The sequence below is a fragment of the Salvelinus fontinalis genome, chromosome 35 (assembly GCF_029448725.1).
Source record: "Salvelinus fontinalis isolate EN_2023a chromosome 35, ASM2944872v1, whole genome shotgun sequence".
NCBI classification, from domain to species: Eukaryota; Metazoa; Chordata; class Actinopteri; order Salmoniformes; family Salmonidae; genus Salvelinus; species Salvelinus fontinalis.
In genome coordinates this window covers 23,468,583-23,529,530 of record NC_074699.1, presented here as the reverse complement: position 1 = coordinate 23,529,530, position 60,948 = coordinate 23,468,583, and the positions used below count along the sequence as shown (strand labels likewise).

General features: G+C 42.3%; 1 protein-coding gene across 1 annotated transcript; it reads left to right on the top strand.

The window, feature by feature from the left end:
• Positions 1-500: 500 nt before the first annotated feature.
• LOC129834135 (lysophosphatidylcholine acyltransferase 2-like) lies at positions 501-19,387 on the top strand. Its single transcript, XM_055898877.1, has 13 exons — positions 501-578; positions 1,628-1,770; positions 4,588-4,805; positions 9,045-9,157; positions 9,961-10,021; positions 11,321-11,414; positions 11,703-11,757; positions 11,974-12,056; positions 12,153-12,278; positions 12,537-12,690; positions 13,111-13,209; positions 17,035-17,176; positions 17,631-19,387. The coding sequence occupies exons 1-13, from the start codon at positions 501-503 to the stop codon at positions 17,801-17,803; spliced, it is 1,539 nt and encodes a 512-aa protein (XP_055754852.1). The 3' UTR covers positions 17,804-19,387.
• Positions 19,388-60,948: the final 41,561 nt, after the last annotated feature.

The following is a 60,948-nucleotide window of genomic DNA, read 5'->3' as shown; positions in this document are numbered from 1 at the left end:
TCGTTCATTCGGCTCGTAAGGAACCTGCAGACAGAGCCCAGATAACAGAAATACATAGTCATTTTATACAGCACAGAAAGTAGGTTGAGTCTGGAAGTTCTGGTCCTCTGGTTGGTTCTGATGAGTTGGGCGAGGTCTCCTTCAGGCTAGTATCACTGTCCCATTGGCTCTGAGTAGAGTTCTTTGTCTTCAAAAATGTTCAGACTGAAGAGGAGTTTTTGTGTGTGCGTAGATGTTCCTGTCTTATCTGTGTTTATGAAAGATTTACGTCAGCCCTCAGTCCTTGGTTATGTGTGTGTCTCATTATCTCATGGGAAGCCGTACCAAGCACTCTTGCTCAAGGCCTTCCCTGCCTTATCAGTGTTTATGAATGTTCTGTGTCAGCCATCTGTCTCTGGTGTGTGTGTGTCTCAGTTTCTGCTTGTGAGTATGTGAGAGAACCTTGTTTAAGAAAGAAGTTAGTTATAACAATGTAATAGCAATATGCTTGTGTTATTACAATGGTATTTCTTACACTTCCCGCCGTCCTTAATCCTTTTGTGCAGGAGGTGAAATTGGCCAAGGCTGACATTATCAAAGTGAGTATATGTTGATAATTGGATATGGAGAAGGGCGAGCCGGTCAAGGATCGATTCAGACAAGGTGATAAATTGTATGACAAGCGACAGTTTAATTATGAGTAAAGATATCTGGTACAAGCGTATACGGTCTCGTTCCTTCGGCTCATAGAGAACCTCCAGAAAAAGCCCAGATAACAGAAATGCATAGACATTTTATACAACACAGAAAGTAGGTTGAGTCTGGTAGATCTGGTTTTCTGGTTGGTCCTGATCAGGTTGTTGTCTTCTCGGATTGGTCCTGATGAGCTGGGCGTCATCCTTCTGAGTCTTATAGCAAAAGTTCTTTGTTATCAAATGTTCAGCTAAGCAGGAGATTTTGTGTGTGCGTAGTCAGCCCTCCGTCCTTGAGTATGTGTGTGTGTCTGCACCCTTTTCTTATCAGTGTTTAGGAATGTTCTGTGTCAGCCATCTGTCTTTGGGTGTGTGAGAAACCCTGCTTAGAAAGAAGTTAGTTATAACAATGTAATAGCAATATGCTAGTGTTATTTTAAATGGTATTTCTTACAGTATAACATGTCAAATAAATCGATTAACTCATTAATTTATCGGTCACGGAACTGGGGTTGGTATTCAAACGTTAACAGTTCTATTCCACTACCCACTGCTGAGCGCAGCCGGGTGGTTGTCCTCGAGCTCCTCCGCTGTGTGTGTGTCTGGTGGTGCGTTACTATAGCATACAGTACAGGTACATAGCTAATCTAAGCCGATGAAACCCTGACAATCCTTTTGTAATGCCTTGTTATTGTGTAACACAAACAATGGAGGCATTTGTGTACCCTTCTAGAAATTCCTCCAACCATGTGAATTTCTAGAATGAAAAGTCTAACGTGCGTATTCCTTACATGGTTGCATCGTTGCGCATTATATATGTTGGTTAGGAAATGTGTGTTTTAAAATGACTCTTTAAAGTATTTCTTTCAGTGGCATGAAGTCGGTAACCTAAACACGTTGTAGATTTCTAATATACCTGGTGTGTGTGTGATGTGTTTTTTCCCCTCTCTTTGCAGTGTGTATTCCGGGGAATCTTCCTGGTGCCTATCCGTGCCATCTTCCTGACTCTGGTTCTCGTGGTAACATGGCCTGTTGCTGTCATAATAACATTCTTGCACCCTCTCAAAGGAGCGGTGGCGCCCATGACCGGATGGAGACGGTAAATATACTGCAAAACACCATCCTGTGCCACTACTGACATTCTGCCATTGGTCTGTATGTATAACTATATTTCAACATTGCATCCACTATGAGTACTTTAGTCATTAGTTCCAGAGGATGTACAGAGCATTTGTAACAGTATAACTTTAAACCGTCCCCTCGCGCAAACCAGGGACCCTCTGCACACATCAACAAGTCACCCACGAAGCATCGTTACCCATCGCTCCACAAAAGCCGCGGCACTTGCAGAGCAAGGGGCAACACTACTTCTAGGTTTCAGAGCAAGTGACGTAACTGATTGAAACGCTATTAGTGCGTACCCGCTAACTAGCTAGCCATTTCACATCCGTTACACATTGTTGTTTATGACTTAAGTAGTTAGGCCTATTTGCACATCCACGGTAACAGAGTTTTGAGAAAGGAAAGAAGATGAGCTAGCTGGTGTTTTGGACAATACAGACAATATCTAATGAAGACAGCTTTTCTGATGTAGGCTACATTCCTTAACAGCTTGACAGTTCATTTTTTGTTGAGGGTGAACAAGAATTAAGTTAGTGTGAAATTACGTAGTTGTTACTCCTCCCTCCTTCCTGCGTTTCTCAATGTGTGAAAATCCCATAGCTCTTGATGCATAGGGGCAATTCCACATTAACAGAACTACACAAACAGCACAAATCATCATTCTTTTACCAAATGTTGCATGTGCACTGTGTGTTTTTGTAAAACTTTCTGCAGAAATTGTTCAAAGTAGTCATTGTGCATATAGTTGTGTGGTTTGTTTAACATGAAAATATGTACATTTTTGGGCAACGGACCAAATTCACACAGAAATATGAGTTATAGATCTATCATTCTACATGAAAGCAAGTATAGGAATCGGTAAATCTGTTCTATGTGCACTATTTCTATGCTTCCCATTAAGTTTTGTTTTTGAGTCTTTTACTTTTGGTTTTGTACACCAGTTTCAAACAGCTGAAAAAACAATTATTTTGATTATGGAAACTACATTTCACAGAGGTTTCGATGGTAGAATGATTCTCTACAATATACTAGCTTATTTTGTCACATAAACTGAAATTAGGCTAACTATTAGTTTTAGCAACCAGGAAATGGCGTAGACATTCCTGCATAGTGCAACTTTAACTTTGCAGTCATTGTTTTTGTTTGACCTAGATTTTAAAGTGAAAAACCTGTCTTAGCATCACTCTGTTGCCATGGAATTGCCCCTATACATCAAGAGCTGTGGGATTTTCACACATTGAGAAATGCAGGAAGGAGGAAGGAGTAACAACTACGCAATTTCACACTAATTCTTGTTCATCCTCAACTAAAAACTGTCAAGATGTTAAAAGGAATGTAGCCTACATCAGCCCTTTCTGTGTTTTTATTTGTTTTTATTTAACCTTTATTTAACAAAACAAGTCAGCTAAGAGCAAATTCTTATTCAAAATGACGGCCTACCAAGAGGCAAAAGGCCTCCTGCCGGGACGGGGGGCTGGGATAAAAAATAAAAGTAGGACAAAACACACATCACGAGAAGAGAGACAACACTAGTGTAACGGATGTGAAATGGTTAGCTAGGTAGTGGTGGTGCGCGCTAGCAGCCTTTCAGGGCCGCGGCCTTTGTGGAGCGATGGGTAACGATGCTTCATGGGTGTCAGTTGTTGATGTGTGCAGAGGGTCCCTGGTTCGGGCGAGGGCGAGGGGACAGACGTAAAGTTAAACTGTTACATTGATGCTGTTGACCCGGATCACTGGTTACTGCGGAAAAGGAGGAGGTCGAAAGGGGGGTGAATGTAATCGATGTGAAATGGCTAGCTAGGTAGCGGTGGTGCGCGCTAGCAGCCTTTCAGTCGGTGCCGTCACTTGTTCTGAAACCTTGAAGTAGTGGTTCCCCTTGCTCTGCAAGAGCAGCGGCTTTTGTGGAGCGATGGGTAACGATGCTTCGTGGGTGACTGTTGATGTGTGCAGAGGGTCCCTGGTTCGCGTCGGGGCGAGGGGACGGACTAAAGTTATACTGTTACACTAACATAAAGAGAGACCTAAGACAGCAACACATGACAACGCAGCATGCTAGTAACACAACATGACAACAACACGATAGCGACACAACATGGTAGCAGCACAAACATGGTACAAACATTATTATGTGCATAAAACAGCACAAAGGGCAAGAAGGAGGAGACAACAATACATCACTCAAAGCAGCCACAAGTGTCAGTAAGTGTAAATGATTGAGTCTTTGAATGCAGAGATAGAGATAAAACTGTCCAGTTTGAGTGTAGCTGAAGCAGTCTTCATTAGATCTTGTCTGTATCGAACGAAACACTATCTACCTCTTCTTCATTATTTCCTCAGAATGGAGGGTGTCATAGAGATATGTTACATGAGGCCTGATGCAACACATGATAAATAAACCAAATGTGTTCTTCTGTGACTCAAAAGCAGCCCACTTCCCTCTCTCTTTGATTGTATGTGTTGATATGACGTGACCACAGCTACATGCAGCTGCTGGTTGATTATCGCTCGTGTTCAGGTCTGTTTTATTTGATAGTTGTTAATACTAACTAGCTGATGAACATGGAGCACCAACTTAGCTCATAACAACTTAGTACAGTACTACTGACCATCAAAAGGCTAAGTTGAGGTCCTGACAACACTATGTTGACTTTAATATTGGTCCATTCAGATGTAGGCTATATGTATCCATGTTCAGTGTCTCTAGGTGAATATTCCTGATAGTATACAACTGTTAGTTTAATCTGTATAGTTTCATGCTACATGTCTGTTGATGTTTGACTCTCTGGTTCCCCAGGTTCATGTGTCGGCGTGTGATGGCGTTCCTGGGGAGGTCCTACTACTTCTTCATGGGCTTCAGGGTGGTGGTGAAGGGCCAGCAGGTGAGCAGTGCAGAGGCCCCCATTCTGGCTGTGGCCCCACACTCCACCTTCTTTGATGGCATTGTGTGCATCGTAGCAGGCCTGCCCTCCACTGTGTCCCGCACTGAGAACCTCGCCACTCCTATATTCGGCAGTGAGTGTTGTTTCTGTCCGGGTTTTTTTTAGTAGAGGGATTTTTTTCTCTTTTCGTGTGTGTTTGTGAGTCAACAGTAAGTGTGTGTGTGGGTCTGTCAACGATAAGTGTGTGTGGGTCTGTCAACGATAAGTGTGTGTGGGTCTGTCAACGATAAGTGTGTGTGGGTCTGTCAACGATAAGTGTGTGTGGGTCTGTCAACGATAAGTGTGTGTGGGTCTGTCAACGATAAGTGCTGATATATGCTGATTCTGTTTGCAGATTTAATATCCGTTAGTGTTTATCTGATGTGTGTGTTTCCTCTCTCCAGGGTTGTGCGGTGCCTCTAGCCTGTAGTGGTGTGTGTTAGTGCTGAGCGATTAACTGACATTTTTAAACAACTAATTGACCAACAGCGGTTCAATTATTTAATTTCCTTTCCTTTTTTTCCCTTTATTTTCTGTGAGCTCAATGCGTACATTGCACACATTCTCGTACATTCTCTAGAGATAAATCAGATCCAGCCTGAACTGTGTGATGTTGTAGTTTCCAACAGGCCAATATTATACATAGTTTAGTGCATAAAACGTGGTAATTAACTACAATGACCATAATCTATTGCACATCTGCTTGTCCAGTCTATGTTTCTTTTACGCCTGCAACGGAAGACAGAAGAATGTGAGATCGTGAGGTGATATAGAGAGCAGATGTTGCTTCGTGAGACATCTCTAACTAAAAATACATGATTTTAGTGATTGATAGTTGGTATTCAGCAGTCATAAAGTATGCCTTATGTAACGGTGGTCCTCCTCCTCTTCAACCGAAAAGGAGGAGTAGTGATGGAACCAAGGCGCAGCGGGTTGTGAACACATAATTTATTTAAAGAAAACACGAAAAACACAAACTCGACTATAAACTAACAAAACAACAAACGGTGTAGACAGACCTGGACGACGAACTCACATGAACACGAAGAACGCACGAACAGGGAAAAATGGCCTACACAAAATGATGATGTACAAAACAAACCGAACAGTCCCGTATGGTGCGACAAACACTGACACAGAAGACAACCACCCACAACGAACACTGTGAAACAACCTACCTAAATATGACTCTCAATTAGAGGAACGCCAAACACCTGCCTCTAATTAAGAGCCACACCAGGCAACCCTTAAACCAACATAGAAACAGAAAACATAGAATGCCCACCCAAACTCACGTCCTGACCAACTAACACATACAACAAACTAACAGAAATAGGTCAGGAACGTGACATAACCCCCCCCATAAGGTGCGAACTCCGGGCGCACCAGCACAAAGTCTAGGGGAGGGTCTGGGTGGGCATCTGACCACGGTGGTGGCTCAGGGCGAGGTCCCCACCCCACCATAGTCAATCCCAGCTTACATTTCCCCCTACAAATGACCACCCTCATCTTACATCCACTAAATCTTTTAGGTAACATCGACACCAGGGGCAGCACCGGGATAGAGGGATAGCTCAGGACAGAGGGATAGCTCAGGACAGAGGGATAGCTCAGGATAGCGAGGTAGCTCAGGATAGAGAGGTAGCTCAGGATAGAGGGGCAACTCCGGACTGAAAGGCAGCTCCGGACAGAGAGACAGCTCTGGACTGAGGGGCAGTTCTGAATAAATAGCCGCTCTGGGCTGAGGGACAGCTCATGACTGGCTGACGGCTCTGGACGCTCATGGCTGGCTGATGGCTCTGGACGCTCATGGCTGGCTGACGGCTCTGGACGCTCATGGCTGGCTGACGGCTCTGGACGCTCATGGCTGGCTGACGGCTCTGGACGCTCATGGCTGGCTGACGGCTCTGGGCGCTCATGGCTGGCTGACGGCTCTGGACGCTCATGGCTGGCTGACGGCTCTGGACGCTCATGGCTCACTGACGGCTCTGGCAGATCCTGTCTGGTTGGCGGCTCTGGCAGATCCTGTCTGGTTGGCGGCTCTAGCGGCTCCTGACTGACTAACGGCTCTGACGGCTCGGGACAGACGGGCGGCTCTAATGGCTCGGGACAGACGGATGGCTCAGACGGCGCTGGGGAGACGGATGGCTCAGATGGCGCTGAGGAGACGGATGGCTCAGATGGCGCTGCGGAGACGGATGGCTCAGATGGCGCTGCGGAGACGGATGGCTCAGACTGATCCTGTCTGGCGGAAGGCTTTGGCTGCTCCTGTCTGGCGGAAGGCTCTGTAGGCTCATGGCAGACGGGCAGTTCATGCGGCGCTTGGCAGACGGACAGTTCAGGCGCCGTTGGGCAGACGACAGACTCTGGCCGGCTGAGACGCACTATAGGCCTGGTGCGTGGTGCCGGAACTGGAGGCACCGGACTGGAGACACGCACTTCAAGCCTAGTGCGGGGAGCAGGGACAGGGCACACTGGATTCTCAAAGCGTACTATATGCCTGGTGCGTGGTACCGGCACTGGTGGCACCGGACTGAGTGCACGCACCTCAGGACGAGTACGGGGAGAAGGAACAGTGTGTACAGGGCTCTGGAGACGCACAGGTGGCTTAGTGCGTGGTGCCGGAACTGGAGGCACCGGGCTGGAGACACGCACCATAGAGAGAGTGCGTGGAGGAGGAACAGGGCTCTGGAAACGCACTGGAAGCCTGGTGCGTGGTGTAGGCACTGGTGGTACTGGGTTGAGTGCACGTACATCAGGACGGGGAGGTAGTGCCGGAAATACCGGACCATGCAGGCGTACTGGCACCCTTGAGCACCGAGCCTGCCCAACCTTACCTGGTTGAATGCTCCCCGTCGCCCGACCAGTGCGGGGAGGTGGAATAACCCGCACCGGGCTATGTAGGCGAACCGGGGACACCATGCGTAAGGCTGGTGCCATGTAAGCCGGCCCGAGGAGACGTACTGGTGGCCAGATATGTAGGGCCGGCTTCATGACATTTGGCTCAATGCCCAATCTAGCCCTACCAGTGTGGGGAGGTGGAATAACCCGCACTGGGCTATGCACACGTACAGGGGACACCTTGCGCTCTACTGCGTAACACGGTGTCTGCCCGTACTCCCGCTCTCCACGGTTAGCCTGGTAAGTGGGCGCAGTTCTCCTACCTGCCCTTGGCCCACTACCTCTTAGCCTCCCCCCCCCCCCCCCCAAGAAATTTTTGGGTGGTACTCACGGGCTTTTCGGGCTTCCGTGCTAGAAGAGTCCCCTCATAACTCCGGTTCCCTTCTCCGGTTGCCTCTGCTCTCCTCAGTGCCTCCAGCTGTTCCCATGGGAGGCGATCCCTTCCAGCCAGGATCTCCTCCCATGTGTAGCAACCTTTCCCGTCCAAAACATCCTCCCAAGTCCATTCCTCCTTCTTGCGCTGTCCCTTCCTCCGATTTCCTCGCTGCTTGATTCTGGATTGGTGGGTGGTTCTGTAACGGTGGTCCTCCTCCTCTTCAACCGAAAAGGAGGAGTAGTGATGGAAGTTGGAACCAAGGCGCAGCGGGTTGTGAACACATAATTTATTTAAAGAAAACACGAAAAACACAAACTCGACTATAAACTAACAAAACAACAAACGGTGTAGACAGACCTGGACGATGAACTCACATAAACACGAAGAACGCACGAACAGGGAAAAATAGACTACACAAAATGATGATGTACAAAACAAACCGAACAGTCCCGTATGGTGCGACAAACACTGACACAGGAGACAGCCACCCACAACGAACACTGTGAAACAACCTACCTAAATATGACTCTCAATTAGAGGAACGCCAAACACCTGCCTCTAATTAAGAGCCATACCAGGCAACCCTTAAACCAACATAGAAACAGAAAACATAGAATGCCCACCCAAACTCACGTCCTGACCAACTAACACATACAACAAACTAACAGAAATAGGTCAGGAACGTGACACCTTATTTACTTTGAAGAACTACAAAATAGTGATTTTGTCAGACAGCATAGGTAGCAACTCTATAGAGATGAGATGATGACTTGGAGTAAAATAATAATGTCATCAAATGTAATATACACAATAAGTGAAATATTTTATTAAAGTAATGTGAATAAATGATGGTTAATAAGTGATAAGCAGTAATGTGCAGTCACTACCATCATGGGACTTTTATTAATCGTTTTATTCTGTGTTACAGCATTCAACCCACGTAATGCATAGTGCATTTAATCTTTAAAAAAATAATCGTACTCGAAACACTTAAAAACACTAATTGCTCAGCACTAGTGTGTGAGTTTCTGATGTGTGTTTCCTTTCTCCATCCAGGGTTTGTGCGATGTCTCCAGCCGGTGCTGGTCTCCAGCCAGGACCCAGACTCCCGTAAGAACACCATTATGGAGATAGACAGCAGAGCCAAGTCTGGAGGCCACTGGCCACAGGTCTGTCGCATGCATATACACACACAGTCTTGAATAACTAACCTTGTGGGGACACACAATTCAGTCCCATTTAAAATCCTATTTTCCCTAACCCCTAACCCTAGCTCCTAACCCTCAACCTAATTCTAACACTAATTCTGACCTTAACCCTAAATCCCCCATAAATACCATTTGATCTTGTGGGGACTAACCAACTGGGGTACATTTTAATTTCTTCATTTACTATTCATGTGGGGACTTCTGTTCCCCACAAGTATAGTTAAACACATACACACACACACACACATACACACAGCCATTTGAAATGTTTTATCATAATTTATCATGTCTTGTCTAGCTTGTAGTCTGACAAGGAGCTTGGGAATGAAACAGCATGCCTTTTCAAACCAAGAATTTGCCTTGTAAACTTCCTCTCGCATGACATATCCTTCAAACACAATTTCTGTTGCTTCTTCTTTGTGACAGAAAGTCTGCTTCATTCAGCATAGAATGAAACACTGGACTAGATCCATCTACATTGTCAGTGGGGGTAGCCTAGTGGTTAGAACATTGGGCCAGTAACCGAAAGGTTGCTGGATGAAATCCCAGAGCTGACAAGGTAAAAATATGTCGTTCTGCCACTGAGCAAGGCAGTTAACCCACTGTTCCCTGGGCACCAAAGATGTGGATTTAATTAAGGCAGCCCCCGCACCTCTCTGATTCAGAGGGATTGGCTTAAATGCAGAAGACACATTTCAGTTGTACAGTTGTAACTGACTAGGTATCTCTTTCCTAAAAGAAACATTTAGTTATTTATGTTCCAGATCCTGGTCTTCCCTGAGGGGACTTGTACAAATCGCTCATGTCTCATCACTTTCAAACAAGGTAGGTTGAACTTCACTACCATGTTTGTTTTTAAATAGGAGTAGAAACACCTTTGTGTGGACCCAAGGTATCAACTTATACCAAACAGTGTACTGTTGATAGGGTATGAAAATCATGTGGGACCCTACAATGTCCATGTTGTATTCCCACTTAACAGGCTGGTTGTCATTTGTTTATAGTGGAGACAGACAGCCTTCCAGACAGTCTGCTGGGAGAGACACACAGTACCATCCACACTAGTGGTGTCATTTACTTAATGCAAATTCACTTGTAAACAACTGGCAGAGATATGGCCATCATGCGGTTGCAGAATGGTTTTCATTCAGCTTCCTTCTGGGGTGCTTGTGTAACCGGTGTGAAATGATTAGCTAGTTAGCTGTGCACCCTAGTAGAGTTTCAATCAGTGACTTCACCCGCTCTGAGACCTTGAAGTAGTTGTTTCCTTTGCTCTCCAAGGTCTGTGGCTTTTGTGGAGCGATAGGTAATGATGCTTCGAGGGTGACTGTTGTTGATGTGTGCAGAGGGTTCCTGGTTCAAGCCCAGGTTGGGGCGAGGAGCGGGACGGACGTAATACTGTTACAATTTGTTTTGACACAACACCTCTTCATTTACTCCCAGTATGCTACATGCTATGTGCCTCATTGTGTGGTCAGTCACCTGATGCACACACAATGGGCTTCTCCAGAGTGAAGGGGCCTGAGTGTATCCATTACTTCCTGAAACAGAACAGTAGCCATAGTGTCATGGAATAGATTGCACGGTGTGATAATGAACTTCAGAAGGAAATGACTGACTGATTATCTTCACTCAATACCAAGAACTAGGCTATTAGGATCTGAGTGAATTGTACAGTAGCAATTGCTATGGTTCAATCCTAACGCTGTAAACCTGAGAATGCATCTAATAATCCATGCAAATAACAGCATACAAGACCATCAATTACACTCTATGGCATGTTACAGTTTTTGCATAGACATTTGCATCTAACCAAATTACTTTGTTATACTACAGTGCCAATAGCCAAACCCTCAGACCAAATACTAGTGGCTTCCTTACAGTACTGATTGGTATATTGATCAGGGTTAGATGAATCCAGCTTCTGGTCTTGTTATTGGTTGGACGTGTACTGTGGGTAAATAAGTTGTCATCGGCTGCACTCTGTCCAATTAGTAGGCTGTCTGTGCTCCTGTGTTTGCACATATAGGTCGTGTGTGTGTGTGTGCTCATTAAGTTAGAATAGTAGTCAGTGCTGGTGCTGGAGGTCAGTAGGGTCTCACTCTGTCTCTCTCTCCCCGTCAGGTGCCTTCGTCCCTGGGGTCCCGGTGCAGCCTGTGGTCATGAGATATCCCAACAGACTGGACACTGTGACTTGGACTTGGCAAGGCTTCAGCTCGTAAGTCTGCAGTGCACTCAGTGGATTACAATCATCAGTGTTGCCTCAACGCTTCGACGCTACATTTCCCCTGTTGTTTTCTGTACAGTCCCTCACATTGCAACTATGTTCCTGTAACTTCTCCTCATGGGCCACAGTTAGGCCTCAAACTCTGGGAATAGAGATTTTCACTGTTGAGCGATGAATTGTTTTTCAGTTTAGTGGGCTTACATTTCAATCTTGTTGTATGGGATTACCGTTATGCCCTTTGAATAGAGGTGATGATGATTTGTGGTGATGTTCTTTCAGGAAAACCCTGCTGCTTCTCACTCTGTCTCAGCTCTACACCAATGTAGAGATAGAGGTTAGTATTAACACACTACACAGGAATACTTACTTAGAAGGCCAAGAGATAATGACTTCATAACACATTCATTAGCAGTACCTATGTGTTATGTATGGTTTATAAAGGTGTTATGTATGGCTTATGAATGTATTATAAAGTCCTTATCTTGGTAGCCCTCCAGTTAGCCTGTACTTCCTGATTAGTCCCTGTTTTGACCTTTGCCCTCTCCTCCAGTTTCTTCCTCCAGTTACCCCTACTGAGGAGGAAAAGACAAGACCTGTGCTGTTCGCCAGGACAGTACGAAATGTTATGGCCCAGTAAGTGTGTGTGTGAATAGTATTAAAGCATTTAATAATAGCTTCCTTATGTCTATTCTTACCCATCTCTTCAATGCTATCCCTATGTGTGTACAGGGCCCTGGGTGTGCCAGTGACGGACCACACATATGAGGACTGTAGACTGATGATCTCAGCTGGGGAGCTCACCCTGCCAATGGAGGCTGGTCTAGTGGAGTTCACTAAGATCAGCCAAAAACTTGAGTAAGACTGGCTCCTCTGCCGCTCTAATACTGTGCTGTTGCCACTGTGGCAACACACTATGTCCTGTTATGTACTGTTGTCACCTACTGGCAAACTCCACACTGAAGTAACACTGCCTTACACAATACTGCTTTATTTGTCCAACTGCTACATCGGCAATTGGTAATAGTTGGACACACACACAGACCTACACCCTCTTCCTCCCCTGTGTAAGTCCTTGTGTCCTGCCCTCCTCCTTTCCTCCCCGGTCCGCCTCAGCCTGAAGTGGGACAACGTGAAGAAGGAGCTGGAGGGCTTTGCAGCCGTTGCCTGCTCCTGTAAAGGAGGCCGCATCACCATCCAGGAGTTCGCCAGCTTCCTCAAGCTGCCCATCAGCCCGGCCCTGCAGGAGCTGTTTGCTCTCTTTGACAGGGTGAGAGCCAGTCACATCTAGTTCAGCTCAATCTCTCTTCCAGGCTTTCCTAGGTTGTGTTGGATTGGTGCAAGCTTGGCTGGAGGAAGTCTACACCATATTTCTTGCAACATTCCTTTGAAATCCACAAAGTGAAGTGTACGACTGCACTATTCTTTCAAAGTGTAGAGAATCAGACCACAGCCATTCTGTCTGTTCTCTCCAACCTGTGACTGGATGGGCTAACTAACCGAGGATTTAGTATGCTGTCCCCCACTGCTTTGTTCATAGAGAGGGTAAACAAACTGTCTGAAGAAATAAAGGAACAATTGTTCGTCTTGGAAAAACATAGTGGATTTGTAGAGTATTGTAGTCCACTGAATGCAATGTGTAGTCTGGCTTTGTTAACTGATACTTAGCTGTCACTCTGTCTCTCTCTAGGATGGAGATGGCACCATTGACTTCAGAGAGTATGTCATCGGTGTAACCATCTTATGTCGGCCAGCTAACACCGAAGAGGTCCTCCGCACAGCTTTCCAGGTTCGGCCAATAAAAACCCTGCTTGTTGCGAATGTTACCGTGTCACATTTAGCTGTCCAACACATGACATTGGGGCGTTGGAACATAGCTGACGCAGACTGTGTCTGTGAGGTCTACCCATGGTTTGGAAGCAATAGAGGAGCACTCAGTGGCTATGATGAAGTCAAATATGTGTGGGGGGGTATTGTGTTTTGTAGTTGTGAGGGGAACATGTGTCACGCCCTGGCCTTAGTATTCTTTGTTTTCTTTATTATTTTAGTTAGGTCAGGGTGTGACATGGGTAACTTATGTGGGTTTTGTAGTGTCCAGGGTGGTTGTAAGGTTTAGGGGGTTTATTTAGAGTAGTTGGGTTTATGTTTAGTATAGTTGTCTAGCTGTGTCTATGTTGTGTGTAGTTGTCTAGGAAAGTCTATGGTTGCCTGAATGGGTTCCCAATTAGAGACAGCTGGTTTCTGTTGTCTCTGATTGGGAGCCATATTAAAGGTAGCCATAGGCTTTAGTTTGTTGTGGGGAATTGTCTATGTTGATCGTTTGTAGCCTGTGTATGTGCACTACGTTTATAGCTTCACGGTCGTTTGTTGTTTTGATAGTTTGTAATAGTGTTTCGTTTCATGTTCATCTTCGTAGTAAAATAAAAAGAAGATGGCTTATTTTCCACATGCTGCGTTTTGGTCCGTCTCTCCTCCACACGATCGTGACAGAATTCCCCACCAACATCGGATCAAGCAGCGTGTGCAACAACAACAGGACCCACCTACACTGGACTATTGGAATTGGGAGGAAATTCTGGACCGAGAAATACCAGGAGAATATAACCGCCCCAAAGCTGAGCTGGAGGCAGCGAAGGCAGAGAGGCGGAGATATGAGGAGGCAGCAAGGAGACGTGGCTGGAAGCCTGAAAAGCCCGTGAGTACTACCCAAAAATTTCTTGGGGGGTGGCTAAGAGGTAGTGGGCCAAGGGCAGGTAGGAGACCTGCGCCCACTTCCCAGGCTAACCGTGGAGAGCGGGAGTACGGGCAGACGCCGTGTTACGCAGTAGAGCGCACGGTGTCTCCTGTACGGGTACATAGCCCAGTGCGGGTTATTCCACCTCCCCGCACTGGTAGGGCTAGATTGGGCATTGAGCCAAATGTCATGAAGCCGGCCCTACATATCTGGCCACCAGTACGTCTCCTTGGGCCGGCTTACATGGCACCAGCCTTACGCATGTTGTCCCCGGTTCGCCTACATAGACCGGTGCGGGTTATTCCACCTCCCCGCACTGGTCGGGCGATGGGGAGCATTCAACCAGGTAAGGTTGGGCAGGCTCGGTGCTCAAGGGAGCCAGTACGCCTGCACGGTCCGGTATTTCCGGCGCCACCTCCCCGCCAGCCTAGTACCACCAGTGCCTACACCACGCACCAGGCTTCCAGTGCGTTTTCAGAGCCCTGTTCCTCCTCCACGCACTCTCCCTATGGTGTGTGTCTCCAGCCCAGTGCCTCCAGTTCCGGCACCACGCACTAAGCCACCTGTGCGTCTCCTGAGTCCTGTACACACTGTTATTTCTCCCCGCACTCGTCCTGAGGTACGTGCCCTCAGTCCGGTACCACGCACCAGGCATATAGTGCGCTTTGAGAACTCAGTGTGCCCTGTTGTTGTTCCCCGCACTAGCCTGAAGGTGCGTGTCCTTAGCCCGGTACCTCCAGTTCCGGCACCACGCACCAGGCCTACAGTGCGTCTCAGCCGGCCAGAGTCTGCCGTCTGCCCAACGGTGACTGAACTGCCCGTCTGTATTGAGCCTTCAAAGCCGCCCGTCTGCCATGAGCCTGCAAAGCCGCCCGTCTGCCATGAGCCTACAGAGCCTTCCGCCAGACAGGAGCCGCTAGAGCCTTCCGCAAGACAGGAGCCGCTAGAGCCTTCCGCCAGACAGGAGCCGCTAGAGCCTTCCGCCAGACAGGAGCCGCTAAAGCCTTCCGCCAGACAGGATCAGTCTGAGCCATCCGTCTCCCCAGCGCCGTCTGAGCCATCCGTCTCCCCAGCGCCGTCTGAGCCATCCGTCTCCCCAGCGCCGTCTGAGCCATCCGTCTCCCCAGCGCCGTCTGAGCCATCCGTCTCCCCAGCGCCGTCTGAGCCATCCGTCTCCCCAGCGCCGTCTGAGCCATCCGTCTCCCCAGCGCCGTCTGAGCCATCCGTCTCCCCAGCGCCGTCTGAGCCATCCGTCTCCCCAGCGCCGTATGAGCCATCCGTCTCCCCAGCGCCGTATGAGCCATCCGTCTCCCCAGCGCCGTCTGAGCCATCCGTCTCCCCAGCGCCGTCTGAGCCATCCGTCTCCCCAGCGCCGTCTGAGCCATCCGTCTGTCCCGAGCCAGTAGAGCCGCCCGTCTGTCCGGAGCCGTCAGAGCCGTTAGTCAGTCAGGAGCCGCTAGAGCCATTCGTCAGTCAGGATCCGCCAGAGCCGCCAACCAGTCAGGATCTGCCAGAGCCGCCAACCAGTCAGGATCTGCCAGAGCCGCCAACCAGTCAGGATCTGCCAGAGCCGCCAACCAGACAGGATCTGCCAGAGCCGCCAACCAGACAGGATCTGCCAGAGCCGCCAACCAGACAGGATCTGCCAGAGCCGCCAACCAGACAGGATCTGCCAGAGCCGCCAACCAGACAGGATCTGCCAGAGCCGCCAACCAGACAGGATCTGCCAGAGCCGCCAACCAGACAGGATCTGCCAGAGCCGTCAGTGAGCCATGAGTGTCCAGACAGCCAGCCATGAGCGTCCAGAGCCGTCAGCCAGCCATGAGCGTCCAGAGCCGTCAGCCAGCCATGAGCGTCCAGAGCCGTCAGCCAGTCATGAGCTGTCCCTCAGCCCAGAGCGGCTATTTATCCAGAACTGCCCCTCAGTCCAGAGCTGTCTCTCTGTCCGGAGCTGCCTTTCAGTCCGGAGTTGCCCCTCTATCCTGAGCTACCTCTCTATCCTGAGCTACCTCTCTATCCTGAGCTACCTCTCTATCCTGAGCTATCCCTCTGTCCTGAGCTATTCCTCTATCCCGGTGCTGCCCCTTGTGTCGATGTTACCCAAAAGATTAAGTGGGGGTAATATGAGGGTGGTCATTTGTAGGGGGAGATATAAGCTGGGATTGACTATGGTGGGGTGGGGACCTCGCCCTGAGCCTGAGCCACCACCGTGGTCAGATGCCCACCCAGACCCTCCCCTAGACTTTGTGCTGGTGCGCCCGGAGTTCGCACCTTAAGGGGGGGGGCTATGTCACGCCCTGGCCTTAGTATTCTTTGTTTTCTTTATTATTTTAGTTAGGTCGGGTGTGACATGGGTAATTTATGTGGGTTTTGTAGTGTCCAGGGTGGTTGTAAGGTTTAGGGGGTTTATTTAGAGTAGTTGGGTTTATGTTTAGTATAGTTGTCTAGCTGTGTCTATGTTGTGTGTAGTTGTCTAGGAAAGTCTATGGTTGCCTGAATGGGTTCCCAATTAGAGACAGCTGGTTTCTGTTGTCTCTGATTGGGAGCCATATTTAAGGTAGCCATAGGCTTTAGTTTGTTGTGGGGAATTGTCTATGTTGAACGTTTGTAGCCTGTGTGTGTGCACTACGTTTATAGCTTCACGGTCGTTTGTTGTTTTGATAGTTTGTAATAGTGTTTCGTTTCATGTTCATCTTCGTAGTAAAATAAAAAGAAGATGGCTTATTTTCCACATGCTGCGTTTTGGTCCGTCTCTCCTCCACACGATCGTGACAACATGAAGTAAGTTTGAAAGCCACACGGTCATAAGAGCAGAGTCTCGATTTCAATAAGCAAGCCTATGTGTTGTCATTACTTAACTAATGGTCTCCCTCCTCTCAGCTGTTTGACACTGACGAGGACCAAAGAATCACGCATGAAGAGTTTTCCTCCATGCTTCGCTCTGCTCTAGGCGTGTGTGACCTCAACGTCTCCAAACTCTTTAAGGAGATAGATACAGACAGCTCTGAATTCATCACTTTCTGTAAGTAGACCCTTGTGAAGGTCAAAGGTTATCTGATGTGGAGGACTCCAGCATGAACTAAAGGCAGCTGACTGCTTGCCATGACGGAACACCATAGAAAAGGCCGGGTTGAGCCTTGGATCTCCATTCTAGAAATATAGAAAGAGAAATAATATATGGATTTGAAAGTGGGATATTAATATTTGTATAGTTTTTTATCCTTCGATTTTAATTCCCATAGGAAATTAACATTACTTTCACCAAAAGTAGCCCATTTTAAACAACAACTTTGTGGAATTTAATTTTAATTTTTATGATGTAACAGAATTGCTTCTTTAGTCACTGACAATTTGAATATAGTTCTGATTTGATCCTCTCTGAAACTGAATTCCAGGTATTGTGAGCATTGATAATATACCAGATATACTACTGTAAGTTCTGATTGGATCCTCTGTCTCTCCATTTCCCTCTCCAGCCGAGTTCCAGGCGTTTGCCCTGAACCACCCAGAGTATGCCAAGCTGTTTACCACCTACCTGGAGCTCCAGCGGTACCAGGCCCTCCAGGGGGTGGAGTCAGAACTCTCCTCCACCAATCACGTCTCTGAGGACAACCAGGAAGAGAGCATCTCTGACAAGAAGGACGACTAAGTCTGAGGCAGAGACTGTCGTTGTGTTCGAGAGCATTACCATACATTTTGCTCAGTAGCTGATCACTGGCTGATCTACTGTTAATAATACAGTTATTTAAGATCCAAGGTGATTTGTTGATCAGTAAGTCTGCAGTTGATGACTGCAATGTTGTCGATCTAGATCATGTACAGAGACGGAACTCTTTTTGAGCTCTCAGTTGAATACACAGACAGACAAACTACTGATGAACCACAACAGGGTCTTTTCTATTGCACTGATTTTAGAGAACTGGAACCTCGTTTTGACAGCATAGCAAAGTATTGTGTTGACCACATAGGAAATAGGATGATGTATGTTTAAATTAATGTTGCTTTTTTGCAAAAATAAATATATTTTGTGCCTTAAAAAGATTTGTAAGCAAGGTTTGTAAGAGCTATTGTTTGTGTTTCTGTACAGATGGGGTGGAATCATAGACCTCCAAGTATATTTTTTCAGATCCTTGTTGATGGCAGTAATGTGGTCATAGGAAGGTTGAACAATATACGGATATCCACTTAATCCTAATGATTTTAGGAAGTTGCTCATAGCAATGTTGAACTTTTTGCCAATGTTTTTTGTAGATACCCCTGCTGATTTTTATTTAAGGCATCCCATTGTTTCGTCATAGTTTTGCCTCTTCAGATGAAAACTACCTTGTGCCAGCCCATAATGTATGTAAATGACCTGGATAGCCTTCTGAGATGACTGTATCCTGTACTCTTTAATGTGTCTACCTGTTCACCTCTGTTTTCTACAGGTTCCTTGAAGATAACTGGAAAGGCTGCCAAACGTTGCTTTTGTATGAGTTGAAAGTCTTTAATGTATGACTGGATTGCAGAAAACATCATTAAAACCCGCTTTTTCTAATGATATCAACCTAATCTGGCAACCCAGCAAAGGAGCAATAATACAAGCTATAAGGATACATGCTGTGCTTGACAGTTTTTCCACTGCTCAGGGACACACTGTAAGTAGTGCTTTTGCTTTGCATCTGTTTTCTATTTGCATTTCCATTGAAGAGTGATGTTGCTGAGGCAGCAGTGGAACCTTATGGCTTTAGCCAAACTAAAGCCCGAGCATCTACTGGAAAATAAGGCAATTTGTGAGCAAAAAGGCAAGCGTGCCTAGTAATACATACCCCCTGGAATACACTGTTGTATGGTTTCAAGTTAACTAGTGTGCATTGTTATTTATTTACCCCCTGGAATACACTGTTGTATGGTTTCAAGTTAACTAGTGTGCATTGTTATTTATTTACCCCCTGGAATACACTGTTGTATGGTTTCAAGTTAACTAGTGTGCATTGTTATTTATTTACCCCCTGGAATACACTGTTGTATGGTTTCAAGTTAACTAGTGTGCATTGTTATTTATTTACCCCCTGGAATACACTGTTGTATGGTTTCAAGTTAACTAGTGTGCATTGTTATTTATTTACCCCCTGGAATACACTGTTGTATGGTTTCAAGTTAACTAGTGTGCATTGTTATTTATTTAGCAGAGCGCGTTGTTGCAATTATGTTAATTTTTGTGAACACAGCAAACTTTCTTTTTTTGCAATAAAATCCACTACAATTTTAACTCTTCGAAGACTTGTATTTTATAGCTTTTAAACTTCTGTAATTAGTCTTTTTGCTTTCAACTTTCTTGTTCTAATTATGTGTATTCTCCCTGTTAGTGTACTGACTTGTGTGTATGTAAATGTATGGTTGTTTGACTCAGTTGATTAGAGCTTGGCATGAGAAACTTCAAGGTTGGGGGTTCAATTCCTGTAGGGATCGCATACACATACTATACATGTGTGCACTCACTTTACTGTAAATCCCGTTGTATAAAAAGTGTCTGCTGGATGGCATATATACTAAACAAAAATATAAACACAACATGCAACCATTTTAAAGATTTTACTGAGTTACAGTTCATATAAGGAAATCAGTCAATTGAAATAAATTCATTAGGCCCTAATCTGTGGATTTCACATGACTGAGCAGGGGTGCAGCCATGGGTGGGCCTGTGAGGGCATAGGCCCACCCACTGGGGAGCCAGTGTTTTTTCCCACAAAAGGGCTCTATTACAAACAGAAATACTCCAAAGCATCCCCTGTCCCCCTCAGACGTTCCCACAGATGAAGAAGCCAGAATTGGAGGTAAATTATCTAAAACGATATTGGAGGCAGCCTTTGGTAGAGAAATTAACATTCAATTCTCTGACAATAGCCCTGATGGACATTTCTGCAGTCAGCATGCCAAATGAACTCTCCCTCAAAACTTGAGACATCTGTGGCATTGTGTTTTGTGACAAAACTACACATTTTAAAGTGGCCTTTTATTGTCCCCAGCACAAGGTGCACCTGTGTAATGATCATACTCTTTAATCAGTTTATTGATATGCCACATCTGTCAGGTGGATGGATTATCTTTGTAATGGACAAAATGCTCAATAACAGGGATGTAAACAAATTTGTGCACAAAATTTTAGAAAAATATGCTATTTGTGCATATGGAACATTTCTGGGATTTTTTATGTCAGCTCATTAAACATGGGACCAACACTTTACATGTTGCATTTATATTTTTGTTCAGTGGTTTATCTGCATGTTCTGTTCTGTAACCCACCACCAGGTGACAGCAGTCATCCGCTTGACCAGCATCATCCCTCTCTCCAAGGGAAGTGGATAGGAGTTGAACAAGTCAATTGGAAGCTGGGAAAGATTACATTTCTTATTGTATGATGGCCACGGAATGATTGTGGCTATAATTTAGATTAATGTCAGCAGAAGTGGTGCAGTGCACATCTACAAAATGCTTGCTTTTAGCACATGATTCTTCCTTACAACATTCATTGTAAACTGGGAGACAAATACAACCTTTTACCTCATGGTGGAGATAGTGATGTATGTATCACACAATGGCTGCGTTTACACAGGCAGCCCAGCTAATATTTTTTCACTAATTGTTATTTTGAGCAATCAGATCAGCTCTGTACATGTATTTATTTATTTATCGAACCTTTATTTAGCTAGGCAAGTCAGTTAAGAACAAATTATTATTTTACAATGACGGCCTAACTTGGCCAAACCCTCCCCTAAACCGGACGACGCCGGCCAATTGTGCGCCCGCCTATGGGACTCCCGATAACGGCCGGTTGTGATACAGCCCAGGATAGAACCAGAGTCTGAATTGGGCTGGCTGTGTAGACGCAGCCAAACTGGCCCAACATCTTTTCACTGGCATCTATTTACCAACATGCGTTTTAGTTAACTATTTAAATTTCATTTTTACTAGTGTCCAGATTACCACAATATACGTATACATAATAGAGAGTTTTCTTTTAATTGTAAATTAATGTTTTGGCCTATTGGAAAGCTATGCTGTTGATACCGTTGATACCTTATGAATTGCTCTTCTTTCCCACAGTCAGGGGCATTAGTTAGCTCTGTGTAGTTTGTTTTTTACTCTCTTCTTTCTGTGTAAATCTCTCAGTTGACTATGGACCAAAAAATTATTTTCTGAAGAATTGTCCCCCAGAAAAGAAGGGGATTTAAATGAATGGGATTTAAACCTAACCACAGCAGAAAATTTAATTGTTTGTGAAAGAAAAGTATAGCATTGATTACCATTCTCTAATATCTGGCCTAAGGAGGCTAAAGTCTATCCAATTACCTTTGGCTGCCACCATCGTTAGCTTGACGGGCCCTCCAGGCAGTCGGTCCCTATTGTCTGTCTACTGAGATGCCAAACATAGGGACAATGGCTGTCATGCAGTGAGATGGTCCTAATTAGAGGCTGCTGGCTGGGTATGGTAATACCTCCAATGTAAAACCTCTACTAGGGTAATACCACTCCTCTCAACTAAAGCTGGTTTACCAATCTCTCCTGTGGGCTGTGGGATTTTTACCTTTATTTATTTATTTATTTAACCTTTATTTAACCAGGTAGGCCAGTTGAGAACAAGTTCTCATTTACAACTGCAACCTGGCCAAGATAAAGTAAAGCAGTGTGACAAAAACAACAACATAGAGTTACACATAAACAAATGTACAGTCCATAACACAATAGAAAAATCAATGTACAGTGTGTGCAAATGTGGAAGAGTAGGGAGGTAAGGCAAGAAAAAGGCCATAGAGGCGAATTAATTACAATTTAGCATTAACACTGGAGTGATAGATGTGTTGATGATGATGTGCAAGTAGAGATACTGGGGTGCAAAAGAGCAAGAAGATAAATAACAATATGGGGATGAGGTAGTTGGGTGTGCTATTTACAGATTGGCTGAGTACAGGTACAGTGATCGGTAAGCTGCTCTAACAACTGATGCTTAAAGTTAGAGAGGGAGATATAAGTCTCCAGCTTCAGTGATTTTTGCAATTCGTTCCAGTCATTGGCAGCAGAGAACTGGAAGGAATGGCGGCCAAAATAAGTGTTAACTTTGGGGTGACCGGTGAAATATACCTGCTGGAGCGCATGCTACGGATGGGTGTTGCTATGGTGACCAGTGAGCTGAGATAAGGCGGAGCTTTCCCTAGCAAAGACTTATAGTTGACGTGGAGCCAGTGGGTTTGGCAACGAATATGTAGCGAGGGCCAGCCAACAAGAGCATACAGGTCGCAGTGGTGGGTAGTATATGGGGCTTTGGTGACAAAGCGGATGGCACTGTGATAGACTACATCCAGTTTGCTGAGTAGAGTGTTGGAGGCTATTTTGTAAATGACATCGCCGAAGTCAAGGATCAGTAGGATAGTCAGTTTTACGAGGATATGTTTGGCAGCATGAGTGAAGGAGGCTTTGTTGCGAAATAGGAAGCCGATTCTAGATTTAATTTTGGATTGGAGATGCCTAATGAGTCTGGAAGGAGAGGGGTATGTGGAGAGTGACTGTCTCTTTTTTTCTTCTTAAAAGATCTGAGTGTTGCTCCATCTCCAGCCTGTCTCAGTTTCAGGCTGCGTCCCAAATGGCGCCCTATTACCTATGTAGTGCACTACTCTTGACCAGAGCCCTATGGGCCCTGATCAAAGCTAGTGCACTTTATAGAATATGGTACCATTTGTGTCAGGCAGCCACATGCTGCTGCCAGTACAGTGAAGGCCAAGGGAGGCTCCCAGCCTAGAAAAGGCTGCTGTAAAACGTGTCATGTATATTCTCTGTTTGGACCATAGGTTGTGGGTTTGAACCAGCCAGAGACAGACAGAGTAGGTTTTCTTCCATTCAAAGTTTGTCTCTATCTGGAATAGTTATTGCCAATGACGACAGTCAGAGACAAAAAAAATCTAATTTATCCTAGTTAAGTACTACAGTATAGTCTCCTGTTGCTGTTATGTAGTCTCTTCCAACAGCTGTGTGCCTGGCACACAAGGCTCGCCTTTTTGTCTCTCTAGGCTATTAAAACATGCTGCCTCCTTTTCACATCTAAATCCCAGAGTTTGAGTACGGTAAACTAAGGTGGTCAGGGACGGACAGGTTAATACCCGATCCATCAAAGGGCCAACACATACCCTAACTGACTGACTCTGCACCTGTTGGATGGACAGGGCAAGCTCCAACTGGGCTCTGGCCAAGCTTCCTATTGACCCATTCAAAGACTCTTGTCTTCCCTGCAATTCTCCAGGTCGTTGCTGTATAAGAGAATGTTCTCAGCTCAATTGACCAGTTAAAATAAGGGTTAAATAAGACAGAACAGGTGAGAATATGCAAAATTGCTTGAATTTCGGTAGAATTACTTGAATTGGCTGACAGGTGTTTAGGGTTAGAATCATATATTGTATGAGGGATGTTTAGGTAGTTTATACAGGGTGTGCAGGTAGTTTATACAGGGTGTTTAGGTAGTTTATACAGGGTGTTTAGGTAGTTTATACAGGGTGTTTAGGTAGTTTATACAGGGTGTTTAGGTAGTTTATACAGGGTGTTTAGGTAGTTTATACAGGGTGTGCAGGTAGTTTATACAGGGTGTTTAGGTAGTTTATACAGGGTGTTTAGGTAGTTTATACAGGGTGTTTAGGTAGTTTAGGTAGTTTATACAGGGTGTTTAGGTAGTTTATACAGGGTGTGCAGGTAGTTTATACAGGGTGTGTAGGTAGTTTATACAGGGTGTTTAGGTGGTTTATACAGGGTGTTTAGGTAGTTTATACAGGGTGTTTAGGTAGTTTATACAGGGTGTGCAGGTAGTTTATACAGGGTGTGTAGGTAGTTTATACAAGGTGTGCAGGTAGTTTATACAGGGTGTTTAGGTAGTTTATACAGGGTGTGCAGGTAGTTTATACAGGGTGTGCAGGTAGTTTATACAGGGTGTGCAGGTAGTTTATACAGGGTGTGCAGGTAGTTTATACAGGGTGTGCAGGTAGTTTATACAGGGTGTTTAGGTAGTTTATACAGAGTGTGTAGGTAGTTTATACAGGGTGTGCAGGTAGTTAATGCAGGGTGTTTAGGGAGTTTATACAGGGTGTTTAGGTAGTTTATACAGGGTGTGCAGGTAGTTTATACAGGGTGTGCAGGTAGTTTATACAGGGTGTGTAGGTAGTTTATACAGGGTGTGCAGGTAGTTAATGCAGGGTGTTTAGGTAGTAAATACAGGGTGTTTAGGTAGTTTATACAGGGTGTGCAGGTAGTTTATACAGGGTGTGTAGGTAGTTTATACAGGGTGTGTAGGTAGTTTATACAGGGTGTTTAGGTAGTTTATACAGAGTGTGTAGGTAGTTTATACAGGGTGTGCAGGTAGTTAATGCAGGGTGTTTAGGGAGTTTATACAGGGTGTTTAGGTAGTTTATACAGGGTGTGCAGGTAGTTTATACAGGGTGTGTAGGTAGTTTATACAGGGTGTGTAGGTAGTTTATACAGGGTGTTTAGGTAGTAAATACAGGGTGTTTAGGTAGTTTATACAGGGTGTTTAGGTAGTTTATACAGGGTGTGTAGGTAGTTTATACAGGGTGTGCAGGTAGTTAATGCAGGGTGTTTAGGTAGTAAATACAGGGTGTTTAGGTAGTTTATACAGGGTGTGCAGGTAGTTTATACAGGGTGTGTAGGTAGTTTATACAGGGTGTGTAGGTAGTTTATACAGGGTGTTTAGGTAGTTTATACAGGGTGTGCAGGTAGTTAATGTAGGGTGTTTAGATATTTTATACATGGTGTTTAGGTAGTTTATACAGGGTGTGCAGGTAGTTTATACAGGGTGTGCAGGTAGTTTATACAGGGTGTTTAGGTAGTTAATGCAGGGTGTTTAGGTAGTTTATACAGGGTGTTTAGGTAGTTTATACAGGGTGTGCAGGTAGTTTATACAGGGTGTGTAGGTAGTTTATACAGGGTGTGCAGGTAGTTTATACAGGGTGTTTAGGTAGTTTATACAGGTTGTGTAGGTAGTTTATACAGGGTGTGCAGGTAGTTAATGCAGGGTGTTTAGGTAGTAAATACAGGGTGTTTAGGTAGTTTATACAGGGTGTGCAGGTAGTTTATACAGGGTGTGTAGGTAGTTTATACAGGGTGTGTAGGTAGTTAATGCAGGGTGTGTAGGTAGTTTATACAGGGTGTGCAGGTAGTTTATACAGGGTGTGTAGGTAGTTTATACAGGGTGTTTAGGTAGTTAATGCAGGGTGTTTAGGTAGTTTATACAGGGTGTTTAGGTGGTTTATAAAAGGTGTGCAGGTAGTTTATACAGGGTGTTTAGGTAGTTTATACAGGGTGTTTAGGTAGTTTATACAAGGTGTGCAGGTAGTTTGTGCAGGGTGTTTAGGTAGTTTATGCAGGGTGTTTAGGTAGTTTATACAGGGTGTGCAGGTAGTTTGTGCAGGGTGTTTAGCTAGTTTGTGCAGGGTGTTTAGGTAGTTTGTGCAGGGTGTGCAGGTAGTTTGTGCAGGGTGTTTAGGTAGTTTGTGCAGGGTGTGCAGGTAGTTTGTGCAGGGTGTGCAGGTAGTTTGTGCAGGGTGTGCAGGTAGTTTGTGCAGGGTGTGTAGGTAGTTTTTGCAGGGTGTGCAGGTAGTTTATGCAGGGTGTTTAGGTAGTTTATACAGGGTGTTTAGGTAGTTTATACAGGGTGTTTAGGTAGTTTATACAGGGTGTGCAGGTAGTTTATACAGGGTGTTTAGGTAGTTTATACAGGGTGTTTAGGTAGTGTATACAGGGTGTTTAGGTAGTTTATACAGGGTGTGCAGGTAGTTTATACAGGGTGTGCAGGTAGTTTATACAGGGTGTTTAGGTAGTTTATACAGGGTGTGTAGGTATTGTATACAGGGTGTTTAGGTATTTTATACAGAGTGTGTAGGTAGTTTATACAGGGTGTGCAGGTAGTTAATGCAGGGTGTTTAGGTAGTTTATACAGGGTGTGTAGGTATTGTATACAGGGTGTGCAGGTAGTTTATACAGGGTGTTTAGGTAGTTTATACAGGGTGTGTAGGTAGTTTATACAGGGTGTGTAGGTAGTTTATACAGGGTGTTTAGGTAGTTTATACAGGGTGTGCAGGTAGTTAATGCAGGGTGTTTAGGTATTTTATACAGGGTGTTTAGGTAGTTTATACAGGGTGTGTAGGTAGTTTATACAGGGTGTGCAGGTAGTTTATACAGGGTGTGTAGGTAGTTTATACAGGGTGTTTAGGTAGTTAATGTAGGGTGTTTAGGTAGTTTATACAGGGTGTTTAGGTAGTTAATGCAGGGTGTTTAGGTAGTTTATACAGGGTGTTTAGGTAGTTTATACAAGGTGTCCAGGTAGTTTATACAGGGTGTTTAGGTAGTTTATACAGGGTGTGCAGGTAGTTTGTGCAGGGTGTTTAGGTAGTTTGTGCAGGGTGTTTAGGTAGTTTGTGCAGGGTGTGCAGGTAGTTTGTGCAGGGTGTTTAGGTAGTTGTGCAGGGTGTGCAGGTAGTTTGTGCAGGGTGTTTAGGTAGTTTTTGCAGGGTGTTTAGGTAGTTTGTGCAGGGTGTGCAGGTAGTTTATGCAGGGTGTTTAGGTAGTTTATGCAGGGTGTGCAGGTAGTTTGTGCAGGGTGTGCAGGTAGTTTATACAGGGTGTGCAGGTAGTTTGTGCAGGGTGTTTAGGTAGTTTATGCAGGGTGTTTAGGTAGTTTATACAGGGTGTTTAGGTAGTTTATACAGGGTGTGCAGGTAGTTTGTGCAGGGTGTTTAGGTAGTTTGTGCAGGGTGTTTAGGTAGTTTATGCAGGGTGTGCAGGTAGTTTGTGCAGGGTGTTTAGGTAGTTTGTGCAGGGTGTGCAGGTAGTTTGTGCAGGGTGTGCAGGTAGTTTGTGCAGGGTGTTTAGGTAGTTTGTGCAGGGTGTGCAGGTAGTTTACACAGGGTATGCAGGTAGTTTATGCAGGGGTGTGCAGGTAGTTTCACAGGGTATGCAGGTAGTTTACACAGGGTATGCAGGTAGTTATGCAGTGTGTGCAGGTAGTTTATGCAGGGTGTGCAGGTGGTTTGTGCAGGATGTGCAGGTAGTTTATGTCATGTATGCGGGTGGTTTATGCAGGGTATGCAGGTAGTTTATGCAGGGTATGCAGGTAGTTATGCAGGGTATGCAGGTAGTTTATGCAGGGAGTGCAGGTAGTTTATGCAGGGTATGCAGGTAGTTTATTTAGGGTGTTTAGGTAGTTTATGCAGGGTGTTTAGGGTGTTTAGGTAGTTTGTGCATGGTGTTTAAGTAGTTTATACAAGGTGTGCAGGTAGTTTGTGCAGGGTGTTTAGGTAGTTTATACAGGGTGTTTAGGTAGTTTATACAAGGTGTGCAGGTAGTTTGTGCAGGGTGTTTAGATAGTTTATGCAGGGTGTTTAGGTAGTTTGTGCAGGGTATGCTGGTAGTTTATGCAGGGTGCTTAGGTAGTTTGTGCATGGTGTTTAGGTAGTTTATACAAGGTGTGCAGGTAGTTTGTGCAGGGTGTTTAGGTAGTTTGTGCAGGGTGTTTAGGTAGTTTATACAAGGTGTGCAGGTAGTTTGTGCAGGGTGTTTAGGTAGTTTATGCAGGGTGTTTAGGTAGTTTGTGCAGGGTATGCTGGTAGTTTATGCAGGGTGCTTAGGTAGTTTGTTTATGGTGTTTAGGTAGTTTGTGCAGGGTATGCAGGTAGTTTACGCAGGGTGTGCAGGGTGTGCAGGTAGTTTGTGCAGGGTGTGTAGGTAGTTTATGCAGGGTGTTTAGGTAGTTTGTGCAGGGTATGCTGGTAGTTTATGCAGGGTGCTTAGGTAGTTTGTGCATGGTGTTTAGGTAGTTTGTGCAGGGTATGCAGGTAGTTATGCAGGGTGTGCAGGGTGTAAGCCTATAATACTGTAAGTGTGTGGGGGGACTGACAGCTGGAATGTAGTGAATATAGTAGTTACTGTAAGGACCAAGGGTCTACTGTTTTTCTAATCGTATTCTCTGTGCCACTCCATCTTCTGTATGGCCACTGTAGAACAGCAGAATAGAGCTCAGAGCTACCCTAACCAGATGCCCTGACATGGATAGAAATCTACCAGATAAGGAACACGGATATCTTACTCAAGTCTTGGCTCAAAAACCTATTGCACTTTTTCCTCAGATCACGAAAACACTCTGCCACAGGATAACACACTTAGGGACTTTACAGAGTATGTAACTAATTGTAACATGAAGAGACCTCTCTGTAAAATACAGGATAAAACAGTGCTAATAGATGGACTGTTTCCTTCTTTGACAGAAGCATCCTACTGTACTCCCATCCCTGGGTTTTTGTAACTCTTTCAGACACATGCACGCACGCACGTACGCACGCACGCACGCACACACGCACACCCACACACACACACACACACACACACACACACACACACACACACACACACACACACACACACACACACACACACACACACACACACACACACACACACACACACACACACACACACACACAAGCAGCCTGTTCTGACAATGCTCCAGGGGCCTCTCACACACACACATTGCCGGTCCTCGACTCGGCCTCCGAGGAAATCCGCTGCAGATGGACAGGATAACATCAAGTCCACATCCCCAAGCCTGTGGTATGGCTGTAACAGATCCCAGAGAGAGCAGAGGACTAAAACTAGAAAGGATTAGAGAAGAGGGAGAGATAAGATCTACAGTATACTCCATAATTCTGAGTCAAGGAAACAAACACCTCAGAGCTCTCTCTCTCTCTCTCTCTCTCTCTCTCTCTCTCTCTCTCTCTGTCTCTCTCTCTCTCTCTTTCTCTCTCTATCTATCTCTCTCTGTCTCTCTCTCTCTCTCTCTGTCTCTCTGTCTCTCTCTCTCTCTCTCTCTCTCTCTCTCTCTCTCTCTCTCTCTCTCTCTCTCTCTCTCTCTCTCTCTCTCTGTGTGTGTGTGCGTGCGGTAGCCACATATCCCCTCTACCCATGTCTCCGCCTTTCCCCCCTTCCCTGTCTCTCTCCACCTCCCTCCTCTTGTTTGTGTTGTGTGTTGGCAGCGATATCACGGATGTTGTTGCAGTGTTGCACATGGTGGGAACAAGCACCGGTGTTGTGACCACCACCACTTTTTTTAAATTGATTTGTATTTTTATTTCACCTTTATTTAACCAGGTAGGCTAGTTGAGAACAATTTCTCATTTACAACTGCGACCTGGCCAAGATAAAGCAAAGCAGTGCGACAGAAACAACAACACAGAGTTACACATGGAATAAACAAGCGTACGGTCAATAACACAATAGAAAAAAAAGAAAGTCTATATACAGTGTGTGCAAATGGCATAAGGAGGTAAGGCAATAAATAGGCCATAGTAGCAAAGTAATTACAATTTAGCAGATTAACACTGGGGTGATAGATGAGCAGATGATGATGAGCAGATGATGGTGTGTAAGTTGTGATACTGGTGTGAAAAAGAGCAGCAAAGTAAATAAAAACAATATGGGGATGAGGTAGGTAGATTGGGTGGGCTATTTACAGATGGACTATGTACAGCTGCAGCGATCGGTTAGCTGCTCAGACAGCTGATGTTGGGTTCAAAGTGTTCAAACAGTCTGTGTCCCAATGGCCCTGGTCAAAAGTAGTGCACTATATAAGGAATGGGGTGTAATATGGGACACAACCAATGTGTTACGTAACTATCACCTTCTGTGGTGATAGTGTGTTCTTCTGGTTCCTGAATGTACATTGTGTCTTCTTGGGCAGAAGCTTTTCTAGTCATACCGTACCCTGAGGTCAACATTTTTAGCAAATTGCTGAAGCGCCACTTCTCCTTGCTCATGAGTTCATTGGATTTCAAAGGGCTTCCTCATAGTGCAAGTGCAATGATATTATGCATGGCCATAAGGGAGATGAAGCTGTAACTGTATAACTACAAGATGTGCAGAGTAGGGTTTAAGGGGGACAGCTACAAAAATGGCATACTGTACTTATCATATTCCTAGAACTGACTGACCAGGCATTGGTCATGGATTTACTTGTCATTGTTTTGGAGGTTAAGTCCATAAATTCTTTGTTCTGAGGTCTTCAAATGTTCCACAGACGTCTCAAATAGCCTAAGGACATAGATGATATACTGTTGTAGACGCTGATGAAAGAAACTCCTAGAACTGTTTAGGAAACAGCTTCTCATTGTTATTATGTGCATGATGTCAAGATTGAGTAAAGATAGTCTTGAATTTTGGTTCTTGACGACAATAGGCTGCAACACATTAATCTACCATGTGAATGTAGGACACAAGAGGCTCTGAGGGCCTACTGTATCTTAATTTCTAATACAAAAAAGCTAGGGTTTGTTATCATAGGAGGGATAAATAGCCAGATAACTAGAGTTCATTGTGGGTTCAGTTTCAGTAACTCACTCATCATAATAAACAACAATAATTGGGATACAGTAGCTTTTTAGGCTGAACAGCCTGCTTTTCTTACCTGAACATTGGAGTACGTGCATTATGATGTCGTGTCACGTAAGACTTCATTGTTTTCTGACTTGATATATAGAGATGTTTCAATGGAAATTAAACAGCAAAGACATATGCCTACAAACTTACACAAACACCCTGACTCACCCTGACTCAGGATTCTATTTTTTGATAATCACAGTTGGTGTATGTCAATGAGAAATCAAGAGACAATCAAGCGAGAGTTGGAAGACATTTCCTGTTGATACTTATCATTACTTGACAGCAGAACAGGTTGGAAGATAGCAACCCACTCTCTTCTTATCTTGTTGCACACTTCCAGTACAGTAGTACTGTACCAGCACAGGAAACACATGGCCAAATCTGCAAGAGTTGAATCCCTGCTCACACACATGTAACCCCATATGGCAAGGTCAAGCAGAAACCCGCTCGACCCGCGAAAGACGTCAATGCACCCTGGCAACAGACAAAACAAGACACCGTACTGCAAAACAAAAAACAGCTGTGGAGGAAACATTCGTGATGTGGACGTTAATAAACTCTTAGAAGAGCTGAGAAGTGACTGAGTGAGGACTGCCCACGGCCCGCTGGCTGGCTACACAGTGCAGAGCAGCAGCAATCGTGTATCCAAGTTGTGATCTGTGGAGAGTGACTGTCTCTTTTTTTCTTCTTAAAAGATCTGAGTGTTGCTCCATCTCCAGCCTGTCTCAGTTTCAGGCTGCGTCCCAAATGGCGCCCTATTACCTATGTAGTGCACTCACTATTCAATGTTGTTGTGCTTCATGTCATGTTATACATTATATGTAATATGTCTGACAGGAGTTTCTGTCTGTCATGTTTGTGAAAGTCCAGAGCCTAATAGTAATATTCCAGTAAATTGATAGGGTTGTGACCCGAGCCTTATGTTGGTGGATAATATCATCTCTAAATGAACATCATTTATGCTTCAACTCCGTCTATAATATGCCAAAAGTCACACCTCTCTGGAGGTTAAGTCTAATAAATCTATTAAGTCTAATATGTTAAATCATATCAGAGGTTTTTTTTCTGCCGTGAGACTCTCTGAGTTCAAGCTCAGGTCCACAAGATTTAGGAGCCGTTGCCAATTCATTTTCTACTGGATCTGTCTTCTGTGAAAATCCTCCAATGTTATTCCAAACAGTGACATCGTGTGTTATAGTAGTGTGATGGTGAAAGAAGACCTTGTCCTGGCAGGGGGACATTAACTGTGAGCAGTTAAGCAGAACAGTTGTAATATTATTAGAAGCCATTGTCGTTGCAAACACAAATGTTAGGGAGAGGGCCAAGAGTTCATTCGTAAGTATCTTATAGAATCACAACAATAAATTGCACAGGGGTGTCTATATTTATCTAACTTTGGTGTTGTAGACAGACATGTCTGGCTATGTCAGAGAGCATTGCTTAACTTCTACAACTAAAAAGATTGCAGTAATGAAATAATAACAATATGGATGCTGAATGTCTATTCCATTACTAACTATATGTCTCAAAATGACAGTCCCTGTAGGTTGGCTTAGATAGCTGATAATATGTAGACTATATTTACTAACTATATGTCTCAAAATGACAGTCCCTGTAGGTTGGCTTAGATAGCTGATAATATGTAGACTATATTTACTAACTATATGTCTCAAAATGACAGTCCCTGTAGGTTGGCTTAGATAGCTGATAATATGTAGACTATATTTACTAACTATATGTCTCAAAATGACAGTACCTGTAGGTTGGCTTAGATAGCTGATAATATGTAGACTATATTTACTAACTATATGTCTCAAAATGACAGTCCCTGTAGGTTGGCTTAGATAGCTGATAATATGTAGACTATATTTACTAACTATATGTCTCAAAATGACAGTACCTGTAGTTGGCTTAGATAGCTGATAACATGTACACTATATTTACTAACTATATGTCTCAAAATGACAGTACCTGTAGTTGGCTTAGATAGCTGATAACATGTAGACTATATTTCGTCTCCAATGTTTATTGAAAACATACATTAAGATGCACAATGAGCACTTGTCTCTCAAATACATTGTTACAGTTGTTGGTTAGCTAGTTAGCAAATTTGAGCCATATTAGCATAGATGTGACATCAGCCAAAACACCTCAAAACAAGACATGGTATCAATAACAAGACCAAACTAGCTGCAACGATCCACTTACAATTCACTACATGGCAGTTTATCGTCATTGTTGCAAGCTATCTGGCCATCCACAATCACAACAATACACAGCCTTTGAAGTACCCGCAAAACACCAGTCTCAACATCAACAGTGAAGAGGCGACTCCTTGATGCTGGCCTTCTAGACATTAACAATGTCTACACTATATTTCTGATCAATTTGATGTTATTTTAATGGACAGAAAAATAGCTTTTCTTTCAAAAACAAGGACATTTCTAAGTGACCCCAAACTTTTGAACGGTCGTGTAGGTACGTGGTTGCAAAGGGCATCAATGTTCCAAGGCAGGATACTCTGAGCGCAGCCCAATCCAGAAATCTAGCAGTGGCTTCAATTTTCACAGAACCGCTTTTTGCCATTTCAATGAGGCTCTCTTGTTCAGACATCGTTAAGTGGGCTGGAGGCAGAGCATGAAAGGGATAACGAATCCAGTTGTTTGCTTCATCCATTTCGAGAAAGCACCTGCTTAAATTGAGGACCCAACTCACCAGCTTTGCTATATCACATTTGGTATTGTCCGTAAGCTTGAGTTCATTTGCACACAAAAAATCATACAATGATGGAAAGACCTGTGTGTTGTCCTTGTTAATGCAGACAGAGAAGAACTCCAACTTCTTAATCATAGCCTCAATTTTGTCCCCACATTGAATATAGTTGTGGAGAGTCCCTCTAATCCTAGATTCAGATCATTCAGGTGAGAAAAAACATCACCCAGATAGGCCAGTCGTGTGAGAAACTCATCATCATGCAAGTGGTCAGACAAGTGAAAATGATGGTCAGTAAAGAAAACTTTAAGCTCGTCTCTCAACTCAAAAAAACGTGTCAATACTTTGCCCCTTGATAACCAGCGCACTTCTGTATGTTGTAAAAACGTTACATGGTCGATGCCCATATCATTGCATAGTGCAGAAAATACACAAAAGTTCAGGGGCCTTGCTTTAACAAAGTTAACCATTTTCACTGTAGTGTCCAAAACGTTTTTCAAGCTGTCAGACATTCCCTTGGCAGCAAGGGCCTCTCAGTGGATGCAGCAATGTACCCAAGTGGCGTCGGGGGAAACTGCTTGCATGCGCATTACCACTCCACTATGTCTCCCTGTCATGGCTTTTGCGCCATCAGTACAGATAACAACACATCTTGACCACCAACGTCCATTTGATGTCGCAAAGCTGTCCAGTACTTAAAAAATATCCTCTCCTGTTGTCCTGGTTTCCAGTGGTTTGCAGAAGAGGATGTCTTCCTTAATTGACCCCCCATAAACGTAAAGGATATATACCAGGAGCTGTGCCAGGCACGCCACGTCTGTAATGCACAGCCGTAACGCATAAAATTCACTGGCTTGTATGCGAAGCAGTAATTGTTTCAAAACATCTTCTGCCATGTCACTGATGCGTCATGAAACAGTGTTGTTTGATGAAGTTATTGTCTGTATAGTTTTTTTTGACTTTTCCCCCAGCATTGTCTCAGCCATATCCGCGACAGCAGGAAGAATGAAGTCCTCCACAATAGTATGGAGCTTGCCTGTCCTAGCGACTCAGTAGTTCACCATATAAGACGCTTCTCACAACTGTCAGTGTCCATGTAAGCTGAGCTAACAACAAATGTAGAATTACTGATGCTGGCATTGGATGTGCTCGTGGAAGCAGAACAACTTGTGTCATTGACAGGTGCAGGTGTAGTACTGCTGATACTAGCAGTACAACCAGTAAAACTGCTATGTGTCTCTATGGACGCGGGCCTTACTTTATTGAATCATTTATCAATTTTCGAGCAAATGGAATGAGCAGCAGCTATGTTTGGCTACATAAGGACCGTTAGTGGAATTCCTGTGAGAGAGTAACGGTTAATGTGATTGGATGTTATTTATTTGACTAGGCTACCTGTATTTGTGTTGTTACGTCGCTGAACACTATATGGTTTAATTTTATTTTTGGCAGTGAAACGAGGCTACTCAGGCGAGAAAAAAACCTCACCAAAATGTATAGCCCCGTTGGGAAATATAAATGGACTGTTTGAAAATGTGAAAAAAATAATGTTTATTTTTTATGTGAATCACGTTTTTATTTGGCGTACCCCCGACAACATTGCGCGTACCCCAGTTTGGGAATACCTGACCAACAGTATACTGTCATTCACACTGTGCCACAGAAAGAGAAAGGGACCAAGAGTCCTAGACCGTGCCAATGTGGTAAAGTCAGATGATGAATCCAGGCCTGATCATTAAAGAGGCTGGACAACCTTGGAGAGCATCTGGTGTCCTCTGAGAGTAGGAGAAGATACATCTGTACTTAATATCTTCCTCTCTTCTCTCTCTCTCTCTCTATCTCTCTCTCTCTCTCTCTCTCTCTCTCTCCCTCTCTCTCTCTCCTTCCTCTTTCTCCCTCTCTCTTTCTATCTCTCTCTCCCTCTCTCTCTCTCTCTCTCTCTCTCTCTCTCTCTCTCTCTCTCTCTCTCTCTTTCTCTCTCTTTCTCTCTTTTTCGCTCTCAGTCACTCTCTTAATTTCTATATTTCTCTCTCTCTTGCCATCTCTCTCTCTATTTTGCTCTCTCTCACTCTCATTTGCTCTCGCTGTCTCTCTGTCTCTGTCTCTCTCTGCTAATTACACTGTTCTTATTATCAGCCTCTGTATAGAGATAAGGGGAGGACTCTATTGTATCAGAGACAACGGACACCTGGCTTTGACAAAGTACTCAATCAAATCACAGAAGAAACAGAACTGCATGGGAAATTGTGCATCTTGCTCATGTATTTTCATATAACCAAACTTCAATTTGCAGGAAATTTAGTTTTCATCAAGTCTATTACATCCTTGCAGGATATTGAATGAAGAGATGTCTGGTTTAAATGTCTGTGGTTACTATGAGCTTTTTATGTTTAACCTCAGGTCATGGAAATAACTGATTAATGGAAACAACATTTCCAGCAAATGAAAGTTTATATATTTGAAAACAAAGTTTAGTCTTGTGTTCAGCTTTACCAAGAAGATGTCCAGTTGCTAGGTTACTGCTATACTGGAGTCTCCCAGTGGGTTTAATTAGACACTTGTGTGGCCCACTACACTAGCTTTGGGGACAGGACAAAACAATCCATGACAACCCCTGTCAATATTGCCAACACAGCCACTGTGGACACCCTAGCCCTCCTTTGGACACCTCATCCTCAAAGCCCTCATCTATGTGGTTGCTTGTGGGGCAGGTCAGGGTCCAGTGCAGGTCTGCTGGTGGTGGTGGTTATGATGGTTGTAATGGGGGTGGGGGGAGAGGTTACTGCCGTGGTCCAGGGAGAAAACAGGAAACATGTGCACTGAGGCAGGCACATCCTCCCTGGAGTGTGCCCATGTGACGATATGTGTTTTGTAGCAGAAAGGAATGCTGGTCTAGCTGCTAACTGCACCCCCGGTGCCCACAAGCTGCTCTCATTGGTTCCTCTGAGTCTAATGGTCATATTGGTCATGTGGTGTCATGTTTAGCCTTGGTTAGACCCACAACGTTGTCATCATGACTTGCCTTTTGCCTCGGCTACAACCACTGGTGTTGTGACCCTCACTGAATAGAAATGGAATGTGGTCCTACTGCACCCCACCCCCTTAATCCCAGAATGTTGGATGTATGGAACATACTGTACTATCACTACCATTACAGACTGACTGTTGTTCTAAAGTTTCCTCTCTCTTCACTCACCTAAGAGATAATGACATGCAGTAATCTCACAACAACAACTCTGCTGCCTATTCTAGTGTTGTGACATGGTAAGGTATGCAACATGTTTTGGCACATGCCGGTGGAAAAGCTAACGGCATATTACATATATCAAATAGATAAACAGTATTGGTCTAATAAGCAACAGCAAACGTCTGCCATTGAGCCTGATCCAGCATGTGTGTCTTTTCTGGAGATTGCCGACCGCAGAGGAAAATCACTCATCCTTCAATAAGCTTTCCTCCCCTGTCAAACAAAAACAACCACAGTGAATATTTACTGTACTTAAGAAGACTACGTGCGTGCATGCGTGCATGCGGAAGAATCCCATTGTGACCTTCCCTTTAATATCAGTCTTTTGAAGTCCAGGTGTGCATAACGATGGTGACAGGTGTGCGCCATAACAAGCAACCTGGTGACCTAGAGGCCGGAGAGGGAGCACACGTGACACAAGGAGAGTGCATAGGGCTCATACAGAAAGCAGACTCTCTGCTTCCTATACACAAACATACACACAACTGTAAACATAGCATACCAGTAGTTTAATATGGCAGAGCTTCAAATGAATGTGAAACTTCGATAAAGCGTAAATCATGGTCCTGAGATGCAATTGTCTGGCCAGAGTCCAGCGGGAGAACACGCACCTCCCCACAGTTCACAACCAACGCGACTCCGGTACAAGTCCTCTATTCATTTCAATGTGTTGACAGCTGGCGAAGTTGCTTGAGCTGGGCTGAGAGTTTGAAAAGAATGAAAGCCAATGGTCCAATATTCTAGAATACTGCTGTGTGTACGAGTACACGTTTTCTAGACCCTTACGTGCAACACTTGGAAGGACAAATTTGCTTCACAGCAGCATGCAGAATACCCTGTATCCTGGTGGGCTTTTGACTTTGTTAGAAGTGATTTCCTGGCACAGCCACTTCTCAGTTCTGGGTGCTACAAGTTCAGGCATGGGCTGGTGTAATATTCTTTCTAAGTAGTTGAAATAAATGCCTGTAAATAGCAGGTAGAATTCAAAAAAGTCAACCATTATTATACTGACTGTCTTTGTGTCATTTTCTGATTCATTTGTAAGAAGAAAACAGGTACAATAAGATGTATTGGCATCACATGGTCATTGAGCCACGACTGATGTTTTATATAACACTATGAGGACAATGATCAAGTGTGTTGCTAATGGCAAACTATGTTTAAACAAGCACTTCCATTGAATTGAACATCATGCTGGTTACTACTTAGTTTCCTAATACCTAGAACCATCTCAGGCTTGAACGTACGCTGGGGAGAGATATCATTGCGTAACACAGGGAAATAGAACAACATAAACACAATTAAGGCCCAGGGATGCTTGAATTGTGGTCATCCTAGTGAAATGTGCAATAACTCATGTTAACCTTGGCATTTATTTGTGAGCTCATGGAATCTGATATTTGTTTTACTATCTCCATTCAGTTGCAATTCCTTCAATTTACAACATTGTGTACCTACTGTGGTCGTGGGTTCCAATGGTACTTTGATTTATCATGCGTAAAGCCTCAACAAAGACTTGGCTGAATAATGTTCTCCTCTATGCCAACCACACTTCTGAATTCCACCAAGCAAACCTCTGCATTTATCTATTTTTAACAACTCCTTCTCTGTTCTCTCAGAGGCTACATCCATCAAGGAGTCGTAAGCTCCCTGCCATCAACAGGAGGAAAGATCTGCAGGTCACATGGATTAATCTCCGCCAATTGGATTATAAGTATAAACAAGGCTTGGATACGAAGAGGAGGTAATACTAAAAAAAAGTCCTTATTTTCTCCCCAATCGTATTAGCTCTGCACAGAGCCAGTAATTAGGAGGCTGTCTGTGGAAGGCCAGCTCCAGCTTGACTTTTATTGGCTAAACAAATTTGATGAAAGTTTGTGGTTTTGACCTTTTTGCTGCGTTGCGTTAAGGCCCAACGGGAGGTTCAGAGAGGCAGGCAGAGATAAGACTGAACAAAATGGAATGGCAGACGATGTCAGGGCCTTATCAGAACAGATCACCAGAAAGAGAGAGAGGGAGAGAGAAAGAGAGATTGAGGGATAGAGAGAGAGAGAAGGAGAGGGAGAGAGCGAGAGAGTGAGAGAGCACGAGAGAGCGAGAAAGTGAGAGAGAGAGAGAGAGAGAGAGAAGGAGGGAGGGATAAAGAGAAGGGAGAAGGGAGGAGAGAGAGAGAGAGAGAGAGAGAGAGAGAGAGAGAGAGAGAGAGAGAGAGAGAGAGAGAGAGAGAGAGAGAGAGAGAGAGAGAGAGAGAGAGAGAGAGAGAGAGAGAGAGAGAGAGAGAGAGAAAGAATGGCGGGCATCTCCTGTAAATATCAATGGAAGTGTCCAATAATGGACTTCTAAATAAAATGAAAGACATCCTGCTTTTTGAAATGGTGTTATCTTCCACTCACAGCACTTTTTCCCCATTAGGTGTCCCAGCGGTACGGGTAGTAACCATGTCACCTGTGTTGATGACAGCCTACTTTATGGCTGACAAAACCCCTTTGATATGACAATTGCCTACACATTGTGTTTGGTTCTTATCGTTGTCATGATGGGGAAAAGGCCCAACCTAAGACTGAGGCAACTGAGAGGCAGCATAGAAGGGCACATGAGGATAGCATGTAAGTCCCTCATTGTCTACACGGGGAATGACTTACAGTATATTTCTCTGTTGTTGCCAATAGAAACCGTGCAGTGCTGTTAATAAAGGATTTTCTCAGTTTCAGCTTAGGTCTTAATCCTTTGGCTTCAAAGTCTCCCTCTACTTAAAGGAATCCCCTCTCAAAGAAAGACTGTTCTCTCAAAGACTGACTGTTCTCTCAAAGAAAGACTGTTCTCTCAAAGAAAGACTGTTCTCTCAAAGACTGACTGTTCTCTCAAAGAAAGACTGTTCTCTCAAAGAAAGACTGTTCTCTCAAAGACTGACTGTTCTCTCAAAGAAAGACTGTTCTCTCAAAGAAAGACTGTTCTCTCAAAGAAAGACTGTTCTCTCAAAGAAAGACTGTTCTCTCAAAGAAAAACTGTTCTCTCAAAGACTGACTGTTCTATCAAAGAAAGACTGTTCTCTCAAAGAAAGACTGTTCTCTCAAAGAAAGACTGTTCTCTCAAAGAAAGACTGTTCTCTCAAAGAAAGACTGTTCTCTCAAAGAAAGACTGTTCTCTCAAAGAAAGACTGTTCTCTCAACGAAAGACTGTTCTCTCAAAGAAAGACTGTTCTCTCAAAGAAAGACTGTTCTCTCAAAGAAAAACTGTTCTATCAAAGACTGACTGTTCTATCAAAGACTGACTGTTCTATCAAAGACTGACTGTTCTCTCAAAGAAAGACTGTTCTCTCAAAGAAAAACTGTTCTCTCAAAGAAAAACTGTTCTCTCAAAGAAAGACTGTTCTCTCAAAGAAAGACTGTTCTCTCAAAGAAAAACTGTTCTCTCAAAGAAAGACTGTTCTATCAAAGACTGACTGTTCTATCAAAGACTGACTGTTCTATCAAAGACGGACTGTTCTATCAAATACTGACTGTTCTATCAAAGACTGACTGTTCTATCAAAGACGGACTGTTCTATCAAAGACTGACTGTTCTATCAAAGACGGACTGTTCTATCAAAGACGGACTGTTCTATCAAAAACTGGCTGTTCTATCAAATACTGACTGTTCTCTCAAAGAAAGACTGTTCTCTCAAAGAAAGACTGTTCTCTCAAAGAAAAACTGTTCTCTCAAAGAAAGACTGTTCTCTCAAAGAAAGACTGTTCTCTCAAAGAAAAACTGTTCTCTCAAAGAAAGACTGTTCTCTCAAAGAAAAACTTCTCTCAAAGAAAGACTGTTCTATCAAAGACTGACTGTTCTATCAAAGACTGACTGTTCTATCAAAGACTGACTGTTCTATCAAAGACTGACTGTTCTATCAAATACTGACGGTTCGATCAAAGACTGACTGTTCTATCAAAGACTGACTGTTCTATCAAAGACGGACTGTTCTATCAAAGACTGACTGTTCTATCAAAGACGGACTGTTCTATCAAAGACGGACTGTTCTATCAAAGACGGACTGTTTGTAACGGTTGTCCTATAGGCGTACTATAGGCCTGGTGCGTGGTACCGGCACTGGTGGTACCGGGCTGAGGGCACGCACATCAGGGCGAGTACGGGGAGAAGGAACAGTGCGTACAGGGCTCTGGAGATGCACAGGAGGCTTGATGCGTGGTGCCGGAACTGGAGGCACTGGGCTGGATACACGCACCACAGGGAGAGTGCGTGGAGGAGGAACAGGGCTCTGGAGACGCACTGGAAGCCTAGTGCGTGGTGTAGGCACTGGTGGTACTGGGCTGGAGCGGGGAGGTGGCGCCAGAAATACCGGACCGTGCAGGCGTACTGGCTCCCTTGAGCACTGAGCCTGCCCAACCTTACCTGGTTGTATGCTCCCCGTCGCCTGACCAGTGCGGCGTAAGGCTGGTGCCATGTAAGCCGGCCCGAGGAGACCTACTGGTGGCCAGATGCGTAGGGCCGGCTTCATGACATCCGGCTCAATACTCAATCTGGCCCGGCCGATACGAGGAGCTGGTATGTACCGCACCGGGCTATGCACACGTACAGGAGACAGCATGCGCTCTACTGCGTAACACGGTGTCTGCCCGTGCTCTCGCTCTCCACGGTAAGTACAGGGAGTAGGCGCAGGTCTCCTACCTGACTTCGCCACTCTCCCTTTAAGTCCCCCCCCCACAAAAATTTTTGGGGGTTCTTTTCGGGTTTCCAGCCACGTCTCCTTGCTGCCTCCTCATACCACCGCTCCTGGGCTTTAGCTGCCTCCCTCTCTTCAAAAGAGCGGCGATATTCCCCTGTCTGAGCCCAGGGTCCTTTTCCGTCCAATATTTCCTCCCAAGTCCACGAGTCCTGGTTTTTTGGCCGCTGCTGCTGGTTCCTATCACGCTGCTTGATCCTTGTTTGGTGGGTGGTTCTGTAACGTTTGTCCTCCTCCTCTTCGTCCAAAGAGGAGGAGTATGGATTGGACCAAAGCGCAGTGTGGAATGTGGACATAATGAAGTTTATTAAAGTAAAGACAAAAACACTTAAACAAACTACAAAATAACAAACGACGTAGACTGACCTGAACAAGAACTTACATAAACACGAAGAACGCATGAAACAGGAACAGACTACCTAAAACGAACGAACAAACCGAAACAGTCCCGTGTGGTGCACAGACACAAACACGGAAGACAACCACCCACCAACAAACAGTGTGAACAACCTACCTTAATATGGTTCTCAATCAGAGGAAACGTAAAACACCTGTCCCTGATTGAGAACCATATCAGGCTAAATGACAATGAACCTAAACATAGAAACACATAACATAGAATGCCCACCCCAACTCACGCCCTGACCAACTAAACACATACAAAAACAAGAGAAAACAGGTCAGGAACGTGACACTGTTCTATCAAAGACAGACTGTTCTATCAAATCCCAGACTGGCACAGATTCTCAGGCTCCATCTCAAATGGCAACCTGTAGTGCACTACTACTAGTACTTTACACTACAGTAAGAGACCTGTCACCTGTCAATCGTTGTCATTTCAAATAGGATGAACTGTCTATGGTGGCCGTGAACATGCCTGAATGCAGAGAGATAAGCTGTAGCATTGCTCTCCCAGGAACATATACTGAACAGCAGTATTGGATTACCTGGGGTCATAAAGGACCATGGTACACCCCTGAATGTTACGGTACATCACCCACTCCCCTGACCTGTCATACGCCATGTTTGTCAGTTAAATGTAATGTTACACAATGACTGGCTGTACATGCGTTAATCAGCCTTATTTCCGCTTCATTTGATTAGGTTTATCACACCATGCAAAGGTGATGATCTCTGCACCAGCTGCAGACCTTTTCAGGACATGACACTGTCAACAAGGGCAAAAAAAAAGAGGTTTATGACGTTAATGAGGTGATCAGGCAGTGGAAGTGTCAATGTGGGCGAGAGAGATAAACATGCTCCTGGCCATTACAATAATGAAGTGGTCCTATTATGGAGCTGTGTTAGATATAACTACTGTACTGTGTTGGTCATAACTACTATACTGTGTTAGATATAACTACTGTACTGTGTCAGATATAACTACTGTACTGTGTTAGACATAACTACTGTACTGTGTTAGACATAACTACTGTACTGTGTTAGACATAACTACTGTACTGTGTTAGATATAACTACTGTACTGTGTCAGATATAACTACTGTACTGTGTTAGACATAACTACTGTACTGTGTTAGACATAACTACTGTACTGTGTTAGACATAACTACTGTACTGTGTTAGATATAACTACTGTACTGTGTTAGATAAAACTACTGTACTGTGTCAGATATAACTACTGTACTGTGTAGTCATAACTACTGTACTGTGTTAGATATAACTACTGTACTGTGTCAGATATAACTACTGTACTGTGTTAGACATAACTACTGTACTGTGTTAGACATAACTACTGTACTGTGTTAGACATAACTACTGTACTGTGTTAGATATAACTACTGTACTGTGTTAGATAAAACTACTGTACTGTGTCAGATATAACTACTGTACTGTGTAGTCATAACTACTGTACTGTGTAGTCATAACTACTGTACTGTGTTAGATATAACTACTGTACTGTGTAGTCAAAACTACTGTACTGTGTAGTCATAACTACTGTACTGTGTTAGACATAACTACTGTACTGTGTTAGATATAACTACTGTACTGTGTCAGATATAACTACTGTACTGTGTAGTCATAACTACTGTACTGTGTTAGATATAACTACTTAACTGTGTTAGATATAACTACTGTACTGTGCCAGTCATAACTACTGTACTGTGTCAGATATAACTACTGTACTGTGTTAGATATAACTACTGTACTGTGTTAGATATAACTACTGTACTGTGCCAGATATAACTACTGTACTGTGTTAGACATAACTACTGTACTGTGTCAGATATAACTACTGTACTGTGTAGTCATAACTACTGTACTGTGTCAGATATAACTACTGTACTGTGTCAGATATAACTACTGTACTGTGTAGTCATAACTACTGTACTGTGTTAGATATAACTACTTAACTGTGTTAGATATAACTACTGTACTGTGCCAGTCATAACTACTGTACTGTGTTAGATATAACTACTGTACTGTGTTAGATATAACTACTGTACTGTGTCAGATAAAACTACTGTACTGTGTCAGATATAACTACTGTACTGTGTTAGATATAACTACTGTACTGTGTCAGATATAACTACTGTACTGTGTTAGATATAACTACTGTACTGTGTTAGATATAACTACTGTACTGTGCCAGATATAACTACTGTACTGTGTTAGACATAACTACTGTACTGTGTTAGACATAACTACTGTTGTCACACCCTGGCCTTAGTATTATTGGTTTTCTTTATTATTTTAGTTAGGTCAGGGTGTGACATGGGGAATGTTTATGTTTTGTTGGTGTTGGGTGTTTATATGGTAAAGGGGTTATGGGTTGTTGTATAGTATATGGGTTTGTGTGGAGTACAGGTGTCTAGTGTTTTCTATGTATGTTTAGTTGTCTAGGAGAGTCTATGGTGGCCTGAATGAGTTCCCAATTAGAGACAGCTGATTTCGGTTGTCTCTGATTGGGAGCCTTATTTAGGGTAGCCATAGGCTCTCATTGGTTGTGGGTAATTGTCTATGTCAGAACGTTTGTAGCCTGTCTGTCTATGCACAACGTTTGTAGCTTCACGGTCGTTTTGTTATTTTGTATAGTTTGTATTAAGTGTTCGTCTTTCATTTAAATAAATTCATTATGACTGCATACCTTGACGCGTATTGGTCCGACCCATGCTTCTCCTCTTCAGACGAAGAGGAGGAGAACGATCGTGACAGAATTACCCACCATAGGACCAAGCGGCATGGAAGGCGGCAACAGGACCTAACCACAAAGGATTTCTGGACATGGGAGGAGATACTGGATGGTAAGGGGCCGTGGGATCAACCTGGAGAATATCGCCTTCCTCGTGAAGAGCTGGAGGCAGCTAAAGCCGAGAGGAGGCGATATGAGGAGGCAGCACGGAGACAAGGCTGGAAACCCGTGAGTACAACCCAAAAATTTCTTGGGGGGGGCCTTAAAGGGAGTGTGGCGAAGTCAGGTAGGAAACCTGCGCCTACTCCCTGTACTTACCATGGAGAGCGAGAGTACGGGCAGACACCGTGTTACGCAGTAGAGCGCACGGTGTCTCCAGTACGCGTGCATAGCCCGGTTCGGTACATTGCAGCTCCACGTATCGGCCGGGCTAGACTGAGCGTTGAGCCATATGTCATGAAGCCGGCCCAACGCATCTGGTCACCAGTGCGTCTCCTCGGGCCGGCGTACATGGCACCAGCCTTACGCATGGTGTCCCCGGTTCGCCTACATAGGCCGGTGCGGGTTATTCCACCTCCTCGCACTGGTCAGGCGACGGGGAGCATAGAACCAGGTAAGGTTGGGCAGGCTCGGCGTTCAAGGGAGCCAGTACGCCTGCACGGTCCGGTATTTCCGGCGCCACCTCCCCGCCCCAACCCAGTACCACCAGTGCCTCCTCCACGCACTAGCTATATGGTGCGTGTCTCCAGCCCTTTACCACCAGTGTCTAAACCACGCACCAAGCCTCCTGTGTGTCCCCAGAGTCCTGTGCGTCCTGTTGCTGCTCCCCGCACTAGCCCTGAAATGCGTGTCCCCAGCCCGGTGCCACCAGTCCCGGCACCACGCACCAGGCCTACAGTGCGCCTCAGCCGGCAGGAGTCTGCCGTCTGCACTGCAATGACTGAACTGCCCGTCTGCCAAGCGCCATCTGAGCCATCCGTCTCCCCAGCGCCATCTGAGCCATCCGTCTCCCCAGCGCCATCTGAGCCATCCGTCTGCAATGAGCCTGCAAAGCCGCCCGTCTGCCATGAGCCTGCAAAGCCGCCCGTCTGCCATGAGCCCACTGAGCCGTCCGCCAGACAGGAGCCGCTAGAGCCGCCAGCCAGACAGGAGCCGCTAGAGCCGTCCGTCAGACAGGATCTGCCTGAGCCGCCAACCAGACAGGATCTGCCAGAGCCGCCAACCAGACAGGATCTGCCAGAGCCGCCAACCAGACAGGAGCAGCCAGATCAGTCAGCCAGCCATGAGCAGCCAGATCCGTCAGCTAGCCATGAGCAGCCAGATCCGTCAGCTAGCCATGAGCAGCCAGATCCGTCAGCTAGCCATGAGCAGCCAGATCCGTCAGCTAGCCATGAGCAGCCAGATCCGTCAGCTAGCCATGAGCAGCCAGATCCGTCAGCTAGCCATGAGCAGCCAGATCCGTCAGCTAGCCATGAGCAGCCAGATCCGTCAGCTAGCCATGAGCAGCCAGATCAGTTAGCCAGCCATGAGCAGCCAGATCCGTTAGCCAGCCATGAGCAGCCAGATCTGTCAGCCAGCCATGGGCCGTCCCTCAGTCCGGAGCTGCAGTCCCTCAGTCCGGAGCTGAGGTCCCTCAGTCCGGAGCTGCCATTCCTTAGTCCGGAGCTGCCCCTTACCCTGGAGCTGCCCCTTCCCCTGGAGCTGCCCCTTACCCTGGTGCTGCCCCTTACCCTGGTGCTGCCCCTTACCCTGGTACTGCCCCTGACCCTGGTACTGTCCCTGACCCTAGTACTGCCCCTGACCCTGGTACTGCCTCTTACCCTGGTACTGCCCCTTAGTCCGGAACTGCCCCTGAATGCAATGGGGTTAAGGTGGAGGGGGGTCGTTTGGAGGAAGCCTAGGAGGTGTTTAGGTACTGTGGTGACGTGGGGACCGCGACCAGAGCCGGAGCCGCCACCGTGGATGGAAGCCCACCCAGACCCTCCCCTAGACTGTGTATGGTGCGCCCGGAGTTCGCGCCTCAAGGGGGGGGTTATGTCACACCCTGGCCTTAGTATTATTGGTTTTCTTTATTATTTTAGTTAGGTCAGGGTGTGACATGGGGAATGTTTATGTTTTGTTGGTGTTGGGTGTTTATATGGTAAAGGGGTTATGGGTTGTTGTATAGTATATGGGTTTGTGTGGAGTACAGGTGTCTAGTGTTTTCTATGTATGTTTAGTTGTCTAGGAGAGTCTATGGTGGCCTGAATGAGTTCCCAATTAGAGACAGCTGATTTCGGTTGTCTCTGATTGGGAGCCTTATTTAGGGTAGCCATAGGCTCTCATTGGTTGTGGGTAATTGTCTATGTCAGAACGTTTGTAGCCTGTCTGTCTATGCACAACGTTTGTAGCTTCACGGTCGTTTTGTTATTTTGTATAGTTTGTATTAAGTGTTCGTCATTCATTTAAATAAATTCATTATGACTGCATACCTTGACGCGTATTGGTCCGACCCATGCTTCTCCTCTTCAGACGAAGAGGAGGAGAACGATCGTGACAACTGTACTGTGTTAGACATAACTACTTAACTGTGTCAGATATAACTACTGTACTGTGCCAGATATAACTACTGTACTGTGTTAGATATAACTACTGTACTGTGTTATATATAACTACTGTACTGTGTTAGACATAACTACTGTACTGTGTTAGATATAACTACTGTACTGTGTTAGACATAACTACTGTACTGTGCCAGATATAACTACTGTACTGTGTTAGATATAACTACTGTACTGTGTTGGATATAACTACTGTACTGTGCCAGTCATAACTACTGTACTGTGTTAGATATAACTACTGTACTGTGTTAGATATAACTACTGTACTGTGTTAGACATAACTACTGTACTGTGTCAGATATAACTACTGTACTGTGTTAGATATAACTACTGTACTGTGTTGGACATAACTAATATACTGTGATAGATATAACTACTGTACTGTGTCAGATATAACTACTGTACTGTGTCAGATATAACTACTGTACTGTGTTAGACATAACTACTGTACTGTGTTAGACATAACTACTGTACTGTGTTAGATATAACTACTGTACTGTGTCAGATATAACTACTGTACTGTGTTAGATATAACTACTGTACTGTGTTAGATATAACTACTGTACTGTGTTAGACATAACTACTGTACTGTGTTAGATATAACTACTGTACTGTGTTGGACATAACTACTGTACTGTGTTAGATATAACTACTGTACTGTGTTAGATATAACTACTGTACTGTGTTAGATATAACTACTGTACTGTGTAGTCATAACTACTGTACTGTGTAGTCATAACTACTGTACTGTGTAGTCATAACTACTGTACTGTGTTAGATATAACTACTGTACTGTGTAGTCATAACTACTGTACTGTGTTAGATATAACTACTGTACTGTGTTAGATATAACTACTGTACTGTGTTGGACATAACTACTGTACTGTGTTAGATATAACTACTGTACTGTGTTAGATATAACTACTGTACTGTGTAGTCATAACTACTGTACTGTGTAGTCATAACTACTGTACTGTGTAGTCATAACTACTGTACTGTGTTAGATATAACTACTGTACTGTGTAGTCAAAACTACTGTACTGTGTAGTCATAACTACTGTACTGTGTTAGACATAACTACTGTACTGTGTTAGATATAACTACTGTACTGTGTCAGATATAACTACTGTACTGTGTAGTCATAACTACTGTACTGTGTTAGATATAACTACTTAACTGTGTTAGATATAACTACTGTACTGTGCCAGATATAACTACTGTACTGTGTAGTCATAACTACTGTACTGTGTTAGATATAACTACTTAACTGTGTTAGATATAACTACTGTACTGTGCCAGTCATAACTACTGTACTGTGTTAGATATAACTACTGTACTGTGTTAGATATAACTACTGTACTGTGCCAGTCATAACTACTGTACTGTGTCAGATATAACTACTGTACTGTGTAGTCATAACTACTGTACTGTGTTAGATATAACTACTTAACTGTGTTAGATATAACTACTGTACTGTGCCAGTCATAACTACTGTACTGTGTTAGATATAACTACTGTACTGTGTTAGATATAACTACTGTACTGTGTCAGATATAACTACTGTACTGTGTAGTCATAACTACTGTACTGTGTTAGATATAACTACTTAACTGTGTTAGATATAACTACTGTACTCTGCCAGTCATAACTACTGTACTGTGTTAGATATAACTACTGTACTGTGTTAGATATAACTACTGTACTGTGTTAGACATAACTACTGTACTGTGTTAGATATAACTACTGTACTGTGTTAGATATAACTACTGTACTGTGTTAGATATAACTACTGTACTGTGCCAGTCATAACTACTGTACTGTGTTAGATATAACTACTGTACTGTGCCAGTCATAACTACTGTACTGTGTTAGATATAACTACTGTACTGTGTTAGATATAACTACTGTACTGTGTCAGATATAACTACTGTACTGTGTAGTCATAACTACTGTACTGTGTTAGATATAACTACTTAACTGTGTTAGATATAACTACTGTACTCTGCCAGTCATAACTACTGTACTGTGTTAGATATAACTACTGTACTGTGTTAGATATAACTACTGTACTGTGTTAGACATAACTACTGTACTGTGTTAGATATAACTACTGTACTGTGTTAGATATAACTACTGTACTGTGTTAGATATAACTACTGTACTGTGCCAGTCATAACTACTGTACTGTGTTAGATATAACTACTGTACTGTGTTAGATATAACTACTGTACTGTGTTAGATATAACTACTGTACTGTGTTAGATATAACTACTGTACTGTGTTAGATATAACTACTGTACTGTGTCAGATAAAACTACTGTACTGTGTCAGATATAACTACTGTACTGTGTTAGATATAACTACTGTACTGTGTCAGATATAACTACTGTACTGTGTTAGATATAACTACTGTACTGTGTTAGATATAACTACTGTACTGTGCCAGATATAACTACTGTACTGTGTTAGACATAACTACTGTACTGTGTTAGACATAACTACTGTACTGTGTCAGATATAACTACTGTACTGTGCCAGATATAACTACTGTACTGTGTTAGACATAACTACTGTACTGTGTTAGATATAACTACTGTACTGTGTTAGACATAACTACTGTACTGTGCCAGATTTAACTACTGTACTGTGTTAGATATAACTACTGTACTGTGTCAGATATAACTACTGTACTGTGTCAGTCATAACTACTGTACTGTGTTAGATATAACTACTGTACTGTGTTAGACATAACTACTGTACTGTGTTAGATATAACTACTGTACTGTGTCAGATATAACTACTGTACTGTGTTAGATATAACTACTGTACTGTGTTAGATATAACTACTGTACTGTGTCAGATATAACTACTGTACTGTGTTAGATATAACTACTGTACTGTGTTAGATATAACTACTGTACTGTGTTAGATATAACTACTGTACTGTGTCAGATATAACTACTGTACTGTGTTAGACATAACTACTATACTGTGCCAGTCATAACTACTGTACTGTGTCAGATATAACTACTGTACTGTGTTGGATATAACTACTGTACTGTGTTAGATATAACTACTGTACTGTGTTAGATATAACTACTGTACTGTGTTAGATATAACTACTGTACTGTGTTAGATATAACTACTGTACTGTGTCAGATAAAACTACTGTACTGTGTCAGATATAACTACTGTACTGTGTTAGATATAACTACTGTACTGTGTCAGATATAACTACTGTACTGTGTTAGATATAACTACTGTACTGTGTTAGATATAACTACTGTACTGTGCCAGATATAACTACTGTACTGTGTTAGACATAACTACTGTACTGTGTTAGACATAACTACTGTACTGTGTCAGATATAACTACTGTACTGTGCCAGATATAACTACTGTACTGTGTTAGACATAACTACTGTACTGTGTTAGATATAACTACTGTACTGTGTTAGACATAACTACTGTACTGTGCCAGATTTAACTACTGTACTGTGTTAGATATAACTACTGTACTGTGTCAGATATAACTACTGTACTGTGTCAGTCATAACTACTGTACTGTGTTAGATATAACTACTGTACTGTGTTAGACATAACTACTGTACTGTGTTAGATATAACTACTGTACTGTGTCAGATATAACTACTGTACTGTGTTAGATATAACTACTGTACTGTGTTAGATATAACTACTGTACTGTGTCAGATATAACTACTGTACTGTGTTAGATATAACTACTGTACTGTGTTAGATATAACTACTGTACTGTGTTAGATATAACTACTGTACTGTGTCAGATATAACTACTGTACTGTGTTAGACATAACTACTATACTGTGCCAGTCATAACTACTGTACTGTGTCAGATATAACTACTGTACTGTGTTGGATATAACTACTGTACTGTGTTAGATATAACTACTGTACTGTGTCAGATATAACTACTGTACTGTGTTAGATATAACTACTGTACTGCGTTAGATATAACTACTGTACTACGCCAGATATAACTACTTAACTGTGTTAGATATAACTACTGTACTGTGTCAGATATAACTACTGTACTGTGTTGGATATAACTACTGTACTGTGTTGCATATAACTACTGTACTGTGTTAGATATAACTACTGTACTGTGTTAGATATAACTACTGTGCTGTGCCAGTCATAACTACTGTACTGTGTTAGATATAACTACTGTACTGTGTTGGATATAACTACTGTACTGTGTTGCATATAACTACTGTACTGTGTTGGATATAACTACTGTACTGTGTTGGATATAACTACTGTACTGTGCCAGTCATAACTACTGTACTGTGTTAGATATAACTACTGTACTGTGTTAGATATAACTACTGTACTGTGTTGGATATAACTACTGTACTGTGTTGGATATAACTACTGTACTGTGTTAGATATAACTACTGTACTGTGTGAGATATAACTACTGTACTGTGTTAGACATAACTACTGTACTGTGTCAGTCATAACTATTGTAATGTGCCAGATATAACTACTGTACTGTGTTAGATATAACTACTGTACTGTGTTAGACATAACTACTGTACTGTGTTAGATATAACTACTGTACTGTGTTGGACATAACTACTGTACTGTGTTAGATATAACTACTGTACTGTGTTAGATATAACTACTGTACTGTGTTAGATATAACTACTGTACTGTGTAGTCATAACTACTGTACTGTGTAGTCATAACTACTGTACTGTGTAGTCATAACTACTGTACTGTGTTAGATATAACTACTGTACTGTGTAGTCATAACTACTGTACTGTGTTAGATATAACTACTGTACTGTGTTAGATATAACTACTGTACTGTGTTGGACATAACTACTGTACTGTGTTAGATATAACTACTGTACTGTGTTAGATATAACTACTGTACTGTGTAGTCATAACTACTGTACTGTGTAGTCATAACTACTGTACTGTGTAGTCATAACTACTGTACTGTGTTAGATATAACTACTGTACTGTGTAGTCAAAACTACTGTACTGTGTAGTCATAACTACTGTACTGTGTTAGACATAACTACTGTACTGTGTTAGATATAACTACTGTACTGTGTCAGATATAACTACTGTACTGTGTAGTCATAACTACTGTACTGTGTTAGATATAACTACTAAACTGTGTTAGATATAACTACTGTACTGTGCCAGATATAACTACTGTACTGTGTAGTCATAACTACTGTACTGTGTTAGATATAACTACTTAACTGTGTTAGATATAACTACTGTACTGTGCCAGTCATAACTACTGTACTGTGTCAGATATAACTACTGTACTGTGTAGTCATAACTACTGTACTGTGTTAGATATAACTACTTAACTGTGTTAGATATAACTACTGTACTGTGCCAGTCATAACTACTGTACTGTGTTAGATATAACTACTGTACTGTGTTAGATATAACTACTGTACTGTGTCAGATATAACTACTGTACTGTGTAGTCATAACTACTGTACTGTGTTAGATATAACTACTTAACTGTGTTAGATATAACTACTGTACTCTGCCAGTCATAACTACTGTACTGTGTTAGATATAACTACTGTACTGTGTTAGATATAACTACTGTACTGTGTTAGACATAACTACTGTACTGTGTTAGATATAACTACTGTACTGTGTTAGATATAACTACTGTACTGTGTTAGATATAACTACTGTACTGTGCCAGTCATAACTACTGTACTGTGTTAGATATAACTACTGTACTGTGCCAGTCATAACTACTGTACTGTGTTAGATATAACTACTGTACTGTGTTAGATATAACTACTGTACTGTGTCAGATATAACTACTGTACTGTGTAGTCATAACTACTGTACTGTGTTAGATATAACTACTTAACTGTGTTAGATATAACTACTGTACTCTGCCAGTCATAACTACTGTACTGTGTTAGATATAACTACTGTACTGTGTTAGATATAACTACTGTACTGTGTTAGACATAACTACTGTACTGTGTTAGATATAACTACTGTACTGTGTTAGATATAACTACTGTACTGTGTTAGATATAACTACTGTACTGTGCCAGTCATAACTACTGTACTGTGTTAGATATAACTACTGTACTGTGTTAGATATAACTACTGTACTGTGTTAGATATAACTACTGTACTGTGTTAGATATAACTACTGTACTGTGTTAGATATAACTACTGTACTGTGTCAGATAAAACTACTGTACTGTGTCAGATATAACTACTGTACTGTGTTAGATATAACTACTGTACTGTGTCAGATATAACTACTGTACTGTGTTAGATATAACTACTGTACTGTGTTAGATATAACTACTGTACTGTGCCAGATATAACTACTGTACTGTGTTAGACATAACTACTGTACTGTGTTAGACATAACTACTGTACTGTGTCAGATATAACTACTGTACTGTGCCAGATATAACTACTGTACTGTGTTAGACATAACTACTGTACTGTGTTAGATATAACTACTGTACTGTGTTAGACATAACTACTGTACTGTGCCAGATTTAACTACTGTACTGTGTTAGATATAACTACTGTACTGTGTCAGATATAACTACTGTACTGTGTCAGTCATAACTACTGTACTGTGTTAGATATAACTACTGTACTGTGTTAGACATAACTACTGTACTGTGTTAGATATAACTACTGTACTGTGTCAGATATAACTACTGTACTGTGTTAGATATAACTACTGTACTGTGTTAGATATAACTACTGTACTGTGTCAGATATAACTACTGTACTGTGTTAGATATAACTACTGTACTGTGTTAGATATAACTACTGTACTGTGTTAGATATAACTACTGTACTGTGTCAGATATAACTACTGTACTGTGTTAGACAGAACTACTATACTGTGCCAGTCATAACTACTGTACTGTGTCAGATATAACTACTGTACTGTGTTGGATATAACTACTGTACTGTGTTAGATATAACTACTGTACTGTGTCAGATATAACTACTGTACTGTGTTAGATATAACTACTGTACTGCGTTAGATATAACTACTGTACTATGCCAGATATAACTACTTAACTGTGTTAGATATAACTACTGTACTGTGTTAGATATAACTACTGTACTGTGTTAGATATAACTACTGTACTGTGTTAGATATAACTACTGTACTGTGTTAGATATAACTACTGTACTGTGTTAGATATAACTACTGTGCTGTGCCAGTCATAACTACTGTACTGTGTTAGATATAACTACTGTACTGTGTTGGATATAACTACTGTACTGTGTTGCATATAACTACTGTACTGTGTTGGATATAACTACTGTACTGTGTTGGATATAACTACTGTACTGTGCCAGTCATAACTACTGTACTGTGTTAGATATAACTACTGTACTGTGTTAGATATAACTACTGTACTGTGTTGGATATAACTACTGTACTGTGTTGGATATAACTACTGTACTGTGTTAGATATAACTACTGTACTGTGTGAGATATAACTACTGTACTGTGTTAGACATAACTACTGTACTGTGTCAGTCATAACTATTGTAATGTGCCAGATATAACTACTGTACTGTGTTAGATATAACTACTGTACTGTGTTAGACATAACTACTGTACTGTATTAGATATAACTACTGTACTGTGTTGGACATAACTACTGTACTGTGTTAGATATAACTACTTTACTGTGTTAGATATAACTACTGTACTGTGTTAGATATAACTACTGTACTGTGTAGTCATAACTACTGTACTGTGTAGTCATAACTACTGTACTGTGTAGTCATAACTACTGTACTGTGTTAGATATAACTACTGTACTGTGTAGTCATAACTACTGTACTGTGTTAGATATAACTACTGTACTGTGTTAGATATAACTACTGTACTGTGTTGGACATAACTACTGTACTGTGTTAGATATAACTACTGTACTGTGTTAGATATAACTACTGTACTGTGTAGTCATAACTACTGTACTTTTTAGTCATAACTACTGTACTGTGTAGTCATAACTACTGTACTGTGTTAGATATAACTACTGTACTGTGTAGTCAAAACTACTGTACTGTGTAGTCATAACTACTGTACTGTGTTAGACATAACTACTGTACTGTGTTAGATATAACTACTGTACTGTGTCAGATATAACTACTGTACTGTGTAGTCATAACTACTGTACTGTGTTAGATATAACTACTTAACTGTGTTAGATATAACTACTGTACTGTGCCAGATATAACTACTGTACTGTGTAGTCATAACTGCTGTACTGTGTTAGATATAACTACTTAACTGTGTTAGATATAACTACTGTACTGTGCCAGTCATAACTACTGTACTGTGTTAGATATAACTACTGTACTGTGTTAGATATAACTACTGTACTGTGCCAGTCATAACTACTGTACTGTGTCAGATATAACTACTGTACTGTGTAGTCATAACTACTGTACTGTGTTAGATATAACTACTTAACTGTGTTAGATATAACAACTGTACTGTGCCAGTCATAACTACTGTACTGTGTTAGATATAACTACTGTACTGTGTTAGATATAACTACTGTACTGTGTCAGATATAACTACTGTACTGTGTAGTCATAACTACTGTACTGTGTTAGATATAACTACTTAACTGTGTTAGATATAACTACTGTACTCTGCCAGTCATAACTACTGTACTGTGTTAGATATAACTACTGTACTGTGTTAGATATAACTACTGTACTGTGTTAGACACAACTACTGTACTGTGTTAGATATAACTACTGTACTGTGTTAGATATAACTACTGTACTGTGTTAGATATAACTACTGTACTGTGTCAGATATAACTACTGTACTGTGTTAGATATTACTACTGTACTGTGCCAGATATAACTACTGTACTGTGTTAGATATTACTACTGTACTGTGCCAGTCATAACTACTGTACTGTGTTAGATATAACTACTGTACTGTGCCAGTCATAACTACTGTACTGTGTTAGATATAACTACTGTACTGTGTTAGATATAACTACTGTACTGTGTTAGATATAACTACTGTACTGTGTTAGATATACCTACTGTACTGTGTTAGATATAACTACTGTACTGTGTCAGATAAAACTACTGTACTGTGTCAGATATAACTACTGTACTGTGTTAGATATAACTACTGTACTGTGTCAGATATAACTACTGTACTGTGTTAGATATAACTACTGTACTGTGTTAGATATAACTACTGTACTGTGCCAGATATAACTACTGTACTGTGTTAGACATAACTACTGTACTGTGTTAGACATAACTACTGTACTGTGTCAGATATAACTACTGTACTGTGCCAGATATAACTACTGTACTGTGTTAGACATAACTACTGTACTGTGTTAGATATAACTACTGTACTGTGTTAGACATAACTACTGTACTGTGCCAGATTTAACTACTGTACTGTGTTAGATATAACTACTGTACTGTGTCAGATATAACTACTGTACTGTGTCAGTCATAACTACTGTACTGTGTTAGATATAACTACTGTACTGTGTTAGACATAACTACTGTACTGTGTTAGATATAACTACTGTACTGTGTCAGATATAACTACTGTACTGTGTTAGATAGAACTACTGTACTGTGTTAGATATAACTACTGTACTGTGTCAGATATAACTACTGTACTGTGTTAGATATAACTACTGTACTGTGTTAGATATAACTACTGTACTGTGTTAGATATAACTACTGTACTGTGTCAGATATAACTACTGTACTGTGTTAGACATAACTACTATACTGTGCCAGTCATAACTACTGTACTGTGTCAGATATAACTACTGTACTGTGTTGGATATAACTACTGTACTGTGTTAGATATAACTACTGTACTGTGTCAGATATAACTACTGTACTGTGTTAGATATAACTACTGTACTGCGTTAGCTATAACTACTGTACTATGCCAGATATAACTACTTAACTGTGTTAGATATAACTACTGTACTGTGTCAGATATAACTACTGTACTGTGTTGGATATAACTACTGTACTGTGTTGCATATAACTACTGTACTGTGTTAGATATAACTACTGTGCTGTGCCAGTCATAACTACTGTACTGTGTTAGATATAACTACTGTACTGTGTTAGATATAACTACTGTACTGTGTTAGATATAACTACTGTACTGTGTTAGATATAACTACTGTACTGTGTTAGATATAACTACTGTGCTGTGCCAGTCATAACTACTGTACTGTGTTAGATATAACTACTGTACTGTGTTGGATATAACTACTGTACTGTGTTGCATATAACTACTGTACTGTGTTGGATATAACTACTGTACTGTGTTGGATATAACTACTGTACTGTGCCAGTCATAACTACTGTACTGTGTTAGATATAACTACTGTACTGTGTTAGATATAACTACTGTACTGTGTTGGATATAACTACTGTACTGTGTTGGATATAACTACTGTACTGTGTTAGATATAACTACTGTACTGTGTGAGATATAACTACTGTACTGTGTTAGACATAACTACTGTACTGTGTCAGTCATAACTATTGTAATGTGCCAGATATAACTACTGTACTGTGTTAGATATAACTACTGTACTGTGTTAGACATAACTACTGTACTGTGTCAGTCATAACTATCGTAATGTGCCAGATATAACTACTTAACTGTGTTAGATATTACTACTGTACTGTGTTAGATATAACTACTGTACTGTGTTAGATATAACTACTTAACTGTGTTAGATATAACTACTGTACTGTGTCAGATATAACTACTGTACTGTGCCAGAAATAACTACTGTACTGTGCCAGATATAACTACTGTACTGTGTTAGATATAACTACTTAACTGTGTTAGATATAACTACTGTACTGTGTCAGATATAACTACTGTACTGTGCCAGATATAACTACTGTACTGTGTCAGATATAACTACTGTACTGTGTCAGTCATAACTATTGTAATGTGCCAGATATAACTACTGTACTGTGTTAGACATAACTACTTAACTGTGTTAGATATAACTACTGTACTGTGTCAGTCATAACTATTGTAATGTGCCAGATATAACTACTGTACTGTGTTAGATATAACTACTTAACTGTGTTAGATATAACTACTGTACTGTGTTAGATATAACTACTGTACTGTGTTAGATATAACTACTGTACTGTGTCAGATATAACTACTGTACTGTGTTGGATATAACTACTGTACTGTGTTAGATATAACTACTGTACTGTGTTAGACATAACTACTGTACTGTGCCAGATATAACTACTGTACTGTGTCAGTCATAATTATTGTAATGTGCCAGATATAACTACTGTACTGTGTTAGACATAACTACTTAACTGTGTTAGATATAACTACTGTACTGTGTCAGTCATAACTATTGTAATGTGCCAGATATAACTACTGTACTGTGTTAGATATAACTACTTAACTGTTTTAGATATAACTACTGTACTGTGTTAGATATAACTACTGTACTGTGTTAGATATAACTACTGTACTGTGTCAGATATAACTACTGTACTGTGTTGGATATAACTACTGTACTGTGTTAGATATAACTACTGTACTGTGTTAGACATAACTACTGTACTGTGCCAGATATAACTACTGTACTGTGTCAGTCATAACTATTGTAATGTGCCAGATATAACTACTGTACTGTGTTAGATTTAACTACTGTACTGTGTTAGATATAACTACTGTACTGTGTCAGTCATAACTATTGTAATGTGCCAGATATAACTACTGTACTGTGTTAGATATAACGACTGTACTGTGTTAGATATAACTACTGTACTGTGTTAGATATAACTACTGTACTGTGTTAGATATAACTACTGTACTGTGTCAGATATAACTACTGTACTGTGTTAGACATAACTACTATACTGTGCCAGTCATAACTACTGTACTGTGTCAGATATAACTACTGTACTGTGTTGGATATAACTACTGTACTGTGTTAGATATAACTACTGTACTGTGTCAGATATAACTACTGTACTGTGTTAGATATAACTACTGTACTGCGTTAGATATAACTACTGTACTATGCCAGATATAACTACTTAACTGTGTTAGATATAACTACTGTACTGTGTCAGATATAACTACTGTACTGTGTTGGATATAACTACTGTACTGTGTTGCATATAACTACTGTACTGTGTTAGATATAACTACTGTGCTGTGCCAGTCATAACTACTGTACTGTGTTAGATATAACTACTGTACTGTGTTAGATATAACTACTGTACTGTGTTAGATATAACTACTGTACTGTGTTAGATATAACTACTGTACTGTGTTAGATATAACTACTGTGCTGTGCCAGTCATAACTACTGTACTGTGTTAGATATAACTACTGTACTGTGTTGGATATAACTACTGTACTGTGTTGCATATAACTACTGTACTGTGTTGGATATAACTACTGTACTGTGTTGGATATAACTACTGTACTGTGCCAGTCATAACTACTGTACTGTGTTAGATATAACTACTGTACTGTGTTAGATATAACTACTGTACTGTGTTGGATATAACTACTGTACTGTGTTGGATATAACTACTGTACTGCGTTAGATATAACTACTGTACTACGCCAGATATAACTACTTAACTGTGTTAGATATAACTACTGTACTGTGTCAGATATAACTACTGTACTGTGTTGGATATAACTACTGTACTGTGTTGCATATAACTACTGTACTGTGTTAGATATAACTACTGTGCTGTGCCAGTCATAACTACTGTACTGTGTTAGATATAACTACTGTACTGTGTTAGATATAACTACTGTACTGTGTTAGATATAACTACTGTACTGTGTTAGATATAACTACTGTACTGTGTTAGATATAACTACTGTGCTGTGCCAGTCATAACTACTGTACTGTGTTAGATATAACTACTGTACTGTGTTGGATATAACTACTGTACTGTGTTGCATATAACTACTGTACTGTGTTGGATATAACTACTGTACTGTGTTGGATATAACTACTGTACTGTGCCAGTCATAACTACTGTACTGTGTTAGATATAACTACTGTACTGTGTTAGATATAACTACTGTACTGTGTTGGATATAACTACTGTACTGTGTTGGATATAACTACTGTACTGTGTTAGATATAACTACTGTACTGTGTGAGATATAACTACTGTACTGTGTTAGACATAACTACTGTACTGTGTCAGTCATAACTATTGTAATGTGCCAGATATAACTACTGTACTGTGTTAGATATAACTACTGTACTGTGTTAGACATAACTACTGTACTGTGTTAGATATAACTACTGTACTGTGTTGGACATAACTACTGTACTGTGTTAGATATAACTACTGTACTGTGTTAGATATAACTACTGTACTGTGTTAGATATAACTACTGTACTGTGTAGTCATAACTACTGTACTGTGTAGTCATAACTACTGTACTGTGTAGTCATAACTACTGTACTGTGTTAGATATAACTACTGTACTGTGTAGTCATAACTACTGTACTGTGTTAGATATAACTACTGTACTGTGTTAGATATAACTACTGTACTGTGTTGGACATAACTACTGTACTGTGTTAGATATAACTACTGTACTGTGTTAGATATAACTACTGTACTGTGTAGTCATAACTACTGTACTGTGTAGTCATAACTACTGTACTGTGTAGTCATAACTACTGTACTGTGTTAGATATAACTACTGTACTGTGTAGTCAAAACTACTGTACTGTGTAGTCATAACTACTGTACTGTGTTAGACATAACTACTGTACTGTGTTAGATATAACTACTGTACTGTGTCAGATATAACTACTGTA

What these genes read in the sequence shown, in the direction of transcription:
- LOC129834135 (XM_055898877.1), top strand. Translation starts at nt 501, where the DNA reads ATGGTATTTCTTACACTTCCCGCCGTCCTTAATCCTTTTGTGCAGGAG. An exon ending in GTACGAAATGTTATGGCCCA is followed by an intron (nt 12,057 to 12,152) that starts GTAAGTGTGTGT and finishes ATGTGTGTACAG; the next exon opens with GGCCCTGGGTGTGCCAGTGA. An exon ending in TCCTCCGCACAGCTTTCCAG is followed by an intron (nt 13,210 to 17,034) that starts GTTCGGCCAATA and finishes CCCTCCTCTCAG; the next exon opens with CTGTTTGACACTGACGAGGA.